This window comes from Columba livia, unplaced genomic scaffold (genome assembly GCF_036013475.1).
Source record: "Columba livia isolate bColLiv1 breed racing homer unplaced genomic scaffold, bColLiv1.pat.W.v2 Scaffold_1747, whole genome shotgun sequence".
Taxonomy (NCBI): domain Eukaryota; kingdom Metazoa; phylum Chordata; class Aves; order Columbiformes; family Columbidae; genus Columba; species Columba livia.
Genome location: NW_027043072.1, coordinates 1 through 70,245, shown reverse-complemented (window position 1 = coordinate 70,245; position 70,245 = coordinate 1). Strand labels below are relative to the sequence as shown.

General features: G+C 63.5%; 3 protein-coding genes across 8 annotated transcripts; 2 read left to right on the top strand and 1 right to left on the bottom strand.

Annotated features, from left to right (window-relative positions):
* Positions 1–11,530: 11,530 nt before the first annotated feature.
* Positions 11,531–24,820, bottom strand: LOC135577899 (fructose-bisphosphate aldolase A-like). Its single transcript, XM_065048013.1, has 6 exons — positions 24,709–24,820; positions 22,370–22,489; positions 18,552–18,763; positions 15,423–15,477; positions 11,642–11,681; positions 11,531–11,537 (listed from the first exon to the last, which is right to left on the bottom strand). Exons 1-6 carry the CDS (start codon positions 24,755–24,757, stop codon positions 11,531–11,533), a joined length of 483 nt encoding a protein of 160 aa, XP_064904085.1. The 5' UTR covers positions 24,758–24,820.
* Positions 24,821–25,933: 1,113 nt separating this feature from the next.
* On the top strand, positions 25,934–45,824 carry TLCD3B (TLC domain containing 3B). 5 transcript variants are annotated; one of them, XM_065048016.1, is made up of 5 exons: positions 28,617–28,923; positions 30,887–30,970; positions 34,852–35,074; positions 37,890–37,985; positions 45,398–45,821. In XM_065048016.1, exons 1-5 carry the CDS (start codon positions 28,637–28,639, stop codon positions 45,716–45,718), a joined length of 1,011 nt encoding a protein of 336 aa, XP_064904088.1. In that variant the 5' UTR covers positions 28,617–28,636; the 3' UTR covers positions 45,719–45,821. The 5 variants fall into 5 exon arrangements, with proteins under 5 accessions (XP_064904090.1, XP_064904087.1, XP_064904086.1 ...); XM_065048018.1 differs by lacking the exons at positions 30,887–30,970; positions 37,890–37,985; positions 45,398–45,821 and adding exons at positions 25,934–26,268; positions 43,878–45,388 and having other exon boundaries at positions 28,803–28,923; XM_065048014.1 differs by lacking the exons at positions 37,890–37,985; positions 45,398–45,821 and adding an exon at positions 43,878–45,372 and having other exon boundaries at positions 28,609–28,923.
* Positions 45,825–52,027: 6,203 nt separating this feature from the next.
* Positions 52,028–68,296, top strand: PPP4C (protein phosphatase 4 catalytic subunit). Of its 2 annotated transcripts, none has more exons than XM_065048011.1 (7): positions 52,028–52,153; positions 52,277–52,402; positions 56,349–56,400; positions 58,680–58,730; positions 60,114–60,215; positions 62,176–62,349; positions 68,129–68,296. In XM_065048011.1, exons 2-7 carry the CDS (start codon positions 52,305–52,307, stop codon positions 68,279–68,281), a joined length of 630 nt encoding a protein of 209 aa, XP_064904083.1. In that variant the 5' UTR covers positions 52,028–52,153; positions 52,277–52,304; the 3' UTR covers positions 68,282–68,296. The 2 variants fall into 2 exon arrangements, with proteins under 2 accessions (XP_064904083.1, XP_064904084.1); XM_065048012.1 differs by having other exon boundaries at positions 52,073–52,153; positions 52,260–52,402.
* The last annotated feature ends 1,949 nt before the right edge of the window (positions 68,297–70,245 follow it).

Genomic DNA, 70,245 nt, shown 5'->3' with positions numbered 1-70,245 from the left:
CCGCGGGGACACACGGGGACACGGGGACACCACGGGGACAGGGGGACACACAGGGACACGGGGACGCACAGGGACACGGGGACACACAGGGACACGGGGACACCGCGGGACACGGGGACACACAGGGACACGGGGACACCGCGGGGACACGGGGACACACAGGGACAGGGGGACACCGTGGGGACACGGGGACGCACAGGGGACACGGGGACGCACAGGGGACACGGGGACGCACAGGGACACGGGGACACCACGGGGACACGGGGACACCGCGGGGACACGGGGACACCGCGGGGACACGGGGACACCGTGGGACACGGGGACACACAGGGACACACAGGGACACGGGGACACCGCGGGGACACCACGGGACACGGGGACACCGCGGGGACACGGGGGACACACAGGGACACGGGGACGCACAGGGACACGGGGACACCGCAGGGACACGGGGACACCGCAGGGACACGGGGACGCACAGGGACACGGGGGACGCACAGGGACACGGGGACACCGCAGGGACACGGGGACGCACAGGGACACGGGGACGCACAGGGACACGGGGACGCACGGGGACACGGGGACACACAGGGACACACAGGGACACGGGGACACCGCGGGGACACGGGGACACACAGGGACACGGGGACACCGCGGGACACGGGGACGCACAGGGACACGGGGACGCACAGGGACACGGGGACACCGCGGGGGACATGGGGACACACAGGGACACGGGGACACCGCGGGACACGGGGACACCGCGGGACACGGGGACGCACAGGGACACGGGGACGCACAGGGACACGGGGACACACAGGGACACGGGGACACACAGGGACACGGGGACACGCGGGGACACGGGGACACGCGGGGACACGGGGACACCGCGGGGACACGGGGACACCGCGGGGACACGGGGACACACAGGGACACGGGGGACACACAGGGACACGGGGACACCGCGGGACACGGGGACACGCAGGGACACGGGGACACCGCGGGACACGGGGACACCGCGGGACACGGGGACGCACAGGGGACACGGGGACGCACAGGGGACACGGGGACGCACAGGGGACACGGGGACGCACAGGGACACGGGGACACCACGGGGACACGGGGGACACCGCGGGGACACGGGGACACCGCGGGGACACGGGGACACCGTGGGACACGGGGGACACACAGGGACACACAGGGACACGGGGACACGGGGACACCGCGGGACACGGGGACACCGCGGGGACACGGGGACACCGTGGGACACGGGGACACACAGGGACACACAGGGACACGGGGACACCGCGGGGACACCACGGGACACGGGGACACCGCGGGGACACGGGGACACACAGGGACACGGGGACACCGCGGGACACGGGGACGCACAGGGACACGGGGACACCGCAGGGACACGGGGACACCGCAGGGACACGGGGACGCACAGGGACACGGGGACGCACAGGGACACGGGGACACCGCGGGACACGGGGACGCACAGGGACACGGGGACGCACAGGGACACGGGGACGCACGGGGACACGGGGACACACAGGGACACACAGGGACACGGGGACACCGCGGGGACACGGGGACACACAGGGACACGGGGACACCGCGGGACACGGGGACGCACAGGGACACGGGGACGCACAGGGACACGGGGACACCGCGGGGACATGGGGACACACAGGGACACGGGGACACCGCGGGACACGGGGACGCACAGGGACACGGGGACGCACAGGGACACGGGGACACCGCGGGACACGGGGACACCGCGGGACACGGGGACACACAGGGACACGGGGACACACAGGGACACGGGGACACCACGGGGACACGGGGACACCACGGGGACACGGGGACACGGGGACACACAGGGACACGGGGACACACGGGGACACGGGGACGCACAGGGACACGGGGACACCGCGGGACACGGGGACACCGCGGGACACGGGGACACACAGGGACACGGGGACACACAGGGACACGGGGACACCGCGGGGACACGGGGACACCGCGGGGACACGGGGACGCACAGGGACACGGGGACGCACAGGGACACGGGGACACCGCGGGGACCGCACAGGGACACGGGGACACACGGGGACACGGGGACACACGGGGACACGGGGACACCGCGGGACACGGGGACACCGCGGGACACGGGGACACCGCGGGACACGGGGACACACAGGGACACGGGGACACACAGGGACACGGGACACACGGGGACACGGGGACACCGCGGGACATGGGGACACACAGGGACACGGGGACACCGCGGGACATGGGGACACACAGGGACACGGGGACACACGGGGACACGGGGACACACGGGGACACGGGGACACACGGGGACACGGGGACACACGGGGACACGGGGGACACACGGGGACACGGGGACACACAGGGACACGGGGACACACAGGGACACGGGGACACCACGGGGACACGGGGACACACAGGGACACGGGGACACACAGGGACACGGGGACACCGCGGGGACAGGGGACACCGCGGGACACGGGGACACACAGGGACACACAGGGACACGGGGACGCGCGGGGACACGGGGACACACGGGGACACGGGGACACACAGGGACACGGGGACACACAGGGACACGGGGACACCGCGGGGACACGGGGACACACAGGGACACGGGGACACCGCGGGGACACGGGGACACCGCGAGACACGGGGACACCGCGAGACACGGGGACACCGCGGGGACACGGGGACACCGTGGGGACACGGGGACACACAGGGACACGGGGACACACAGGGACACGGGGACACACAGGGACACGGGGACACACGGGGACACGGGGACACACAGGGACACGGGGACACGCGGGGACACGGGGACACACGGGGACACGGGGACACACGGGGACACGGGGACACACGGGGACACAGGGACACCGCGGGACACGGGGACACGGGGACACACGGGGACACGGGGACACACGGGGACACGGGGACACACGGGGACACGGGGACACCGCGGGACACGGGGACACACAGGGACACGGGGACACACAGGGACACGGGGACACCGCGGGACACGGGGACACCGCGGGACACGGGGACACCGCGGGACACGGGGACACACAGGGACACGGGGACAACGCGGGGACACGGGGACACCGCGGGGACACGGGGACACCGCGGGGACACGGGGACACACAGGGACACGGGGACACACAGGGACACGGGGACACCGCGGGGACACGGGGACACACGGGGACACGGGGACACCGCGGGGACACGGGGACGCACAGGGACACGGGGACGCACAGGGACACGGGGACACACAGGGACACGGGGACACCGTGGGACACGGGGACACACAGGGACAGGGGGACACCGCGGGGACACACGGGGACACGGGGACACCACGGGGACAGGGGGACACACAGGGACACGGGGACACACAGGGACACGGGGACACACAGGGACACGGGGACACGCGGGGACACGGGGACACGCGGGGACACGGGGACACACAGGGACACGGGGACACCGCGGGACACGGGGACACACGGGGACACGGGGACACACGGGGACACCGCGGGACACGGGGACACACAGGGACACGGGGACACACAGGGACACGGGGACACACAGGGACACGGGGACACCGCGGGGACACGGGGACACACAGGGACAGGGGGACACCGCGGGGACAGGGGGACACCGCGGGGACAGGGGGACACACAGGGACACGGGGACACACAGGGACACACAGGGACACGGGGACACACAGGGACACACGGGGACACGGGGACACACGGGGACACGGGGACACACAGGGACACGGGGACACCGCGGGACACGGGGACACCGCGGGACACGGGGACACCGCGGGGACATGGGGACACCGCGGGGACGTCACCCACCTTCTCGGTGACGTACTGGCAGTGCTTGAGGTCGTGGTCGCCGTCCGGGAGGATCTCGGGCTCCACGATGGGGACGATGCCGTTCTGAGGGGACACGGGGGGACGTCGGCGCCGGGGAGGGGACACGGGGACGGGGACGTGGGCCGAGTGGAGCTTGGTGGCAATGGGACATGTCATGGGGGAGCTGGGGATGGGGGGGGCGGGGACACCAAGGGGATGGGGACAGAGATGGGGACACCATAGGGGGATGGGGACGCCATGGGGACAGGGATGGGGGGATGGGGACAGGGATGGGGACACCAAGGGGATTGGGACACCAAGGGGATTGGGACACCAAGGGGATTGGGACACCAAGGGGACAGAGATGGGGACACCAAGGGGGGATGGGGACACCAAGGGGACACCAAGGGGACACCATGGGGATGGGGACAAAGATGGGGACACCAAGGGGGGACAGAGATGGGGACACCATGGGGGGATGGGGACACCAAGGGGATTGGGACACCATGGGGGGACAGGGCAGAGATGGGGACACCATGGGGATGGGGATGGGGACGCCATGGGGACATGGATGGGGGGATGGGGACAGGGATGGGGACACCAAGGGGATTGGGACACCAAGGGGGGATGGGGACAGAGATGGGGACACCATGGGGATGGGGACGCCGTGGGGGGATGGGGACACCAAGGGGGGATGGGGACACCAAGGGGGGATGGGGACACCAAGGGGACACCAAGGGGATGGGGACGACATGGTGGGGATGGGGACAGATATGAGGACACAATGGGGTTGGGGACACCATGGGGGGATGGGGACGCCATGGGAGGATGGGGACACCAAGGGGACGCCATGGGGGGATGGGGACGCCATGGGGGGATGGGGATGCCAAGGGGGGGATGGGGACAAAGATGGGGACACCAAGGGGATGGGGACACCATGGGGGGATGGGGACACCATGGGGGGATGGGGACACCATGGGGACACCAAGGGGATGGGGACGCCATGGGGGGATGGGGACAGAGATGGGGGGATGGGGACAGAGATGGGGACGCCAAGGGGGGGATGGGAACGCCAAGGGGGGGATGGGGACAGAGATGGGGGGATGGGGACAGAGATGGGGACACCATGGGGGGATGGGGACGCCAAGGGGGGGATGGGGACAGAGATGGGGGAATGGGGACAGAGATGGGGACAGAGATGGGGACGCCAAGGGGGGATGGGGACACCATGGGGGGATGGGGATGGGGACAGAGATGGGGACACCATGGGGATGGGGACGCCAAGGGGGGGATGGGGACACCAAGGGGGGGATGGGGACACCAAGGGGGGGATGGGGACACCAAGGGGGGGATGGGGACAGAGATGGGGACGCCAAGGGGAGGATGGGGACAGAGATGGGGACACCAAGGGGGGATGGGGACGCCAAGGGGGGATGGGGACGGGGACAGAGATGGGGACACCATGGGGATGGGGACACCAAGGGGGGATGGGGACACCATGGGGACACCATGGGGGGATGGGGACACCATGGGGGGATGGGGACGCCAAGGGGGGGATGGGGACGCCAAGGGGGGGATGGGGACGCCAAGGGGGGGATGGGGACGCCAAGGGGGGGATGGGGACGCCAAGGGGACGCCATGGGGACATGGCCTAAATGGCACTTGGTGTCATTGGGGCAGGTCTGGATGGAGCTGGGGGACACCAAGGGACACGGGGTGACACAGCGAGGTGACACGAGGCCATGGAGGTGCCACCATGTCACCTGGAGACCCCAACCCCAATGGTTCCACCATTGACCCAAACCCAACCAACGCGGGTGATGGGACGCGGTTCAACCATGGGGTGGTGTGGATGGTGTGGGGTGACGGGGGGTGACACGGGGTGACAGGGGGTGACACACCGAGGTGACACGAGGCCATGGAGGTGCCACCGTGTCACTTGGAGACCCCAACCCCAATGGTTCCACCATTGACCCAAACCCAACCAACGCGGGTGATGGGACGCGGTTCAACCATGGGGTGGTGTGGATGGTGTGGGGTGACAAGGGGTGACACGGGGTGACAGGGGGTGACAGGGGGTGACAGGGGGTGACAGGGGGTGACAGGGGGAGGTGCCACCGTGTCACCTGGAGACCCCAACCCCAATGGTTCCACCATTGACCCAAACCCAACCAACGTGGGTGATGGGACGCGGTTCAACCACGGGGTGGTGTGGATGGTGTGGGGTGATGGGGGTGACAGGGGGTGACAGGGGGTGACACACCGAGGTGACACGAGGCCATGGAGGTGCCACCGTGTCACCTGGAGACCCCAACCCCAATGGTTCCACCATTGACCCAAACCCAACCAACGCGGGTGATGGGACGCGGTTCAACCATGGGGTGGTGTGGATGGTGTGGGGTGATGGGGGGTGACAAGAGGTGACACACCGAGGTGACACGAGGCCATGGAGGTGCCACCGTGTCACCTGGAGGCCCCAACCCCAATGGTTCCACCACTGACCCAAACCCAACCAACGCGGGTGATGGGACGCGGTTCAACCACGGGGTGGTGTGGATGGTGTGGGGTGACGGGGGTGACAGGGGGTGACAGGGGGTGACAAGAGGTGACACACCGAGGTGACACGAGGCCATGGAGGTGCCATCGTGTCACTTGGAGGCCCCAACCCCAATGGTTCCACCATTGACCCAAACCCAACCAACGCGGGTGATGGGACGCGGTTCAACCATGGGGTGGTGTGGATGGTGTGGGGGTGACGGGGGGTGACAGGGGGTGACAGGGGGTGACAGGGGGTGACAGGGGGAGGTGCCACCGTGTCACCTGGAGACCCCAACCCCAATGGTTCCACCATTGACCCAAACCCAACCAACGCGGGTGATGGGACGCGGTTCAACCACGGGGTGGTGTGGATGGTGTGGGGTGACAGGGGGTGACAAGGGGTGACACAGCGAGGTGACACGAGGCCGTGGAGGTGCCACCGTGTCACTTGGAGACCCCAACCCCAATGGTTCCACCATTGACCCAAACCCAACCAACGCGGGTGATGGGACGCGGTTCAACCATGGGGTGGTGTGGATTGTGTGGGGGTGACACGGGGTGACAGGGGGTGACACGGGGTGACACGGGGTGACAGGGGGTGACAGGGGAGGTGCCACTGTGTCACCTGGAGACCCCAACCCCAATGGTTCCACCATTGACCCAAACCCAACCAACGCGGGTGATGGGACGCGGTTCAACCACGGGGTGGTGTGGATGGTGTGGGGTGACGGGGGGTGACAGGGGGTGACAGGGGGTGACACGGGGTGACAGGGGGAGGTGCCACCGTGTCACTTGGAGACCCCAACCCCAATGGTTCCACCATTGACCCAAACCCAACCAACGGGGGTGATGGGACGCGGTTCAACCACGGGGTGGTGTGGATGGTGTGGGGTGATGGGGGGTGACAGGGGGTGACAGGGGGTGACAAGAGGTGACACACCGAGGTGACACGAGGCCGTGGAGGTGCCACCGTGTCACTTGGAGACCCCAACCCCAATGGTTCCACCATTGACCCAAACCCAACCAACGCGGGTGATGGGACGCGGTTCAACCACGGGGTGGTGTGGATGGTGTGGGGTGACAGGGGGTGACAGGGGGTGACACGGGGTGACAGGGGGTGACAGGGGGGTGACAGGGGGAGGTGCCACCGTGTCACCTGGAGACCCCAACCCCAATGGTTCCACCATTGACCCAAACCCAACCAAGGCGGGTGATGGGACGCGGTTCAACCACGGGGTGGTGTGGATGGTGTGGGGTGATGGGGGGTGACAAGAGGTGACACAGCGAGGTGACACGAGGCCATGGAGGTGCCACCGTGTCACCTGGAGGCCCCAACCCCAATGGTTCCACCATTGACCCAAACCCAACCAACGCGGGTGATGGGACGCGGTTCAACCACGGGGTGGTGTGGATGGTGTGGGGTGACAGGGGGTGACAGGGGGTGACAGGGGGTGACAGGGGGTGACACACCGAGGTGACACGAGGCCATGGAGGTGCCACCGTGTCACCTGGAGACCCCAACCCCAATGGTTCCACCATTGACCCAAACCCAACCAACGCGGGTGATGGGACGCGGTTCAACCACGGTGTGGTGTGGATGGTGTGGGGTGACGGGGGGTGACAGGGGGTGACAGGGGGTGACAGGGGGAGGTGCCACCGTGTCACTTGGAGACCCCAACCCCAATGGTTCCACCATTGACCCAAACCAAACCAACACGGGTGATGGGACGCGGTTCAACCACGGGGTGGTGTGGATGGTGTGGGGTGACGGGGGGTGACAGGGGGTGACACGGGGTGACAGGGGGTGACAGGGGGTGACAGGGGAGGTGCCACCGTGTCACCTGGAGACCCCAACCCCAATGGTTCCACCATTGACCCAAACCCAACCAACGTGGGTGATGGGACGCGGTTCAACCATGGGGTGGTGTGGATGGTGTGGGGTGACGGGGGGTGACAGGGGGTGACAGGGGGTGACAGGGGGTGTCACCTGCTGGCAGATGCTGGCGTAGCGCGCCAGCACATTGGCGTTCTCCAGCACGGCCAGGCGGGACGGCGTGTGCGCCGAGATCTTGAGCACGCAGCGCCACTTGGCGAAGTCCGCGCCGTCCTTCTTGTACTGGGCACAGCGCTCCATGAGGCCGTCGAGCCCTGGGGACAGTGGGGACAATGGGGATAGTGGGGACATTGGGGGCGATGGGGACAATGGGGGTGATGGGGACAATGGGGACATTGGGGGCGATGGGGACAATGACACCTTGTACTGGGCACAGCGCTCCATGAGGCCATTGAGCCCTGGGGACAATGGGGGCGATGGGGACGATGGGGGCGATGGGGACAATGGGGGCAATGGGGGCAATGGGGACAATGGGGACAATGGGGACAATGGGGACAATGGGGACAATGGGGACAATGGGGACAATGACACCTTGTACTGGGGACAGCGCTCCATGAGGCCGTCGAGCCCTGGGGACAATGGGGACATTGGGGACAATGGGGGCGATGGGGACAATGGGGACAACAGGGTCTATGGGGACAACAGGGTCTATGGGGACAACAGGGTCTATGGGGACAATGGGGACAATGACACCTTGTACTGGGCATAGCGCTCCATGAGGCCATTGAGCCCTGGGGACAATGGGGACAATGGGGACAATGGGGGCGATGGGGGCGATGGGGGCGATGGGGGCGATGACACCTTGTACTGGGGACAGCGCTCCATGAGGCCGTCGAGCCCTGGGGACAATGGGGACGTTGGGGACGATGGGGGCAATGGGGACATTGGGGGCAATGGGGACATTGGGGACATTGGGGGCAATGGGGACAATGGGGACAATGGGGGCGATGACACCTTGTACTGCGCACAGCACTCCATGAGGCCATTGAGCCCTGGGGACAATGGGGACAATGGGGACAGTGGGGGTGATGGGGACAATGGGGGCGATGGGGACAATGGGGGCGATGGGGACAATGGGGACAATGACACCTTGTACTGGGCACAGCGCTCCATGAGGCCATTGAGCCCTGGGGACAATGGGGACATTGGGGACGATGGGGGCGATAGGGACAATGGGGGCAATGGGGGCAATGGGGGCAATGGGGGCAATGGGGGCAATGACACTTGTACTGGGCACAGCGCTCCATGAGGCCATTGAGCCCCGGGGGACATGGGGGCATTGGGGGCGATGGGGACAATGGGGACATTGGGGACAATGACACCTTGTACTGGGGACAGCGCTCCATGAGGCCATTGAGCCCTGGGGACAATGGGGACGATGGGGACAGTGGGGACATGGGGACATTGGGGACAATGACACCTTGTACTGTGCACAGTGGTCCATGAGGCCATTGAGCCCTGGGGACAGTGGGGACAATGGGGGCGATGGGGGCGATGGGGACATTGGGGACAATGGGGACAATGGGGACAATGGGGGCGATGACACCTTGTACTGCGCACAGCACTCCATGAGGCCATTGAGCCCTGGGGACATGGGGACATTGGGGGCGATGGGGGCGATGGGGACAATGGGGACATTGGGGACGATGGGGACAATGGGGACAATGACACCTTGTACTGGGTACAGCGCTCCATGAGGCCATTGAGCCCTGGGGACAATGGGGACAATGGGGACAGTGGGGACATGGGGACATTGGGGACAATGACACCTTGTACTGTGCACAGTGGTCCATGAGGCCATTGAGCCCTGGGGACAGTGGGGACAATGGGGACAATGGGGGCGATGGGGACAATGGGGGCGATGGGGACAATGGGGGCGATGACACCTTGTACTGCACACAGCGCTCCATGAGGCCGTCAAGCCCTGGGGACAATGGGGACAATGGGGGCGATGGTGGAGATGGGGACAATGGGGGCGATGGGGGCGATGGTGGAGATGGGGACAATGGGGACATTAGGGGCAATGGGGACATTGGGGGCAATGACACTTGTACTGGGCACTGCGCTCCATGAGACAATCGAGCCCTGGGGACAATGGGGACAATGGGGGTGATGGGGACAATGGGGACATTGGGGACATTGGGGACAATGACACCTTGTACTGGGCACAGGGCTCCATGAGGCCGTCCAGCCCTGGGGACAATGGGGACATTGGGGATAGTGGGGACAATGGGGGCGATGGGGACATTGGGGGCAATGGGGGCAATGGGGGCAATGGGGGCAATGACACTTGTACTGGGCACAGCGCTCCATGAGGCCATTGAGCCCTGGGGACAATGGGGACATTGGGGGCGATGGGGACAATGGTGGAGATGGGGACAATGGGGACAGTAGGGGCGATGGGGGCAATGGGGGCGATGGGGACATTGGGGGCGATGGGGACATTGGGGGCGATGGGGACAATGACACCTTGTACTGGGGACAGCACTCCATGAGGCCATTGAGCCCTGGGGACAATGGGGACGATGGGGACGATGGGGGCAATGGGGACAATAGGGACATTGGGGGCAATGGGGACATTGGGGACAGTGACACCTTGTACTGGGCACAGCGCTCCATGAGGCCGTGGAGCCCTGGGGACAATGGGGACATTGGGGGTGATGGGGACAATCGGGGCGATGGGGACAATGGGGGCGATGACACTTGTACTGCGCACAGCGCTCCATGAGGCCATCCGGGACAATGGGGACATTGGGGACATTGGGGACGATGGGGACATTGGGGACAATGACACCTTGTACTGCGCACAGCGCTCCATGAGGCCGTCGAGCCCTGGGGACAATGGGGACATTGGGGACGATGGGGGCGATGGGGACAATGGGGACATTGGGGGCGATGGGGACATTGGGGACATTGGGGACAATGACACCTTGTACTGGGCACAGCGCTCCATGAGGCCATAGAGCCCTGGGGACAATGGGGACAATGGGGACATTGGGGGCGATGGGGACATGGGGACATTGGGGACAATGACACCTTGTACTGCGCACAGTGGTCCATGAGGCCATTGAGCCCTGGGGACAGTGGGGACAATGGGGGCAATGGGGACATTGGGGGCAATGGGGACATTGGGGGCAATGGGGACAATGACACCTTGTACTGGGCACAGCGCTCCATGAGGCCGTCAAGGCCTGGGGACAATGGGGACAATGGGGATAGTGGGGACATTGGGGGCGATAGGGACAATGGGGACATTGGGGGCGATGGGGACAATGGGGACATTGGGGACAATGACACTTTGTACTGGGCACAGCGCTCCATGAGGCCATTGAGCCCTGGGGACAATGGGGACAATGGGGACATTGGGGGCGATGGGGGCATTGGGGACGATGGGGGCATTGGGGACGATGGGGGCATTGGGGACAGTGACACCTTGTACTGGGCACAGCGCACCAAGAGGCCGTGGAGCCCTGGGGACAATGGGGACATTGGAGACATTGGGGACAATGGGGAGAACAGGGACAACGGGGTCTATGGGGACAATGGGGACAAGAGGGACAACAGGGTCCATGGAGACAACGGGGACAACAGGGTCTATGGGGACAATGGGGATAACAAGGTCTATGGGGACAATGGGAACAAGAGAGACAATGGGGACAAGAGGGACAACGGGGTCGATGGGGACAACGGGGTCTATGGGGACAACGGGGACACCAGGGACAATGGGGACAATGGGGACAACGGGGTCTATGGGGACAATGGGGACAAGAGGGACAATGGAGACACCAGAGTCTATGGGGACAACAGGGTCAATGGGGACAATGGGGACAACAGGATCTATGGGGACAATGGGGACAAGAGGGACAATGGAGACACCAGAGTCTATGGGGACAACAGGGTCAATGGGGACAATGGGGACAACAGGGTCTATGGGGACAATGGGGACAACAGGGTCTATGGGGACAATGGGGACAACAGGGTCTATGGGGACAAGAGGGTCAATGGGGACAAGAGGGACACCAGGGTCTATGGGAGCAATGGGGACAAGAGGGACAATGGAGACACCAGAGTCTATGGGGACACAAGGGTCTATGGGGACACAAGGGGACAACGGGGACAAGAGGGACAACGGGGTCTATGAGGACAATGGGGACAATGGGGACAACAGGGTCTATGGGAGCAATGGGGACAAGAGGGACAATGGAGACACCAGAGTCTATGGGGACACCAGGGTCAATGGGGACAATGGGGACAACAGGATCTATGGGGACAATGGGGACAACAGGGTCTATGGGGACAAGAGGGTCAATGGGGACAATGGGGTCAATGGGGACAATGGGGACAAGAGGGACAATGGGGACAAGAGGGACAATGGGGACAATGGGGACACCAGGGTCTATGGGAGCAATGGGGACAAGAGGGACAATGGAGACACCAGAGTCTATGGGGACACCAGGGTCAATGGGGACAATGGGGACAATGGGGACAACAGGGTCTATGGGGACAATGGGGACAAGAGGGACAATGGGGACAAGAGGGACAATGGGGACAAGAGGGACAACGGGGACACCAGGGTCTATGGGGACAATGGGGACAACAGGGAGAAGAGGAACAATGGGGACAACAGGGTCTATGGGGACAATGGGGACAAGAGGGTCTATGGGGACAATGGGGTCTATGGGGACAATGGGGACAACGGGGACAACGGGGTCTATGGGAGCAATGGGGACAAGAGGGACAATGGGGACACCAGAGTCTATGGGGACAACGGGGTCAACGGGGTCAATGGGGACAACGGGGACACTGGGGTCTATGGGAGCAATGGGGACAAGAGGGACAATGGAGACACCAGAGTCTATGGGGACAACAGGGTCAATGGGGACAATGGGGACAACAGGATCTATGGGGACAATGGGGACAACAGGGTCTATGGGGACAAGAGGGTCAATGGGGACAATGGGGACAAGAGGGTCTATGGGGACAACGGGGACAACGGGGACAAGAGGGACAAGAGGATCTATGGGGACAACGGGGACAAGAAGCACAATGGGGACAAGAGGGACAACGGGGTCTATGGGGACAACGGGGTCTATGGGGACAATGGGGACAAGAGGGACAATGGGGTCTATGGGGACAATGGGGACAACGGGGACATCAGGGTCTATGGGGACAAGAGGGACAATGGGGACACCGGGGATAACAGGGTCTATGGGGACAATGGGGACAAGAGGGACAATGGGGACAAGAAGGACAATGGGGACACCGGGGACAACAGGGTCTATGGGGACAACGGGGACAAGAAGCACAATGGGGACACCAGAGTCTATGGGGACAAGAGGGTCAATGGGGACAATGGGGACAATGGGGACAACAGGGTCTATGGGGACAATGGGGACAAGAGGGACAATGGGGACAAGAGGGACAATGGGGATAACGGGGTCTATGGGGACAATGGGGACAAGAAGGACAACGGGGACAAGAAGGACAACGGGGACAAGAAGGACAACGGGGACAACGGGGACACCAGGGTCTATGGGGACAATGGGGACAAGAGGGACAATGGGGACAATGGGGACACCAGGGTCTATGGGGACAATGGGGACAAGAGGGACAATGGGGACAAGAGGGACAATGGGGACAACGGGGACACCAGGGTCTATGGGGACAATGGGGACAAGAGGGCCAATGGGGACAAGAAGGACAACGGGGACACCAGGGTCTATGGGGACAATGGGGACAAGAGGGACAACGGGGACAAGAGGGACAACGGGGTCAATGGGGACTACGGGGTCTATGGGGACAATGGGGACAAGAGGGACAATGGGGACAAGAGGGACAATGGGGACACCAGAGTCTATGGGGACACAAGGGTCTATGGGGACACAAGGGGACAAGAGGGTCTATGGGGACAATGGGGACAATGGGGACAACAGGGTCTATGGGGACAACGGGGACAAGAAGCACAATGGGGACAAGAGGGACAACGGGGACAAGAGGGACAACGGGGACACCAGAGTCTATGGGGACACAAGGGTCTATGGGGACACAAGGGGACAACGGGGACAAGAGGGACAACGGGGACAAGAGGGACAATGGGGACAATGGGGACAACAGGGTCTATGGGAGCAATGGGGACAAGAGGGACAATGGAGACACCAGAGTCTATGGGGACACAAGGGTCTATGGGGACAATGGGGACACCAGGGTCTATGGGGACAAGAGGGTCAATGGGGACAACGGGGTCTATGGAGACAATGGGGACAATGGGGACAAAAAGGACACCAGGGTCTATGGGGACAGTGGGGACAATGGGGACAATGGGGACACCGGGGACACCGGGGTCTATGGGGACAATGGGGACAATGGGGACACCGGGGACACCGGGGTCTATGGGGACAATGGGGACAATGGGGACACCGGGGACACCAGGGTCTATGGGGACAATGGGGACAAGACGGACAATGGGGACACCGGGGACAACGGAGTCAATGGGGACAACTGGGACACCAGGGACAACGGGGACACCAGGGTCAATGGGGACAATGGGGACAAGAAGGACAATGGGGACAAGAGGGACAACGGGGTCAATGGGGACAACGGGGTCAATGGGGACAACGGGGTCAATGGGGACAACGGGGTCAATGGGGTCTATGGGGACAACAGGGTCTATGGGGACAATGGGGACAACGGGGACAACAGGGACAACGGGGACAATGGGGACACCAGGGACACCAGGGTCTATGGGGACAACGGGGACAACAGGGACAACGGGGACAATGGGGACACCAGGGACAACAGGGTCTATGGGAACAACAGGGACAAGAGGGACAATGGGGTCTATGGGGACAATGGGGACTATGGGGACACCAGGGTCTATGGGGACAACGGGGACAAGAGGGTCAATGGAGACACCAGGGACAACAGGGTCTATGGGGACACCAGGGACACCAGGGTCTATGGGGACAATGGGGACACCAGGGTCTATGGGGACAACGGGGACAAGAAGCACAATGGGGACAAGAGGGACAATGGGGACAAGAGGGACAATGGGGACAACGGGACCCCGCGCCGCTCACCCTGGGTGGTGGTCTCGCCGTTGGTGCCGGCCAGGGGCACCACCCCCTTGTCCACCTGGGGAGGGGACGCGGCAGCACGGTCACCAGTGGCACCAGCAGCACGGCCCCCCCCGCCCTGGGACCCCTCCACGCCCCCCAACGGCACCAGCAAGGCCACAACGCCCTTGGGTGCTCACGGCCACACCGTGTCCCCAAGGTGTCCCCAAGGGGTCCCCAAGGTGTCCCCACCAAGGCCACCTCAAGAACCCCCTTAGATGCGGCTCCTCCATTGACACCATTGACCCAAACCCAACCAACACCCCAACGTCCCCAACCCCCAATGTCCCCATGATGTCCCCATCATGTCCCCACATCCCCATGATGTCCCCAATGTGTCCCTATGGTGTCTCTATGTGTCCCCATATTAACCCAACCAAGGTCACCTCAAGAACCCCCTTAGATGCGGCTCCTCCATTGACACCATTGACCCAAACCCAACCAACGCCCCAACATCCCCGAACCCCCGATGTCCCCATGATGTCCCCATCATGTCCCCACATCGCCATGATGTCCCTATAGTGTCTCTATGGTGTCTCTATGGTGTCTCTATGGTGTCCCCACCTCAACCCAACCAAGGCCACCTCAAGAACCCCCTTAGATGCGGCTCCTCCATTGACACCATTGACCCAAACCCAACCAACACCCCAACGGCCCCAACCCCCAATGTCCCCATGATGTCCCCATGATGTCCCCACATCCCCATGATGTCCCCAATGTGTCCCTATGGTGTCCCTATGGTGTCTCTATGGTGTCCCCACATCAACTTGACCAAGACCACCTCAAGAACCCCCTTAGATGCGGCTCCTCCATTGACACCATTGACCCAAACCCAACCAACAACCCAACGTCCCCGAACCCCCAATGCCCCCAATGTCCCCATGATGTCCCCAACGTGTCCCTATGGTGTCCCCACCTCAACCCAACCAAGACCACCTCAAGAACCCCCTTAGATGCGGCTCCTCCATTGACACCATTGACCCAAACCCAACCAACAACCCAACGGCCCCAACCCTCGATGTCCCCATGATGTCCCCATGATGTCCCCATGATGTCCCCACATCCCCATGACGTCCCTATGGTGTCTCTATGGTGTCTCTATGGTGTCCCCACATCAACTTGACCAAGACCACCTCAAGAACCCCCTTAGATGTGGCTCCTCCATTGACACCATTGACCCAAACCCAACCAACGCCCCAACGGCCCCAACCCCCAATGTCCCCATGATGTCCCCATCATGTCCCCACATCCCCATGATGTCCCCAATGTGTCCCTATGGTGTCTCTATGGCCTCCCCACCTCAACCCAACCAAGACCACCTCAAGAACCCCCTTAGATGCGGCTCCTCCATTGACACCATTGACCCAAACCCAACCAACACCCCAACGGCCCCAACCCCCAATGTCCCCATGATGTCCCCATGATGTCCCCACATCCCCAACGTGTCCCTATGGTGTCTCTATGGTGTCTCTATGATGTCTCTATGGTGTCTCTATGTGTCCCCACATCAACCCAATCAAGGTCACCTCAAGAACCCCCTTAGAAGCGGCTCCTCCATTGACACCATCGCCCCAAACCCAACCAACAACCCAACGTCCCCAACCCCCAATGTCCCCATGATGTCCCCATGATGTCCCCACATCCCCAATGTGTCCCTATGGTGTCTCTATGGTGTCTCTATGGTGTCCCCAAGGTGTCCCCACCTCAACCCAACCAAGGCCACCTCAAGAACCCCCTTAGATGTGGCTCCTCCATTGACACCATTGACCCAAACCCAACCAACACCCCAACGGCCCCAACCCCCAATGTCCCCATGATGTCCCCATGATGTCCCCACATCCCAATGATGTCCCCACATCCCTAATGTGTCCCCAACGTGTCCCTATGGTGTCTCTATGTGTCCCCACCTCAACTTGACCAAGACCACCTCAAGAACCCCCTTAGATGCGGCTCCTCCATTGACACCATTGACCCAAACCCAACCAACGCCCCAACGGCCCGAACCCCCAATGTCCCCATGATGTCCCCATGATGTCCCCACATCCCCATGATGTCCCCAACGTGTCCCTATGGTGTCTCTATGTGTCCCCATATTAACCCAACCAAGGTCACCTCAAGAACCCCCTTAGATGCGGCTCCTCCATTGACACCATTGACCCAAACCCAACCAACGCCCCAACGTCCCCAAACCCCCAATGTCCCCATGATGTCCCCATGATGTCTCCAATGTGTCCCTATGGTGTCTCTATGGTGTCCCCACCTCAACCCAACCAAGGCCACCCCAAGAACCCCCTTAGATGCGGCTCCTCCATTGACACCATTGACCCAAACCCAACCAACGCCCCAATGTCCCCAAACCCCCAATGTCCCCATGATGTCCCCAAGATGTCCCCATGATGTCCCCACTGTGTCCCTATGGCGTCTCTATGGCCTCCCCACCTCAACTTGACCAAGGCCACCTCAAGAACCCCCTTAGATGCGGCTCCTCCATTGACACCATTGACCCAAACCCAACCAACACCCCAACGGCCCCAACCCCCAATGTCCCCATGATGTCCCCAATGTGTCCCCAATGTGTCCCTATGGTGTCTCTATGGCCTCCCCACCTCAACCCAACCAAGACCACCTCAAGAACCCCCTTAGATGCGGCTCCTCCATTGACACCATTGACCCAAACCCAACCAACACCCCAACGTCCCTGAACCCCCAATGTCCCCATGATGTCCCCATGATGTCCCCACATCCCCATGATGTCCCCATGGTGTCTCTATGGCGTCCCCACATGAACTTGACCAAGACCACCTCAAGAACCCCCTTAGATGCGGCTCCTCCATTGACACCATCGCCCCAAACCCAACCAACAACCCAACGGCCCCGAACCCCCAATGTCCCCATGATGTCCCCAATGTGTCCCTATGGTGTCTCTATGGTGTCTCCACAGTGTCCCCACCTCAACCCAACCAAGGCCATCTCAAGAACCCCCTTAGATGCGGCTCCTCCATTGACACCATCACCCCAAACCCAACCAACACCCCAACGTCCCCAACCCCCGATGTCCCTGTGATGTCCCCAACGTGTCCCTAGCTGTCCCACCTTGATGCCCACCAGTCCGCCCTTGGCGCGGATGACCTGGGGGAAGGGGCGCCCGTCGTCCGCCTTCTGGTAGAGCGTCTCGTGGAAGAGGATGACGCCGCCGATGCACGGGTCCACGCGCGCGTCCGCCGTGAACAGCAGCTGCCGGTACCAGCGCCGGTTCTCCTCCGTGTTCTCCGCGCCCACCGAGCTCAGGCGCTTCGCGATGCTGCCTGCGTGAGCGGTGTGGACCAGTTGGAACCGGTGTGGACCAGTTGGAACCGGTACGGACCACTCGGAACGGGTACGGACCACTCGGAACCAGTACGGACCACTCGGAACCAGTACGGACCACTCGGAACCAGTACGGGACCGGTTGGAACCAGAATGGACCAGTTGGAACCGGTACGGAACCAGTTGGAACCAGAGTGGACCAGTTGGAACCGGTACGGACCAGTTGGAACCAGTATGGACCACTTAGAACCGGTACGGACCACTCGGAACCGGTACGGACCAGTTGGAACCGGCGTGGACCAGTTGGAACCGGCGTGGACCACTCGGAACAAGAATGGACCACTTGGAACCATTACGGACCAGTTGGAACCGGTGTGGACCAGTTGGAACCAGAATGGACCAGTTGGAACCAGAATGGACCACTCGGAACCGGTACGGACCAGTTGGAACCGGTACGGGACCGGTTGGAACCAGAATGGACCAGTTGGAACCGGTACGGACCACTTGGAACCAAAATGGACCACTTGGAACTGGTACGGACCAGTTGGAACAAGAATGGACCACTTGGAACCGGTACGGACCACTCGGAACCGGTACGGACCACTCGGAACCGGTACGGACCACTCGGAACCAGAATGGACCACTTGGAACCATTACGGACCAGTTGGAACCGGTGTGGACCACTTGGAACCAGAATGGACCAGTTGGAACCGGTGCGGACCAGTTGGAACCAGTACGGGACCGGTTGGAACCAGAGTGGACCAGTTGGAACCGGTACGGACCACTTGGAACCAAAATAGACCACTTAGAACTGGTACGGACCAGTTGGAACCAGAATGGACCACTTGGAACCGGTACAAACCAGTTGGAACCGGTACGGAACCAGTTGGAACCGGTACGGACCACTCGGAAGCAGTGTGGACTACTTGGAACTGGTACGGACCACTCGGAACCGGTACGGACCACTCGGAACAAGAATGGACCACTTGGAACCAGAATGGACCAGTTGGAACCATTACGGACCAGTTGGAACCGGTGTGGACCAGTTGGAACCGGTATGGACCACTCGGAACCGGTACGGACCACTCGGAACCAGAATGGACCAGTTAGAACCGGTGTGGACCACTTGGAACAAGAATGGACCAGTTGGAACCGGTGTGGACCAGTTGGAACCGGTGTGGACCACTCGGAACCGGTACAGACCACTCGGAACCAGAGTGGACCAGTTGGAACCGGTACGGACCAGTTGGAACCGGTACAGACCACTCGGAACAAGAATGGACCACTTGGAACCGGTACGGACCACTTGGAACCGGTACAGACCACTTGGAACCAAAATGGACCACTTAGAACTGGTACGGACCAGTTGGAACCAGAATGGACCACTTGGAACCGGTACGAACCAGTTGGAACCGGTGTGGACCAGTTGGAACCAGAATGGACCAGTTGGAACCGGTACGGAACCAGTTGGAACCAGAGTGGACCAGCTGGAACCGGTACGGACCAGTTGGAACCAGAATGGACCAGTTGGAACCAGAATGGACCACTCGGAACCGGTACGGACCACTTGGAACCGGTGTGGACCACTTGGAACCGGTGTGGACCACTTGGAACCGGTACGGACCAGTTGGAACAAGAATGGACCAGTTGGAACCGGTACGGACCACTTGGAACAAGAATGGACCAGTTGGAACCAGAATGGACCAGTTGGAACCGGTGCGGACCAGTTGGAACCAGTACGGGACCGGTTGGAACCAGAGTGGACCAGTTGGAACCGGTACGGACCACTTGGAACCAAAATAGACCACTTAGAACTGGTACGGACCAGTTGGAACCAGAATGGACCACTTGGAACTGGTACAAACCAGTTGGAACCGGTACGGAACCAGTTGGAACCGGTACGGACCACTCGGAAGCAGTGTGGACTACTTGGAACTGGTACGGACCACTCGGAACCGGTACGGACCACTCGGAACAAGAATGGACCACTTGGAACCAGAATGGACCACTTGGAACCATTACGGACCAGTTGGAACCATTACGGACCAGTTGGAACCGGTGTGGACCAGTTGGAACCGGTGTGGACCACTCGGAACCGGTACAGACCACTCGGAACCGGTACAGACCACTCGGAACCGGTACAGACCACTCGGAACCAGAATGGACCACTTGGAACCGGTACGGACCAGTTGGAACCAGAGTGGACCAGTTGGAACCGGTGTGGACCACTCGGAACCGGTACGGACCACTTGGAACCAGAATGGACCAGTTGGAACCGGTACGGACCAGTTGGAACCGGTACGGACCAGTTGGAACCCCGTGGCTCTATGGGGATGCTCCCCAGAGGTCCCAGTAGCTCCCAAGAGGTCTCAGGGTCCCCCCAATGACCCCAGACCCTTTAAAGTGTTCCCTGGGGTCATCCCAATAAAAACCAGTATAAACCAGTATAAACCAGTAACCGCCCCGTGGCTCTATGGGGATGCTCCCCAGAGGTCCCAGTAGCTCCCAGGGGTCTCAGGGTCCCCCCGATGACCCCAGATCCCTCCCAATGCTTCCTGCACCCATCCCAGTATAAACCAGTATAAACCAGTATAAACCAGTATAAACCAGTAACCACCCCGTGGCTCCTGGGGATGCTCCCCAGAGGTCCCAGTAGCTCCCAGTGTCTCCCAGTATGTCCCAATACGCTCCCAGTGCTTCTTAATCCCCTCCTAGTAGCTCCCAGTCTGTCCCAGTGCCATCCCAGTCCCTCCCAGTCCATCCCAGTCCATCCCAGTCCATTCCAGTGCCATCCCAGTCCCCTCCCAGTATATCCCAGTGCCATCCCAGTCTATCCCAGTGCCATCCCAGTCCCTCCCAGTATATCCCAGTGCCTCCCAGTATATCCCAGTGCCATCCCAGTCTATCCCAGTGCCATCCCAGTCTATCCCAGTGCCATCCCAGTCTATCCCAGCGCCATTCCAGTCCCTCCCAGTATATCCCAGTGCCTCCCAGTATATCCCAGTGCCATTCCAGTATATCCCAGTGCCATCCCAGTATATCCCAGTGCCATCCCAGTGCCATTCCAGTATATCCCAGTGCCATTCCAGTCTATCCCAGTGCCATCCCAGTCCCTCCCAGTATATCCCAGTGCCATCCCAGTCCCCTCCCAGCCCATCCCAGTCCCTCCCAGTATATCCCAGTGCCATCCCAGCCCATCCCAGTGCCATTCCAGTCCATGCCAGTCCATCCCAGTGCCATCCCAGTCTATCCCAGTCCCTCCCAGTGCCATTCCAGTATATCCCAGTGCCATCCCAGTCCCTCCCAGTCCATCCCAGTGCCATCCCAGTGCCATCCCAGTGCCATCCCAGTATATCCCAGTGCCATCCCAGTCCCTCCCAGTATATCCCAGTGCCATCCCAGTATATCCCAGTCCATCCCAGTCCCCTCCCAGTATATCCCAGTGCCATTCCAGTCCCTCCCAGTGCCACCCTAGTCCATCCCAGTCTATCCCAGTGCCATCCCAGTCCCCTCCCAGCCCATCCCAGTGTATCCCAGTCCCTCCCAGTGCCATCCCAGTATATCCCAGTCCCTCCCAGTCTATCCCAGTATACCCCAGTGCTCACCGGTGGACTCATCGGCGGCCAGGATGCCCTTGCCGGGGGCCACGATGCGCTGGGCGATGGTGGCCAGCTCCTGCTTCTGCTCGGGGGTCAGCGCGGGCACCGGCGGCGTCATGGCGGCTCCTGCGGGACCGGCAGCTCAGCCACGGACCCCGGCGTCCGGGAGGGACCCAGGCGTCCGGGAGGGACCCAGGAGTTCTGGGGGTGGGGGGACCCAGGAGTTCGGGAGGGACCCAGGAGTTCGGGGGACCTGGGAGACTGGGCGGGACCTAGGAGTCCGGGGGACCCGGGAGTGCGGGAGGGACCCAGGCGTCCGGGAGGGACCCAGGAGTTCGGGAGGGACCCAGGAGTTCTGGGGGCGGGGGGGCGGGGGGACCCAGGAGTTCGGGAGGGACCCAGGAGTTCGGGAGGGACCCAGGCGTCCGGGAGGGACCCAGGCGTTCTGGGGGTGGGGGGGCGGGGGGACCCAGGAGTTCGGGAGGGACCCAGGAGTTCGGGAGGGACCCAGGCGTCCGGGAGGGACCCAGGAGTTCTGGGGGTGGGGGGACCCAGGAGTTCGGGAGGGACCCAGGAGTTCGGGGGACCTGGGAGACTGGGCGGGACCCAGGAGTCCGGGGGACCCGGGAGTGCGGGAGGGACCCAGGCGTCCGGGAGGGACCCAGGAGTTCTGGGGGCGGGGGGACCCAGGAGTTCGGGAGGGACCCAGGAGTTCGGGAGGGACCCAGGAGTTCGGGAGGGACCCAGGAGTTCTGGGGGCGGGGGGGCGGGGGGACCCAGGAGTTCGGGAGGGACCCAGGAGTTCGGGAGGGACCCAGGAGTTCTGGGGGCGGGGGGACCCAGGAGTTCGGGAGGGACCCAGGAGTTCTGGGGGCGGGGGGACCCAGGAGTTCGGGAGGGACCCGGGAGTTCGGGAGGGACCCGGGAGTTCGGGAGGGACCCGGGAGTTCTGGGGGCGGGGGGACCCAGGAGTGCGGGAGGGACCCAGGCGTCCGGGGGACCCGGGAGCGCGGGAGGGACCCAGGAGACTGGGGGGGACCCAGGCGTCCAGGGGACCCAGGAGTTCGGGAGGGACCCAGGCGTCCGGGGGACCCGGGAGTGCGGGTGGGACCCAGGCGTCCGGGAGGGACCCAGGCGTCCGGGGACCCAGGAGTGCGGGAGGGACCCAGGAGTGCGGGAGGGACCCAGGAGTTCGGGAGGGACCCAGGCGTCCGGGGGACCCGGGAGTGCGGGTGGGACCCAGGAGTTCGGGAGGGACCCAGGCGTCCGGGGACCCAGGAGTGCGGGAGGGACCCAGGAGTGCGGGGGGGACCCAGGAGCGCGGGGGGGACCCAGGCGTCCGGGGGACCCGGGAGACTGAGAGGGACCCAGGAGTGCGGGAGGGACCCAGGCGTCCGGGGACCCGGGAGACTGAGAGGGACCCAGGAGTGCGGGAGGGACCCAGGCGTCCGGGGGACCCAGGAGTGCGGGAGGGACCCAGGAGTTCTGGAGGACCCAGGCGTCCGGGAAGGGACCCAGGCGTTCTGGGGGGGAACCCACATGTCTAGGGGACCCAGGCGTCCGGGGAGGGACCCTGGAGTTCGGGAGGGGACCCAGGAGTTCGGGAGGGGACCCAGGAGTTCTGGGGCTCCTAGGAGTGCGGGAGGGGACCCAGGAGTCCGGGGAGGGACCCTGGAGTTCGGGAGGGGACCCAGGCGTTCGGGAGGGGACCCAGGAGTTCGGGAGGAACCGAAATGTTCAGGGAACCCAGGAGTGCTGGGGACCCAGGAGTTCGGGAGGGGACCCAGGCGTCCGGGGAGGGACCCAGGAGTTCTGGGGGGGGGAGGGGGCGGGGGGACCCAGGAGTTCGGGAGGGACCCAGGCGTCCGGCTGTTCCCTCCCCCGCCCCCCCCAAGGGCGTTTGAAGGGTAGGAGCAGGAACCCAGGCGTCCGGGCGGCGCCCCTCCCCCACCACACGTGTCCCCCCAAATCTGCGCCTTTTACCCCCAAATCTCCGCTTTTCACCCCAAAATCTGCCCCTTTTCCCCCAAATCTGCACTTTTCACCCCAAATCTACCCCTTTTCGCGCTTAAATTTGCCTCTTTTTACCCAAAACCTGCACTTTTCGCCCCAAAATCCGCCCCCAACCCCCCCAAATCTGCGCTTTTTCACCCCAAATCTGCCCCGTTCACCCCAAATTCGCCGCTTTTTACCCCAAATTTGCCCCTTTTCACCCCAAATCCGCCACCAAACCCCTAATTCTGCCCCTTTTTACCTCAAATCTGCCGCTTTTTACCCCAAATCTGCCCCTTTTTTACCCCAAATCCGCTGATTTCACCCCAAAATCCGCTCCCCCCCCCCCCCACCTGCTCGTGGCGTACGGGCCGGGGCGGGGCGACGGCGTTGTGACGTCATTACGCCCCCCCCCCCACGAGATGCGCGGTTCTTAAAGGGGCAACGGCCGCAACGTCCCGGCTCTTAAAGGGGCAACGGCCGCTGAGTCACTGTGGGGCCCACGCGGGGTTCGGGGCGCCCCATGGGGGGGAATTTGGGGTGTCAGGGGGGGTTGAGGAGCCACGGGGGGTCCCAAGGGGGTAGGGGGGGACCCAGGAGTTCGGGGAGGTGACCCCGCAACGCGAAAAGGACTCAGGAGTGCGGGAGGGACCCAGGCGTCCGGGGGAGGAACCCAGGAGTTCGGGAGGGGACCCAGGCGTGCGGGAAAGGGAGCCTGCAATGCGGGAGGGACCCAGGCGTCCGGGAAAGGCACCTAGGAGTGGGGGGGGGGGGGGGGAAACCCTGCAATGCGGAAGGGACCCAGGAGTTCGGGAAAGGGACCCAGGAGTTCTGGGGACCCAGGAGTGCGGGGAGGGGACCTTCCTGGAACCCCATATGGGACCCCAGAGTCCATGAACCGTCTCCTGGTCTCACATCTCAAGGGGGACCCAGGAGTTCGGGGGGGACCCAGGAGTTCGGGGGGGACCCAGGAGTCCGGGGGGTGGTATTGGGGTGCGGGGGGGGGGGGTCCCCCCAACTCACCTTGTAGTGACCAGGCGGCGCTGGGGGTGCCGGGGGTTCCCGTTATATAGGGGTTCGGGGGGGGGCCCCCCCTTTCCTGACCTTCTCCGGTGACCTCCGCCCTTTCCCGCCGCCCAAAATAACCCCCCCCCCCGCCCCTCCCCCCACCCCCAGTTGGGGTGGGGGGAGGGGGCGCTAAAGGTCATGTCCCCTCCCCCCCCCATTTTGGGGGTGCCCCAATATTTGGGGATCCCCCCCATTGAACCCCCCATATTTGGGGGATCCTGCAATTCTGGGGGCTCCCCCCCCCTTCCTCTTGCCCCCCCCCCCCCATTTGGGCCCCTCCCCCTTCTTCCCCCCCATCCCCCCCCCTTTTTTGGGCCCCCAATGGGTTTGTGGGCGGGGCTTAGTGATGGACAGGGCGGGGTTACACCCTCATCCCTATTCAATAACCTCATTAATATTTAAATGTCATTAATACTTAATTAAACGTGTAATTAAAGGAGCGGTTTGTTGTATATTCAGCCGCCTTATGATAATGAGCTCCGCCCACCTCATTAACATTCACCCCGCCCATCCGCTGCGGCTACGCCGCCGGCCACGCCCCGCGGTCGCCACGGCAACGCAGGAGCGGCTTCCTATTGGGCGGCAGCGGGGAGACCACGCCCCTCGCCACGCCGTCCCGCTCTGCCCGGCAACGCTACCGCTTCGGCCCTTTCTATTGGCCGCGCGGCGGCCAATGAGAAAGCGCGGCGGCGCGCATGCGCGGTGCTCGCCCGTTGCCGTGGCGACGCGCGGCCTGAGGGCGGGCGGGAGGCGGCGCGTATGTAAATGTATGTAAATCTATGCAAATGAGCGCGGGGGCGGGGCCTGCTGGACAGACATGAGCTCCGGAGTGAGGGGAGAGGCCGGTGAGCTGCAAATTTATGCAAATGAAGGGGCGGGGGCTGGGAGGAGGGGGCGGGGCCTGAGGGGAGGGGTGAGGCCTGAGGAGGGCGGGGTAGCGCCGGTCACCGCCCTTTGTGAAGCCCCGCCCCCCCGGCTGGCCCCGCCCTATATCAAGCCACACCCCCTTTAGGCCCCGCCTCTCAGGCAGTGCTGACCCCAGTTCAAGCCCCACCCCCTTTGGGCTCCGCCCCCCTTGTGCCCCGCCCCTCGTGGCCCCGCCCCCCAACCATTGAACCCCTCGGTCTGGTGCTGTTCAACCTCAAGCCCCGCCCCCTTTGGGTCCCGCCCACCTTAGGCCACGCCCACTATAGCCTTCACCCCTGTAGACCCCGCCCTCCAGAGCAGCCCTGCCCTGACACAGACCCCGCCCTTAGCCCCGCCCCCTTTCTAACCCGCCCCTTTAGGCCCCGCCCCCCAGACGGCGCTGTCCCCACTTCAAGCCCCGCCCTTAGCCCCGCCCCCTTTAGGCCCTTCCCCCGCCCATGCCCGTCTCTCAGGCCCCGCCCCCTTTAGGCCCCGCCCCTTTATGTCCCGTCCCCACATCAACCCCCGCCCTTATCCCCGCCCCCTTTAGTCCCCGCCCCCGTCCACACCCCCTGGCGGCACTGCCTATGTCATCCCTCGCCCTTAGCCCCGCCCCCTTTAGTCCCCGCCCCTTTCTCTCCCTCCCCCCCCGGGGCGGTGCTTTCCCCACCTCACCCTCCGCCCCTTTGAAGCCACGCCCCTTTTAGTCCCCGCCCCCTTCCCCACCCCCTGGCGGCACTGCCCTATCAAAACCCCGCCCTTAACCCCGCCCCCTTTAGTCCCCGCCCCCTTCCCCACCCCCTGGCAGCACTGCCCAATCTCAACCCCCGCCCTTAACCCCGCCCCCTTTCCCTCCTTCCCCCCCACCCCCCGGGGGCGGTGCCTTCCCCACCTCACCCCCGCCCCCTTTGTAGCCACGCCCCTTTTAGTCTCCGCCCCCTTCCCACCCCCTGGCGGCACTGCCCCGTCTCAAACCCCGCCTTTAGCCCCGCCCCCTTTAGTCCCCGCCCCCTTCCCCACCCCCTGCCGGCACTGCCCCATCTCAAACCCCGCCCTTAACCCCGCCCCCTTTAGTCCCCGCCTCTTTCTCTCCCTCCCCCCCCCGGGGCATTGCTTTCCCCACCTCACCCCCAGCCCATAACCCCGCCCCCTTTAGTCCCCGCCCCCTTCCCCACCCCCTGGCGGCACTGCCCCATCTCAATCCCCGCCCTTAACCCCGCCCCCTTTAGTCCCCGCCCCTTTCCCTCCCTCCCCCCCGCCCCCCGGGGCGGTGCTTTCCCCACCTCACCCCCCGCCCCCTTTGAAGCCACGCCCCCTTTAATCCACGCCCCCTTCCCCACCCCCTGCCGGCACTGCCCAATCTTATCCCCGCCCTTAACCCCGCCCCCTTTCCCTCACTCCTCCCCCGGGGCGCTGCTTTCCCCACCTCAACCCCCTGCCCATAGCCCCGCCCCCTTTAGTCCCCGCCCCCTTCCCCACCCCCTGCAGGCACTGCCCATCTCAATCCCCGCCCCCTTTCCCTCCCTCCCCCCCACCCCCCGGGGGCGGTGTTTTCCCCACCTCACCCCCCGCCCCCTTTGTAACCACGCCCCTTTTAGTCTCCGCCCCCTTCCCCACCCCCTGGCGCTGCTTCCCCACTTCAACCCCCGCCCTTAACCCCGCCCCCTTTCCCTCCCTCCCCCCGCCCCCCGGGGGCGGTGTTTTCCCCACCTCACCCCCCGCCCCCTTTGTAGCCACGCCCCTTTTAGTCTCCGCCCCCTTCCCCACCCCCTGGCGGCGCTACCCCATCTCAACCCCTCCCTTAACCCCGCCCCCTTTAGTCCCCGCCCCTTTCCCTCCCTCCCCCCCGCCCCCCGGGGGCGGTGCTTTCCCCACCTCACCCCCCGCCCCCTTTGAAGCCACGCCCCCTTTAGTCCCCGCCCCCTTCCCCACCCCCTGCAGGCACTGCCCCATCTCAATCCCCGCCCCCTTTCCCTCCCTCCCCCCCACCCCCCGGGGGCGGTGCTTTCCCCACCTCACCCCCCGCCCCCTTTGAAGCCACGCCCCTTTTAGTCTCCGCCCCCTTCCCCACCCCCTGGCGCTACTTCCCCACCTCAACCCCCTGCCCATAGCCCCGCCCCCATTAGTCCCCGCCCTCTTCCCCACCCCCTGCCGGCACTGCCCCATCTCAATCCCCGCCCTTAACCCCGCCCCCTTTCCCTCCTTCCCCCCCACCCCCCGGGGGGCGGTGCTTTCCCCACCTCACCCCCCGCCCCCTTTGTAGCCACGCCCCTTTTAGTCTCCGCCCCTCCAGGCCCCGCCCCGGCCATGGCCCCCCCCGGGGCGGCGCTGCTGCTGTGCGCCGGGCTCTGGCTCCCGCTCTGCTCGGGGCTCCCGGGGGTCCCGGGGGTCCCGCTGCCGGGATCCGCGGGGTCCGTGGGGTCCGTGGGGTCCGTGGGGTCCGCGGGGTCCGCAGGGTCCGTGGGGTCCGCAGGGTCCCCGGTGCTGCCGTTCTCCGCCGGGCTGCTGTTCTTCCCGGGGCTCTTCGTGCTCGGTCGCTGCGTCCTGCGCCGCCTGCGCTGCCCGGAGCCGCACGCCGAGATCCTGGCGGCGAGGTGGGGACACGGCGGGGACGACGGGGACTCGGACGCCTGGGTCCCTTGGTGGGGGGGGTGACCCGAACGCCTGGGTCCCTGTGTCCCCCGGGACACCTGGGTCCCTTACAGGGGATGACTCGGACGCCTGGGTCCCTTGGAAGGGGCGGCGAGGTGGGGACACGGCGGGGACAACGCAGACTCGGACGCCTGGGTCCCTTGGTGGGGGGGGGTGACCCGAACGCCTGGGTCCCTGTGTCCCCCCGGACACCTGGGTCCCTTGCAGGGGATGACTCGGACGCCTGGGTCCCTGTCTCCTCCCGGACACCTGGGTCCTTTGCAGGGGATGACTCGGACGCCTGGGTCCCTTGGTGGGGGGGGTGACCGGGACACCTGGGTCCCTGTGTCCCCCCGGACGCCTGGGTCCCTTGCAGGGGATGACTCGGACGCCTGGGTCCCTGTGTCCCCCCAGACGCCTGGGTCCTTTGCAAGGGATGACTCGGACGCCTGGGTCCCTTGGTGGGGGGGTGACCCGAACGCCTGGGTCCCTGTGTCCCCCCGGACGCCTGGGTCCCTTGCAGGGGATGACTCGGACGCCTGGGTCCCTGTCTCCTCCCGGACACCTGGGTCCCTTGCAGGGGATGACTCGGACGCCTGGGTCCCTTGATGAGGGGGGTGACCCGGACGCCTGGGTCCCTGTGTCCTCCCGGACACCTGGGTCCCCTGCAGGGGATGACTCGGACGCCTGGGTCCCTTGGTGGGGGGGATGACTCGGACGCCTGGGTCCCTTGGTGGGGGGGTGACCCGAACGCCTGGGTCCCTGTGTCCCCCCGGACGCCTGGGTCCCTTGGAAAGGGCGACCCGGACGCCTGGGTCCCTTCATGGGGGGGGTGACCGGGACGCCTGGGTCCCTGTGTCCCCCCGGACACCTGGGTCCCTTGCAGGGGATGACTCGGACGCCTGGGTCCCTTGATAGGGGGGGTGACCCGAACGCCTGGGTCCCTGTGTCCCCCCGGACGCCTGGGTCCCTTGCAGGGGATGACTCGGACGCCTGGGTCCCTTGGTGGGGGGGGTGACCCGGACACCTGGGTCCCTGTGTCCCCCCGGACACCTGGGTCCCTTGCAGGGGATGACTCGGACGCCTGGGTCCCTTGGTGGGGGGGGGTGACCCGAACGCCTGGGTCCCTGTCCCCCCCGGACACCTGGGTCCCTTGCAGGGGATGACTCGGACGCCTGGGTCCCTGTCTCCTCCCGGACGCCTGGGTCCCTTGGTGGGGGGGACGACCCGGACGGGGTCACGGGGACAGCGGGGGGATGGGATGGGGACACAGGGCGTGGGGACAATGACACCGCAGGGCCAGGGAGGGGACGTGGGGACAATGATGGGGCTGGGGACAGGGACACTGTGGGGACTCCGGGGGTGACCCTGGGGACAAGGACCCCCCAGGGACAGGGACACAGGGACAGCTCAGGGACAGTGTCCCCATGTCCCCCTGTCCCCATGTCCCCCTGTCCCCATGTCCCATATCCCCATATCCCCCTGTCCCCATATCCCATGTCCCCATATCCCATGTCCCCATGTCCCCCAATGTCCCCATGTCCCCCAATGTCCCCGTGTCCCCATATCCCCCTGTCCCCCTGTCCCATGTCCCCCTGTCCCCCTGTCCCCATGTCCCCATATCCCCATTGTCCCCATTGTCCCCATATCCCCATTGTCCCCCTGTCCCCATGTCCCCATTGCCCCCATTGTCCCCATTGTCCCCATGTCCCCATATCCCATGTCCCCATGTCCCCATGTCCCCATTGTCCCCATGTCCCCCTGTCCCATGTCCCCATCTCCCCATGTCCCCAATGTCCCCATGTCCCCATGTCCCATTGTCCCATTGTCCCCATATCCCATATCCCCCTGTCCCCATGTCCCCATATCCCCATGTCCCCATGTCCCCATATCCCCCAATGTCCCCGTGTCCCCCCGTGTCCCCAGGCTGGTGTCCTCGGTTCAGGCCGTCATGGCGTCCACGGCCGGGTACATCATCTCGTCCTCGTGTCACCACGTCATCGACGACCAGTGAGTGACCCGCGCCCACGGGTGACACTGGGGGACACGGGGGGACACCCCTGGGGGACCGCGGTTCAGCACTGGACAGCGCCCGGACGCCTGGGTCCCTTGCTGGGGGAGCAACCCGGACGCCTGGGTCCCTTGCAGGGGATGACTCGGACGCCTGGGTCCCTGTCTCCTCCCGGACACCTGGGTCCCTTTCTCCTCCCGGACGCCTGGGTCCCTTGCAGGGGATGACTCGGACGCCTGGGTCCCTTGGTGGGAGGGGGCGACCCGAACGCCTGGGTCCCTGTGTCCCCCCAGACACCTGGGTCCCTGTCCCCCCCGACACCTGGGTCCCTTGCAGGGGATGACTCGGACGCCTGGGTCCCTTGGTGGGGGGGGCAACCTGGACACCTGGGTCCCTGTATCCCCCCGGACGCCTGGGTCCCTGTCCCCCCCCGGACACCTGGGTCCCTTGCAGGGGATGACTCGGACGCCTGGGTCCCTGTCTCCTCCCGGACACCTGGGTCCCTTTCTCCTCCCGGACACCTGGGTCCCTTGCAGGGGGTGACTCGGACGCCTGGGTCCCTTGGTGGGGGGGGGCGACCTGGACACCTGGGTCCCTGTCCCCCCCGGACACCTGGGTCCCTTGCAGGGGATGACTCGGACGCCTGGGTCCCTTGGTGGGAGGGGGGTGACCCGGACACCTGGGTCCCTTGCAGGGCATGACTCGGACGCCTGGGTCCCTTGGTGGGGGGGGTGACCCGAACGCCTGGGTCCCTGTGTCCCCCCGGACACCTGGGTCCCTTGCAGGGGATGACTCGGACGCCTGGGTCCCTTGGTGGGAGGGGGTGACCCGGACGCCTGGGTCCCTTGGTGGGAGGGGGGTGACCCGGACACCTGGGTCCCCTGCAGGGGGTGACTCGGACGCCTGGGTCCCTTGGTGGGGGGGGTGACCCGGACACCTGGGTCCCTGTATCTCCCCGGACGCCTGGGTCCCTTGCAGGGGATGACTCGGACGCCTGGGTCCCTTGGTGGGGGGGGTGACCCGGACACCTGGGTCCCTTGGTGGGGGGGGTGACCCGGACGCCTGGGTCCCTTGGAAGGGGTGACTCGGACGCCTGGGTCCCTTGGTGGGGGGGGCGACCCGGACACCTGGGTCCCTTGGTTTGGGGACGAACCGGATGCCTGGGTCCCTTGATGGGGGGGGCGACCCGGATGCCTGGGTCCCTTGATGGGGGGGCGACCCGGATGCCTGGGTCCCTTTGGAGGGGAAGGTGACCCGGACGCCTGGGTCCCTTGCAGGGGGGGGGAGGGGATTAAGCAGCAGCAGCTGCGCGGGGGCTCAGCCCAGATTAACCCGGACGCCTGGGTCCCCTGGTGGGGGAGGGGCGGCTCGGACGCCTTGGTCACTTAATCCGGACGCCTGGGTCCCCTGGTGGGGGAGGGGGACACTGGATGCCTGGGTCCCCCCCAAATTGGGTCCACAAGATCCCCCGAACGCCTGGGTCCCCTAAATGGGGTCCCCATGGATGCCGGGGTCCCTGTCACCCGCCCCGGACGCCTGGGTCCCTGTCACCCGGACGCCTGGGTCCCTGTCGCCTCCCGGACACCTGGGTCCCTGTCACCACCTGGGTCCCTTTCCCCCCCTGGACTTCTGGGTCCCTCCCGAACGCCTGGGTCCCTCCCGGACGCCTGGGTCCCTTTCCCCCCTGAACTCCTGTGTCCCTCCCAGACTCCAGTGTCCCTCCCGGACTCCTGGGTCCCTCCCGGACGCCTGGGTCCCTTTCCCCCCTGAACTCCTGTGTCCCTCCCAGACTCCAGTGTCCCTCCGGACTCCTGGGTCCCTCCCGGATGCCTGGGTCCCTTTCCCCACTGGACTCCTGTGTCCCTCCCAAACTCCTGTGTCCCTCCCGAACGCCTGGGTCCCTCTGGACGCCTGGGTCCCTTTCCCCCCCGGACTCCTGGGTTCCTCCAGAACACCTGGGTCCCTTTCCCCCCTGAACTCCTGTGTCCCCCCCGAACGTCTGGGTCCCTCCCGGACTCCTGGGTCCCTCCCGGATGCCTGGGTCCCTTTCCCCCCCGGACTCCTGTGTCCCTCCCGAACTCCTGGGTCCCTCCCGAACGCCTGGGTCCCTTTCCCCCCTGGACTCCTGTGTCCCCCCTGGACACCTGAGTCCCTCCCGGATGCCTGGGTCCCCCCCGGACTCCTGGGTCCCCCCCGGACTCCTGGGTCCCTCCCGGACGCCTGGGTCCTCCGGAACACCTGGGTCCCTTTCCCCCCCGGACTCCTGTGTCCCCCCTGAACTCCTGGGTCCCTCCCGAACGCCTGGGTCCCTTTCCCCCCTGAACTCCTGTGTCCCCCCCGAACGCCTGGGTCCCTCCCGAACACCTGGGTCCCTCCCGAACACCTGGGTCCCTTTCCCCCCCGGACTCCTGTGTCCCCCCTGAACTCCTGGGTCCCTCCCGGACGCCTGGGTCCCTCCCTGATGCCTGGGTCCCTTTCCCCCCCGGACTCCTGTGTCCCCCCTAAACTCCTGGGTCCCTCCCGAACGCCTGGGTCCCTCCCGAACGCCTGGGTCCCTTTCCCCCCTGGACTCCTGTGTCCCTCCCGGACGCCTGGGTCCCCCCCGGACGCCTGGGTCCCTTTCCCCCCTGGACTCCAGTGTCCCTCCCAGACTCCAGTGTCCCTCCCGGACACCTGGGTCCCTCCCGGATGCCTGGGTCCCTCCCGGATGCCTGGGTCCCTTTCCCCCCTGGACTCCTGTGTCCTCCCTGGACACCTGGGTCCCTCCCGAACGCCTGGGTCCCTTTCCCCCCTGGACTCCAGTGTCCCTCCCGAACGCCTGGGTCCCTTTCCCCCCTGAACTCCTGTGTCCCTCCCGGACTCCTGGGTCCCTCCCGAATGCCTGGGTCCCTTTCCCCCCTGGACTCCTGTGTCCCTCCCGAACACCTGGGTCCCTTTCTCCCCTGGACGCCTGGGTCCCTCCCGGATGCCTGGGTCCCCCCCGGACTCCTGGGTCCCTTTACCCCCTGGACTCCTGTGTCCCTCCCGGACGCCTGGGTCCCTTTTCCTTCTGGACTCCTGTGTCCCCCCTGGACGCCTGGGTCCGTCCCGGACGCCTGGGTCCCTCCCGAACGCCTGGGTCCCTTTCCCCCCTGAACGCCTGGGTCCCTCCCGAACTCCTGGGTCCCTCCCGAACACCTGGGTCCCTTTCCCCCCTGAACTTCTGTGTCCCTCCCGAACTTCTGTGTCCCTCCCGGACGCCTGGGTCCCTTTCCCCCCTGAACTCCTGTGTCCCCCCTGAACGCCTGGGTCCCTCCCGAACTCCTGTGTCCCTCCCGGACGCCTGGGTCCCTTTCCCCCCCGGACTCCTGTGTCCCCCCTGAACTCCTGGGTCCCTTTCCCCCCTGAACTCCTGTGTCCCCCCCGAACGCCTGGGTCCCCCCCGGACGCCTGGGTCCCTCCCGAATGCCTGGGTCCCTCCCGAATGCCTGGGTCCCTTTCCCCCCCGGACTCCTGTGTCCCCCCCCGAACGCCTGTGTCCCTCCCGAACTCCTGGGTCCCTCCGGAACACCTGGGTCCCTTTCCCCCCCGGACTCCTGTGTCCCCCCTGAACTCCTGGGTCCCTCCCGAACGCCTGGGTCCCTCCCAGACTCCAGTGTCCCCCCCGAACGCCTGGGTCCCTTTCCCCCCCGGACTCCTGTGTCCCTCCTGAACTCCTGTGTCCCTCCCGAACGCCTGGGTCCCTCCCTGATGCCTGGGTCCCTTTCCCCCCTGAACTCCTGTGTCCCTCCCGGACGCCTGGGTCCCTTTCCCCCCCGGACTCCTGTGTCCCCCCCGAACTCCTGTGTCCCCCCCGAACGCCTGGGTCCGTCCCGGACGCCTGGGTCCCTCCCTCCCGCAGGCACTGGCTGGCCTCCTGGTACCCTCCGTTCGCCGTGCCGTACTTCATCTACGACGTGTACGCCATGTTCCTGTGCCACCGGCACCGCGCGCGCGTCAAGGGCCACGAGGAGGCGGCCGCGCCGGCCCCGCTGCGCCGCGCCGCCCTGGCCTTCCTGCGCCGGGACCCGCTCATGGTGCTGCACCACGCCGCCATGGTGCTCGTCTGCTTCCCCGTGGCCACCGTGAGTCCCTTGGGGACGTTGGGGACACCTTGGGGACACCTTGGGGACATGGGGTGGACGTCCTCATGGAGCCACCATGAGCCACCATGAGGCCCATAAGTGCCGTGGGGCTCGTCATGGGTCCCATGGGGCTCATCTGTGTCCCCATGGGGACAAGGACACCTTGGGGACACCTTGGGGACACATTGGGGACACCTTGGGGACAAGGACATGGGGCTGGGGACACCATGGGGACATGGGCTGGACGTCCTCATGGAGCCACCATGAGCCACCATGAGACCCATAAGTGCCATGGGGCTCATCATGGGTGCCCATGGGGACAAGGACACCTTGGGGACACTTGGGGACACCTTGGGGACAAGGACAAGGGGCTGGGGACACCATGGGGACATGGGGTGGACATCCTCATGGAGCCACCATGAGCCACCATGAGGCCCATGAGTGCCGTGCGGCTCGTCATGGGTGCCCATGGGGCTCATCTGTGTCCCCATGGGGACAAGGACACCTTGGGGACACCTTGGGGACACCTTGGGGACATGGGGTGGACGTCCTTATGGAGCCACCATGAGCCACCATGAGGCCCATGAGTGCCGTGGGGCTCGTCATGGGTGCCCATGGGGACAAGGACACCTTGGGGACACTTGGGGACACCTTGGGGACAAGGACATGGGGCTGGGGACACCTTGGGGACACCTTGGGGACATGGGATGGACGTTCTCATGGAGCCACCATGAGGCCCATGAGTGCCATGGGGCTCGTCATGGGTCCCATGGGGCTCGTCTGCCACCGTGAGTCCGTTGGGGACGTTGGGGACGTTGGGGACACCGTGGGGACATTGGGGACACCTTGGGGACACCTTGGGGACATGGGCTGGACGTCCTCATGGAGCCACCATGAGCCACCATGAGACCAATAAGCACCATGGGGCTCGTCTGCTTCCCCGTGGCCACCATGAGTCTGTTGGGGACATTGGGGACATTGGGGACACCTTGGGGACACCTTGGGGACATGGGATGGACGTCCTCATGGAGCCACCATGAGCCACCATGAGCCACCATGAGGCCCATGAGTGCCATGGGGCTCATCATGTCTGCCCATGGGGACAAGGACACCTTGGGGACACCTTGGGGACACTTGGGGACACCATGTGGACACCATGGGGACACTTGGGGACAAGGACAGGGGGCTGGGGACACCTTGGGGACATGGGGTGGACATCCTTATGGAGCCACCATGAGCCACCATGAGGCCCATAAGTGCCATGGGGACAAGGACACCTTGGGGACACCTTGGGGACACTTGGGGACACTTGGGGACAAGGACAGGGGGCTGGGGACACCATGGGGACATTGGGGACACCTTGGGGACATGGGGTGGACGTCCTTATGGAGCCACCATGAGCCACCATGAGGCCCATAAGTGCCATGGGGCTCGTCATGGGTGCCCATGGGGACAAGGACACCTTGGGGACACTTGGGGACACTTGGGGACAAGGACGTGGGGCTGGGGACACCGGGGGGTTGTGTGGAAGCGCTGTGCCCCTCATGTCACCTCATGTGCCCTCATGTCCCCCCATACCCGCCTCTCCCCATGTCCCCTGTCCCCATGTCCCCATGTCCCCTTGTCCCCATGTCCCCATTGTCCCCATATCACATGTCCCCATGTCCCCATTGCCCCCATTGTCCCCATTATCCCCATTGCCCCCATTGTCCCCATGTCCCCATTGCCCCCATTGTCCCCATATCCCCATGTCCCCCTGTCCCCATGTCCCATATCCCCATTGTCCCTATGTCCCCATGTCCCCCTGTCCCCATGTCCCCATTGTCCCCCTGTGTCCCCTCGTGTCCCCATGTCCCCCTGTCCCCATGTCCCCCTATCCCATGTCTCATTGTCCCCATTGTCCCCATATCCCCATGTCCCCATTGTCCAAATTGTCCCCCTGTCCCCATTGCCCCCATATCCCCATGTCCCCATGTCCCCATTGCCCCCATTGTCCCATATCCCCATGTCTTCATGTCCCCATGTCTCCCTCTCCCCATATCCCCCTGTTCCCATGTCCCCATTGTCCCCATGTCCCCATTGTCCCCATGTCCCCAATGTCCCCATTGTCCCCATTGTCCCCATTGTCCCCGTGTCCCCATTGTCCCCATGTCCCCATGTCCCCATTGTCCCCATTGTCCCCGTGTCCCCATTGTCCCCATTGTCCCCATGTCCCCATGTCCCCAATGTCCCCATTGTCCCCATGTCCCCAATGTCCCCATTGTCCCCATTGTCCCCATTGTCCCCATGTCCCCATGTCCCATATCCCCATGTCCCCATGTCCCCATGTCCCCATGTCCCCATTGTCCCCATGTCCCCATGTCCCATGTTCCCATATCCCATGTCCCCCTGTCCCCATTGTCCCCATGTCCCCATGTCCCCATGTCCCCATTGTCCCCATTGCCCCCATTGTCTCCATTGTCCCCATTGCCCCCATTGTCCCCAATGTCCCCATGTCCCCATGTCCCCCTGTCCCCATGTCCCCCTGTCCCCATATCCCCATATCCCCATGTCCCCATGTCCCCATTGTCCCCATATCCCCATGTCCCCATGTCCCCATATCCCCAAATCCCCATGTCCCCCATATCCCCATGTCCCCATTGTCCCCAATGTCCCCATGTCCCCGTTATCCCCATTGCCCCCATTGTCCCCACTGTCCCCATGTCCCCATTGCCCCCATTGCCCCCATTGCCCCCATTGTCCCCATTGCCCCCATTGCCCCCATTGTCCCCATCACCCCCATTGTCCCCATTGTCCCCATGTCCCCTGTCCCCAGCTGTGGCGCCAGGGCAAGGGTGATTTCTTCCTGGGGTGCCTCCTGCTGGCCGAGCTCAGCACCCCCTTCGTCTGCCTGGGCAAGGTGCTCATCCTGGTAAGAGCCTGACCCCGATGTCCCCAAATGTCCCCAATGTCCCCAAATGTCCCCAATGGCCCCAATGGCCCCAATGGCCCCAATGACCCCGATGTCCCCAATGGCCCCAAATGTCCCCAAATGTCCGCAATGGCCCCAAATGTCCCCAAATGTCCGCAATGGCCCCAATGGCCCCAATGACCCCAATGTCCCCAATGGCCCCATGGCCCCAATGGCCACAATGGCCCCAATGGCCCCAAATGTCCCCGATGGCCCCAATGGCCCCAATGACCCCAAATGTCCCCAATGACCCCAATGGCCCCAATGTCCCCAATGGCCCCAATGTCCCCAATGGCCCCAATGACCCCAATGACCCCAATGGCCCCAATGGCCCCAATGTCCCCAATGTCCCCAATGGCCCCAATGACCCCAATGACCCCAATGGCCCCAATGGCCCCAAATGTCCCCAATGGCCCCAATGGCCCCAATGTCCCCAATGGCCCCAAATGTCCCCAATGGCCCCAAATGGCCCCAAATGTCCCCAATGGCCCCAATGGCCCCAATGGCCCCAATGGCCCCAATGTCCCCAATGGCCCCAATGGCCCCAATGGCCCCAATGGCCCCAAATCTCCCCAATGGCCCCAATGGCCCCAAATGGCCCCAATGGCCCCAATGACCCCAATGTCCCCAATGTCCCCAATGACCCCAATGGCCCCGATGTCCCCAATGGCCCCAATGGCCCCAATGTCCCCAATGGCCCAAAATGTCCCCAATGGCCCCAATGGCCCCAATGGCCCCAAATGTCCCCAATGGCCCCAATGGCCCCAATGTCCCCAAATGTCCCCAATGGCCCCAATGGCCCCAATGGCCCCAATGACCCCAATGACCCCAATGGCCCCAATGACCCCAATGTCCCCAATGACCCCAATGTCCCCAATGTCCCCAATGACCCCAATGTCCCCAATGGCCCCAATGGGCCCAATGGCCCCAATGGCCCCAATGACCCCAATGGCCGCAATGGCCCCAATGGCCCCAATGGCCCCAAATGTCCCCAATGGCCCCAATGGCCCCAATGTCCCCAATGTCCCCAAATGTCCCCAATGGCCGCAATGGCCCCAATGGCCCCAATGGCCCCAAATGGCCCCAATGACCCCAATGGCCCCAATGGCCCCAAATGTCCCCAATGGCCCCAATGTCCCCAATGACCCCAATGGCCCCAATGGCCCCAATGGCCCCAATGGCCCCAATGGCCCCAAATGTCCCCAATGTCCCCAATGGCCCCAAATGGCCCCAATGACCCCAATGGCCCCAATGTCCCCAAATGGCCCCAATGGCCCCAATGGCCCCAAATGGCCCCAATGACCCCAATGGCCCCAATGGCCCCAATGGCCCCAATGGCCCCAATGACCCCAATGGCCCCAATGTCCCCATTGTCCCCAATGGCCCCAATGGCCCCAATGGCCCGAAATGGCCCCAATGGCCCCAATGGCCCCAATGGCCCCAAATCTCCCCAATGGCCCCAATGTCCCCAATGTCCCCAATGACCCCAATGTCCCCAATGGCCCCAATGACCCCAATGGCCCCAAATGTCCCCAATGGCCCCAATGTCCCCAATGGCCCAAATGGCCCCAATGTCCCCAAATGTCCCCAAATGGCCCCAATGGCCCCAATGGCCCCAATGTCCCCAATGGCCCCGATGTCCCCAAATGTCCCCAAATGTCCCCAATGACCCCAATGTCCCCAAATGTCCCCAAATGGCCCCAATGGCCCCAATGGCCCCAATGACCCCAATGTCCCCAATGTCCCCAATGTCCCCAATGACCCCAATGTCCCCAATGACCCCAATGTCCCCAATGGCCCCAATGGGCCCAATGGCCCCAATGGCCCCAATGACCCCAATGTCCCCAATGGCCCCAATGGGCCCAATGGCCCCAAATGGCCCCAATGACCCCAATGGCCCCAATGGCCCCAATGGCCCCAATGGCCCCAATGGCCCCAAATGGCCCCAATGACCCCAATGGCCCCAATGGCCCCAATGGCCCCAATGACCCCAATGTCCCCAATGGCCCCAATGACCCCAATGACCCCAATGGCCCCAATGACCGCAATGTCCCCAATGGCCCCAATGGCCCCAAATGTCCCCAATGGCCCCAATGGCCCCAATGGCCCCAATGACCCCAATGGCCCCAATGTCCCCAATGTCCCCAATGGCCCCAAATGGCCCCAATGTCCCCAATGGCCCCAATGACCCCAATGGCCCCAATGGCCCCAATGGCCCAAATGGCCCCAATGGCCCCAAATGTCCCCAATGTCCCCAAATGTCCCCAAATGGCCCCAATGTCCCCAATGACCCCAATGGCCCCAATGGCCCCAATGGCCCCAATGGCCCAAATGGCCCCAATGGCCCCAAATGTCCCCAATGGCCCCAATGGCCCCAATGTCCCCAAATGTCCCCAAATGTCCCCAATGGCCCCAATGGCCCCAATGTCCCCAATGTCCCCAAATGGCCCCAATGGCCCCAATGGCCCCAATGGCCCCAAATGTCCCCAATGGCCCCAAATGGCCCCAATGTCCCCAATGTCCCCAATGTCCCAAATGTCCCCAAATGGCCCCAATGACCCCAATGGCCCCAATGGCCCCAATGGCCCCAATGGCCCCAATGTCCCCAATGGCCCCAATGACCCCGATGTCCCCAATGTCCCCAAATGTCCCCAATGGCCCCAATGGCCCCAATGGCTCCAATGGCCCCAATGTCTCCAAATGTCCCCAATGGCCCCAATGGCCCCAATGACCCCAATGTCCCCAATGGCCCCAAATGTCCCCAATGTCCCCAATGGCCCCAATGACCCCAATGTCCCCAATGGCCCCAAATGTCCCCAAATGTCCCCAATGGCCCCAATGGCCCCAATGGCCCCAATGGCCCCAATGGCCCCAATAGCCACAATGGCCCCAAATGTCCCCAATGTCCCCAATGACCCCAATGACCCCAATGTCCCCAATGACCCCAATGACCCCAATGGCCCCAAATGGCCCCAATAGCCCCAATGGCCCCAATGTCCCCAATGGCCCCAATGTCCCCAATGTCCCCAATGGCCCCAAATGGCCCCAAATGGCCCCAATGTCCCCAATGTCCCCAAATGTCCCCAATGGCCCCAATGACCCCAATGGCCCCAAATGTCCCCAAATGGCCCCAATGTCCCCAATGTCCCCAAATGTCCCCAATGGCCCCAATGGCCCCAATGACCCCAATGTCCCCAAATGTCCCCAATGTCCCCAATGTCCCCAATGGCCCCAATGGCCTCAAATGTCCCCAAATGTCCCCAAATGTCCCCAATGGCCCCAATGGCCCCAATGTCCCCAAATGTCCCCAATGTCCCCAATGGCCCCAATGTCCCCAATGGCCCCAAATGTCCCCAATGGCCCCAATGGCCCCAAATGTCCCCAATGGCCCCAATGACCCCAATGGCCCCAATGGCCCCAATGACCCCAATGGCCCCAATGGCCCCAATGGCCCCAAATGGCCCCAGTGACCCCAATGGCCCCAATGGCCCCAATGGCCCCAAATGGCCCCAGTGACCCCAATGGCCCCAATGGCCCCAATGGCCCCAACCCCCGTGTCCCCATGCCCCCCTCCCCCCCACCATGGGGTGCCCCATGCCTGGTTTTGGGGCGCAGCTGGAGCTGCAGCACCTGGAGCTGCACGAGAACATCTGGGGTGACCCTGGGTCCCTCCCGCACTCTTGGGTCCCTTCCCCGGACTCCTGGGTCCCTCCCGCACTCCTGGGTCCCTCCCGAACTCCTGGGTCCCTTCCCCGGACTCCTGGGTCCCTCCCGAACTCCTGGGTCCCTCCCCTGGACTCCTGGGTCCCTCCCGAACTCCTGGGTCCCTCCTGAACTCTTGGGTCCCTCCCGCACTCCTGGGTCCCTCCCCCGGACTCCTGGGTCCCTCCCACACTCCTGTGTCCCTCCTGCACTCCTGGGTCCCTCCCCTGGACTCCTGGGTCCCTCCCCTGGACTCCTGGGTCCATCCCAAACTCCTGGGTCCCTCCCCGAACTCCTGGGTCCCTCCCGCACTCCTGGGTCCCTCCCAAACTCCTGGGTCCCCTATTTAGGTCCCTCCCGAACTCCTGGGTCCCTCCCAAACTCCTGGGTCCCTCCCGCACTCCTGGGTCCCTTCCCCGGACTCCTGGGTCCCTCCCGCACTCCTGGGTCCCTCCCGAACTCCTGGGTCCCCTATTTAGGTCCCTCCCGAACTCCTGGGTCCCTCCCAAACTCCTGTGTCCTCTCCCGAACTCCTGGGTCCCTCCCGAATACTGGGTCCCTCCCGCACTCCTGGGTCCCTTGGGGCACTCCTGGGTCCTTCCTGAACACCTGGGTGCCCTAGTTGGATCCCTCCCGAACACCTCGCTCCCCCATTTAGGTCCCTCCCGAACTCCTGGGTCCCTTCCCCGCACTCCTGGGTCCCTCCCCTGGACTCCTGTGTCCCTTGGGGCACTCCTGGGTCCCTCCCCCATATTTCGGGGTACCCCATGTGTTTGGGGGCGCAGCTGCAGCCCATCTGGGGTGTCCCTGTGTCCCTGTGTCCCCATATCCCTGTGTCCCCCAACCCCCCTGTACCTGAACTCCTATGTCCCCTGGGGCACTCCTGGGTCCCTTGGGGCACTCCTGGGTCCCCCATGATTTGGGGGTGCCCCAAGGCGGTTTGGGGGCGCAGCTGCAGCACATCTGGGGTGTCCCTGTGTCCCCCATCCCCCATGTCCCCATATCCCTGAGTCCCCCAACCCCCCTGTACCTGTTTCCCTTGGGGCACTCCTGGGTCCCTTGGGGCACTCCTGGGTCCCCCATGGTTTTGGGGTGCCCCAATGCGGTTTGGAGGCGCAGCTGCAGCCCATCTGGGGTGTCCCTGTGTCCCCCATCCCCCATGTCCCCATATCCCTGAGTCCCCCAACCCCCCTGTACCTGAACTCCTGTGTCCCCTGGGGCACTCCTGGGTCCCTTGGGGCACTCCTGGGTCCCTCCCCCATATTTCGGGGTACCCCATGTGTTTGGGGGCGCAGCTGCAGCCCATCTGGGGTGTCCCTGTGTCCATGTGTCCCCATGTCCCTGTGTCCCTTACCCGCACTCCTGTGTCCCCTGGGGCACTCCTGGGTCCCTTGGGGCACTCCTGGGTCCCTCCCCCATATTTCGGGGTACCCCATGTGTTTGGGGGCGCAGCTGCAGCTGCAGCCGCAGCCCATCTGGGGTGTCCCTGTGTCCCCATGTCCCTGTGTCCCCATATCCCTGAGTCCCCCAACCCCCCTGTACCTGAACTCCTGTGTCCCCTGGGGCACTCCTGGGTCCCTTGGGGCACTCCTGGGTCCCCCACGGTTTGGGGGTGCCCCAATGCGGTTTGGGGGCGCAGCTGCAGCCCATCTGGGGTGTCCCTGTGTCCCCCATCCCCCATGTCCCCATATCCCTGGGTCCCCCAACCCCCCTGTACCTATTTCCCTTGGGGCACTCCTGGGTCCCTTGGGGCACTCCTGGGTCCCCCATGATTTGGGGGTGCCACAAGGCGGTTTGGGGGTGCAGCCGCAGCCCATCTTGGGTGTCCCTGTGTCCCCCATCCCCCATGTCCCCATATCCCTGAGTCCCCCAACCCCCCTGTACCTGAACTCCTATGTCCCCTGGGGCACTCCTGGGTCCCTTGGGGCACTCCTGGGTCCCTCCCCCATATTTCGGGGTACCCTAAGGTGGTTTGGGGGCACAGCTGCAGCCCATCTGGGGTGTCCCTGTGTCCATGTGTCCCCATGTCCCCATATCCCTGTGTCCCCCAACCCCCCTGTACCTGTTTCCCTTGGGGCACTCCTGGGTCCCTTGGGGCACTCCTGGGTCCCCCACGGTTTCGGGGTGCCCCAATGCGGTTTGGGGGCGCAGCTGCAGCTCCAGCACAAGAACATCTGGGGTGTCCCTGTGTCCCCCATCCCCCATGTCCCCATATCCCTGAGTCCCCCAACCCCCCTGTACCTATTTCCCTTGGGGCACTCCTGGGTCCCTTGGGGCACTCCTGGGTCCCTCACGGTTTCGGGGTGCCCCAATGCGGTTTGGGGGCACAGCTGCAGCCCATCTGGGGTGTCCCTGGGTCCCTTAATGCCCATGTCCTCATATCCCTGTCTCCCTTACCCGCACTCCTGTGTCCCCTGGGGCACTCCTGGGTCCCTTGGGGCACTCCTGGGTCCCCCACGATTTGGGGGTGCCCCAATGCGGTTTGGGGGCGCAGCTGCAGCTCCAGCACAAGAACATCTGGGGTGTCCCTGTGTCCCTATGTCCCCGTATCCCTGTGTCCCTTACCCGCACTCCTGTGTCCCCTGGGGCACTCCTGGGTCCCTTGGGGCACTCCTGGGTCCCTCCCCCATATTTCGGGGTACCCCATGCGTTTGGGGGCGCAGCCGCAGCCCATCTGGGGTGTCCCTGGATCCCTTAATGCCCATGTCCCCATATCCCTGGGTCCCCCAACCCCCCTGTACCTGAACTCCTGTGTCCCCTGGGGCACTCCTGGGTCCCTTGGGGCACTCCTGGGTCCTCCATGATTTGGGGGTGCCCCAATGCGGTTTGGGGGCGCAGCCGCAGCCCATCTGGGGTGTCCCTGTGTCCATGTGTCCCCATGTCCCCATATCCCTGTGTCCCCCAACCCCCCTGTACCTGCACTCCTGTGTCCCCTGGGGCACTCCTGGGTCCCTTGGGGCACTCCTGGGTCCCTCCCCCATATTTTGGGGTACCCTAAGGCGGTTTGGGGGCCCAGTTGCAGCCCATCTGGGGTGTCCCTGGGTCCCTTAATGCCCATGTCCTCATATCCCTGTCTCCCTTACCCGCACTCCTGGGTCCCTTGGGGCACTCCTGGGTCCCCCGTGATTTGGGGGTGCCCCAATGCGGTTTGGGGGCGCAGCTGCAGCTGCAGCACAAGAACATCTGGGGTGTCCCTGTGCCTCCAACCCCCCTATACCCACACTCCTGTGTCCCTTCCCCGCACTCCTGTGTCCCCTGGGGCACTCCTGGGTCCCTTGGGGCACTCCTGGGTCCCCCATCATTTCGGGGTGCCCCAATGCGGTTTGGGGGTGCAGCTGCAGCCCATCTGGAGTGTCCCTGTGTCCCCCATCCCCCATGTCCCCATATCCCTGAGTCCCCCAACCCCCCTGTACCTGTTTCCCTTGGGGCACTCCTGGGTCCCTTGGGGCACTCCTGGGTCCCTCCCCCATATTTCGGGGTACCCCATGTGTTTGGGGGCGCAGCTGCAGCCCATCTGGGGTGTCCCTGTGTCCCCCATCCCCCATATCCCCATATCCCTGAGTCCCCCAACCCCCCTGTACCTGTTTCCCTTGGGGCACTCCTGGGTCCCTTGGGGCACTCCTGGGTCCCCCACGGTTTTGGGGGTGCCCCAATGCGGTTTGGGGGCGCAGCTGCAGCTCCAGCACACTCTGCTGCACCGTGTGAACGCTCTGCTGCTGCTGGGGACGTTCCTGCTGTGCCGGGTGCTGCTGTTCCCGTTCCTGTACTGGGCGTACGGGCGGGCGCGGGGGGTCCCGTTTTTGGGGGTCCCCCTGGCCCTGCCCCCCCAGGTCAACGCGGCGGCCGCGGCGCTGCTGGCCCCGCAGCTCTACTGGTTCCTGCTCATCTGCAGGGGGGCCTGGAGGCTGCTGCGCCCCCGCCCGGGGACCCCCACGGGGACCCCCACGGGGACCCCCCGAGACGCGCGGGGACCCACGGACCCCCCGACTTGACGCGGGAGCACCTGGGAGCCCCCCGGGACCCCAAAAACAACATGGGACCCCCAGACCCCAAAACCAACATGGGACCCCCTGAGACCCCCCAGGACCCCAAAACCAACATGGGACCCCCAGACCCCAAAACCCAACATGGGACCCCAAAGCCAACATGGGACCCCCAGACCCCCCCAGACCCCAAAACCAACATGGGACCCCCAGACCACCCAACATTAGGACCCTGTGAGACCCCCCCCAGACCCCAAAACCAACATGGGACCCCAAAACCCAACGTGGGACCCCAAAACCAACATGGGACCCTCTGAGACCCCCCCAGACCCCAAAACCAACATGGGACCCCCAGACCCCCCAACATTAGGACCCCCCGGGACCCCAAAACCAACATGGGACCCCCTGAGACCCCCCCAGACCCCAAACCCAACATGGGACCCCCTGAGACCCCCCAACATTAGGACCCCCCGGGACCCCCAAAAACAACATGGGACCCCCAGACCCCCCCAGACCCCAAAACCAACATGGGACCCCCAGACCCCCCAACATTAGGACCCCCCGGGACCCCAAAACCAACATGGGACCCCCAGAGACCCCCCCAGACCCCAAAACCAACATGGGACCCCCTGACCACCCAACATTAGGACCCCCCAGGACCCCAAAACCAACATGGGACCCCCTGATCCCCCCAGACCCCAAAACCAACATGGGACCCCCTGACCACCCAACATTAGGACCCCCACGGGGACCCCCACGGGGACCCCCCGAGACGCGCAGGGACCCACGGACCCCCCGACTTGACGCGGGAGCCCCTGGGAGCCCCCCGGGACCCCAAAACAACACGGGACCCCCTGACCCCCCCAGACCCCAAATCCAACATGGGACCCCCAGACCCCCCAGGACCCCAAAAACAACATGGGACCCCCTGACCCCCCAACATGACACGGGACCCCCTGAGACCCCCCAGACCCCAAAGCCAACATGGGACCCCAAACCCAACATGGGACCCCCTGACCCCCCCAGACCCCAAAACCAACATGGGACCCCCAGACCCCCCAGGACCCCAAAACCAACATGGGACCCCCTGAGACCCCCATACCCCAAAACCACATGGGACCCCCTGACCACCCAACATTAGGACTCCCCGGGACCCCAAAACCAACATGGGACCCCAAAACCAACATGGGACCCCAAAAACAACATGGGACCCCCAGACCCCCCAACATTAGGACCCCCTGGGACCCCAAAACCAACATGGGACCCCCAGACCCCCCCAGACCCCAAAAACAACATGGGACCCCCAGACCCCCCAACATGACACGGGACCCCCTGAGACCCCCCCAGACCCCAAATCCCAACATGGGACCCCCAGACCCCTCAACATTAGGACCCCCTGGGACCCCAAAACCCAACATGGGACCCCAAAGCCGACATGGGACCCCCTGAGACCCCCCCAGACCCCAAAACCAACATGGGACCCCCAGACCCCAAAACCCAACATGGGACCCCCTGACCACCCAACATTAGGACCCTGTGAGACCCCCCCCAGACCCCAAAGCCAACATGGGACCCCCTGAGACCCCCCAACATTAGTACCCCCTGGGACCCCAAAACCCAACGTGGGACCCCCTGACCACCCGACATTAGGACCCCCAGCACCCCAAAGCCAACATGGGACCCCCAGACTCCCCCAGACCCCAAAACCAACATGGGACCCCCGGACCCCCCGACTTGACGCGGGAGCCCCTGGGAGCCCCCGGGACCCCCAAAAACAACGTGGGACCCCCAGACCCCCCCAGACCCCAAAACCAACATGGGACCCCCAGACCCCCCAACATGACACGGGACCCCCTGAGACCCCCCCAGACCCCAAATCCCAACATGGGACCCCCAGACCCCCCAACATTAGGACCCCCTGGGACCCCAAAACCCAACATGGGACCCCAAAGCCGACATGGGACCCTCTGAGACCCCCCCAGACCCCAAAACCAACATGGGACCCCCAGACCCCAAAACCCAACATGGGACCCCAAAGCCAACGTGGGACCCCCTGAGACCCCCAGACCCCAAAACCCAACATGGGACCCCAACACCAACATGGGACCCCCTGAGACCCCCAGACCCCAAAACCAACATGGGACCCCCTGACCCCCCAACATTAGGACCCCCTGGGACCCCAAAACCAACATGGGACCCCAAACCCAACATGGGACCCCCAGGCCCCCCAACATTAAGACCCCCTGTGACCCCCAAAACCAACATGGGACCCCCAGAACCCCCAACATTAGGACCCCCCGGGACCCCAAAACCCAACATGGGACCCCAAACCCAACATGGGACCCCCAGACCCCCCAACATTAGGACCCCCCGGGACCCCAAAACCCAACATGGGACCCCAAAACCAACATGGGACCCCCAGAACCCCCAACATTAGGACCCCCCGGGACCCCAAAACCCAACATGGGACCCCAAACCCAACATGGGACCCCCAGACCCCCCGACTTGACGCGGGAGCCCCTGGGAGCCCCCCGGGACCCCAAAAACAACATGGGACCCCCAGACCACCCAACATTAGGACCCCCCGGGACCCCAAAACCAACATGGGACCCCAAACCCAACATGGGACCCCCTGAGACCCCCCCAGACCCCAAATCTAACATGAGACCCCAAAACCAACATGGGACCCCCAGACCCCCCCAACATTAGGACCCCTGGGACCCCAAAACCCAACATGGGACCCCAAACCCAACATGGGACCCCCAGACCCCCCAATATTAGGACCCCCTGGAACCCCAAAACCAACATGGGACCCCAAAACCAACATGGGACCCCAAAACCAACATGGGATCCCCAGACCCCCCGACTTGACGCGGGAGCCCCTGGGAGCCCCCGGGACCCCAAAACAAACATGGGACCCCCTGACCACCCAACATTAGGACCCTGTGAGACCCCCCCAGACCCCAAAACCAACATGGGACCCCAAAACCCAACGTGGGACCCCAAAACCAACATGGGACCCCCTGAGACCCCCCCAGACCCCAAAACCAACATGGGACCCCAAAGCCAACATGGGACCCCAAAGCCAACGTGGGACCCCCAGACCCCCCAACATTAGGACCCCCCGGGACCCCAAAACCAACATGGGACCCCAAAGCCAACATGGGACCCCCAGACCCCCCAACATTAGGACCCCCCGGGACCCCAAAACCAACATGGGACCCCAAAACCAACATGGGACCCCCAGACCCCCCCAGACCCCAAACCCAACATGGGACCCCCGGACCCCCCGACTTGACGCGGGAGCCCCTGGGAGCCCCCCGGGACCCCCAAAACAACATGGGACCCCCAGACCACCCAACATTAGGACCCTGTGAGACCCCCCCCCAGACCCCAAAACCAACATGGGACCCCCTGAGACCCCAAAACCAACGTGGGACCCCCTGAGACCCCAAAGCCAACATGGGACCCCCAGACCCCCCAACATTAGGACCCCCAGGGACCGCAAAACCCAACATGGGACCCCCAGACCCCCCAGACCCCAAACCCAACACGGGACCCCCTGAGCGCCCCAAAACCCCCCAGACACCCCGTGAGTCGGGGGTCCCAGTTGGGGGTCACTGTCCCAGTTTGGGGGTCACTGGACTCACATTAAAGGATTTTGGGACATTGTGGCTGCTTCTTTGGGGGAGGGACCCAGGAGTGCGGGAGGGACCCAGGAGTTCGGGAGGGACCCAGGAGTGCGGGAGGGACCCAGGCGTTCGGGGGAGGGACCCAGGAGTTCGGGAGGGACTCAGGAGTGCGGGAGGGACCCAGGAGTGCGGGAGGGGACCCAGGAGTTCGGGAGGGACCCAGGAGTGCGGGAGGGACCCAGGAGTTCGGGAGGGACCCAGGAGTGCGGGAGGGACCCAGGAGTTCAGAGGAGGGACCCAGGCGTTCGGGGGAGGGACCCAGGCGTTCGGGCAGAGGGACCCAGGCGTTCGGGGAAGGGACCCAGGAGTTCGGGGGAGGGACCCAGGAGTGCGGGAGGGACCCAGGAGTGCGGGAGGGACCCAGGCGTTCGGGGGAGGGACCCAGGAGTTCGGGAGGGACTCAGGAGTGCGGGAGGGACCCAGGAGTGCGGGAGGGGACCCAGGAGTTCGGGAGGGACCCAGGAGTGCGGGAGGGACCCAGGAGTTCGGGAGGGACCCAGGAGTGCGGGAGGGACCCAGGAGTTCAGAGGAGGGACCCAGGCGTTCGGGGGAGGGACCCAGGCGTTCGGGCAGAGGGACCCAGGCGTTCGGGGAAGGGACCCAGGAGTTCGGGGGAGGGACCCAGGAGTGCGGGTCCATCCAGGGATGATCATCTCATGACTCACTTATGGGGCCCTATGGGACACTTATGGGACACTTATGGGTCACTATGGGGCACTATGGGGCACTTGTAGGTCACTATGAGGCACTTATGGGTCACTTGTGGGTCACTATGGGTCCCTATGGGGCACTTGTGGGTTACTATGGGTCACTATGAGGCCCTATGGGGCCCTATGGGGCACTTATGGGTCACTATGGGGCACTTATGGGACACTTGTGGGTCACTATGGGTCCCTATGGGGCACTTGTGGGTTACTATGGGTCACTATGAGGCCCTATGGGGCACTTATGGGTCACTATGGGACACTTGTGGGTCACTATGGGGCACTATGGGTCACTATGGGGCCCTATGGGGCACTTATGGGTCACTATGAGGCCCTATGGGGCGCTTATGGGTCACTATGGGGCACTTATGGGTCACTATGAGGTACTTATGGGTCACTATGGGGCCCTATGGGGCACTTGTGGGTCACTATGGGGCCCTATGGGGCACTTATGGGTCACTATGAGGCCCTATGGGGCGCTTATGGGTCACTATGGGGCACTTATGGGTCACTATGAGGTACTTATGGGTCACTATGGGGCCCTATGGGGCACTTATGGGTCACTATGGGGCCCTATGGGGCACTTGTGGGTCACTATGGGGCACTTGTGGGGCACTTGTGGGTCACTATGGGGCACTTGTGGGTCACTATGGGGCACTATGGGGCCCTATGGGTCACTATGGGGCCCTATGGGGCACTTATGGGTCACTATGGGGCACTTATGGGACACTTGTGGGTCACTATGGGTCCCTATGGGGCACTATGGGGCACTTGTGGGTCGCTATGGGGCACTTATGGGGCACTTATGGGTCACTATGGGTCACTTATGGGTCACTATGTGGCACTTGTGGGTCACTATGGGGCCCTATGGGACACTTATGGGTCACTATGGGGCACTTATGGGTCGCTATGGGTCACTATGGGGCACTTATGGGTCACTATGGGGCCCTATGGGACTCTTGTAGGTCACTATGGGGCACTTATGGGGCACTATGGGGCACTTATGGGTCACTTATGGGTCACTAGGACTCACTTATGGGTCACTATGGGGCCCTATGGGTCACTTATGGGTCACTATGGGGCACTTGTGGGTCACTATGGGGCACTTATGGGTCACTATGGGGCCCTATGGGACACTTATGGGTCACTATGGGGCACTTAAGGGTCACTATGGGGCCCTATGGGGCACTTATGGGTCACTATGGGGCCCTATGGGGCACTATGGGGCCCTATGGGGCACTTATGGGTCACTATGAGGCCCTATGGGGCGCTTATGGGTCACTATGGGGAACTTGTGGGGCACTTATGGGTCACTATGAGGCACTTATGGGTCACTATGGGGCCCTATGGGGCACTTGTGGGTCACTATGGGGCACTTGTGGGGCACTTGTGGGTCACTATGGGGCCCTATGGGGCACTTATGGGTCACTATGGGGCACTTATGGGTCACTATGGGTCACTATGGGGCACTTGTGGGTCACTATGGGGCACTTATGGGTCACTGTGGGGCACTTGTGGGTCACTATGGGGCACTTGTGGGTCACTATGGGTCACTTATGGGTCACTTATGGGTCACTATGGGTCACTTATGGGTCACTATGTGGCACTTGTGGGTCACTATGGGGCACTTATGGGTCACTATGGGGCCCTATGGGACACTTATGGGTCACTATGGGGCACTTATGGGTCACTATGAGGCCCTATGGGACACTTGTGGGTCAGTATGGGGCACTTATGGGTCACTATGGGTCACTATGGGGCACTTTGGGTCACTTATGGGTCACTATGAGTCACTTATGGGTCACTTATGGGTCGCTATGGGGCACTAATAGTCACTAGGGGGCACTTACGGGTCAGGGAGGGACCCAGGAGTTCGGGGGAGGGACCCAGGAGTTCGGGAACACCCCCACACCCCCTCCACTCCCACACCCCCTCCACCCCCACCCCCTGCCATTGCGTCACTTCCCCCCGCCGCCGTCCGGCGCGCTTCCGCTTCCGGCGTGGCCCGGCCGGGCAGTGACGCTCAGCGCTGGCGGAAGCTCCGGCCGGTGGGTGCACTGCTGGGGGGGGGGGGGGGGGTGGTGTTAATTAGCCCCCCGGGTGTTAATTAAGCCCCCCCGGGTGTTAATTAAGCCCCCCCGGGTGTTAATTAAGCCCGCGGTGTTAATTAGCGCGGCGGTGGATGGGGGAGCCGCAGGCATGGGGGAGCTGAGCGACCTGGACCGGCAGATCGAGCAGCTGCGGCGCTGCGAGCTCATCAAGGAGAGCGAGGTGAAGGCGCTGTGCGCCAAGGCCAGGTGCGCCGGGGGACCCAGGAGTGCCCCAAGGGACCCAGGAGTGCCCCGGGGACCCAGGAGTGCCCCGGGGGAGCCGGGAGTGTGAGGGGGGGGGGACCCAGGAGTGCCCCAAAGGACCCGGGAGTGTGAGGGGGGGGGGACCCAGGAGTGCCCCGGGGGAGCCGGGAGTGTGAGGGGGGGGGACCCAGGAGTGCGGGAAAGGGACCCAGGAGTGCCCCGGGGGAGCCGGGAGTGTGAGGGGGGGGACCCGGGAGTGTGAGGGGGGGGACCCAGGAGTGCCCCAAGGGACCCAGGAGTGCCCCGGGGGACCCGGGAGTGTGAGGGGGGGGGACCCGGGAGTGCGGGAAACGGACCCAGGAGTGCCCCAGGGGAGCCGGGAGTGTGATGGGGGGGGGGGGGAACCCAGGAGTGCGGGAAAGGGACCCAGGAGTGCCCCAAAGGACCCAGGAGTTCAGGAGAGGGGACCCAGGAGTGCCCCGAAGGACCCGGGAGTGTGAGGGGGGGGACCCAGGAGATCGGGAGGGACCCAGGAGTGCCCCAAAGGACCCAGGAGTTCAGGAGAGGGGACCCAGGAGTGCCCCGAAGGACCCGGGAGTGTGGGGGGGGGGGACCCAGGAGTGCGGGAAAGGGACCCAGGAGTGCCCTAGAGGACCCAGGAGTTCGGGAAAGGGACCCGGGAGTTCGGGAAAGGGACCCAGGAGTGCCCCAGGGGACCCGGGGGTGTGAGGGGGGGACCCAGGAGTGCGGGAAAGGGACCCGGGAGTGCCCCAGGGGACCCGGGAGTGTGAGGGGGGACCCGGGAGTGCCCCAGGGACCCAGGAGTGCGGGAAAGGGACCCAGGAGTGCCCCGGGGGAGCCGGGAGTGCGGGAGGGGGGACCCGGGAGTGCGGGGGGGGGACCCAGGAGTGCGGGAAAGGGACCCAGGAGTGCCCCAGGGGAGCCGGGAGTGTGAGGGGGGGGGGGACCCAGGAGTGCGGGAAAGGGACCCAGGAGTGCCCCAGGGGAGCCGGGAGTGTGAGGGGGGGGGGGGACCCAGGAGTGCGGGAAAGGGACCCAGGAGTGCCCCAGGGGACCCGGGAGTGTGAGGGGGGGGGGGACCCAGGAGTGCGGGAAAGGGACCCAGGAGTGCCCCAAAGGACCCAGGAGTTCAGGAGAGGGGACCCAGGAGTGCCCCGAAGGACCCGGGAGTGTGAGGGGGGGGACCCAGGAGATCGGGAGGGACCCAGGAGTGCCCCGAAGGACCCGGGAGTGTGGGGGGGGGGGACCCAGGAGTGCGGGAAAGGGACCCAGGAGTGCCCTAGAGGACCCAGGAGTTCGGGAAAGGGACCCGGGAGTTCGGGAAAGGGACCCAGGAGTGCCCCAGGGGACCCGGGGGTGTGAGGGGGGGACCCAGGAGTGCGGGAAAGGGACCCGGGAGTGCCCCAGGGGACCCGGGAGTGTGAGGGGGGACCCGGGAGTGCCCCAGGGACCCAGGAGTGCGGGAAAGGGACCCAGGAGTGCCCCGGGGGAGCCGGGAGTGCGGGAGGGGGGACCCGGGAGTGTGGGAAAGGGACCCGGGAGTGCCCCAAAGGACCTGGGAGTGTGAGGGGGGGGACCCAGGAGTGCCCCAGGGGACCCAGGAGTGCGGGAAAGGGACCCAGGAGTGCCCCGGGGGACCCGGGAGTGTGAGGGGGGGGACCCGGGAGTGCCCCGGGGGACCCAGGAGTGCGGGAAAGGGACCCAGGAGTGCCCCAAAGGACCCAGGAGTGCCCCGGGGGAGCCGGGAGTGCGGGAGGGGGGACCCGGGAGTGCGGGGGGGGGACCCAGGAGTGCGGGAAAGGGACCCAGGAGTGCCCCAGGGGAGCCGGGAGTGTGAGGGGGGGGGGGACCCAGGAGTGCGGGAAAGGGACCCAGGAGTGCCCCAGGGGACCCGGGAGTGTGAGGGGGGGGGACCCGGGAGTGCGGGAAAGGGACCCAGGAGTGCCCCGGGGGAGCCGGGACTGCGGGAGGGGGGACCCAGGAGTGCGGGAGGGGGGAGCCGGGAGTGCGGGAGGGGGGAGCCGGGAGTGCGGGAAAGGGACCCAGGAGTGCCCCGGGGGAGCCAGGAGTGTGAGGGGGGGGACCCAGGAGTGCCCCGGGGGAGCCGGGAGTGCGGGAGGGGGGGACCCGGGAGTGCGGGAAAGGGACCCGGGAGTGCGGGAGAGGGACCCAGGAGTGCCCCAGGGACCCGGGAGTGCGGGAGAGGGACCCAGGAGTGCCCCGGGGGACCCGGGAGTGCCCCAAGGGAGCCGGGAGTGCCCCAGGGGACCCGGGAGTGTGACGGGGGGGGAGCCGGGAGTGCGGGAAAGGGACCCAGGAGTGCCCCAGGGGACCCAGGAGTGCGGGGAGGGGGGACCCGGGAGTGCCCCAGGGACCCAGGAGTTCAGGAGGAGGGGACCCAGGAGTGCGGGAAAGGGACCCAGGAGTGCCCCGGGGGAGCCGGGAGTGCGGGAGGGGGGGAACCGGGAGTGTGGGAAAGGGACCCGGCAGTGCCCCAAAGGACCTGGGAGTGTGAGGGGGGGGGACCCAGGAGTGACCCAGGGGACCCAGGAGTGCCCCAAAGGACCTGGGAGTGTGAGGGGGGGGGACCCAGGAGTGCCCCAGGGGACCCGGGAGTGCGGGAAAGGGACCCAGGAGTGTGAGGGGGGGGACCCAGGAGTGCCCCAAGGGACCCAGGAGTGCCCCAGGGGAGCCGGGAGTGTGAGGGGGGGACCCGGGAGTGCCCCGGGGGACCCAGGAGTGCGGGAAAGGGACCCAGGAGTGCCCCGGGGACCCAGGAGTGCCCCAGGGGAGCCGGGAGTGTGAGGGGGGGGGACCCGGGAGTGCCCCGGGGACCCAGGAGTTCAGGAGGAGGGGACCCAGGAGTTCGGGAAAGGGACCCAGGAGTTCGGGAAAGGGACCCAGGAGTGCGGGGGGGGGGGGGCGGAACGGGACCCGGGAGTGCCCCAGGGGACCCAGGAGTGCCCCAGGGGACCCAGGAGTGCGGGAGAGGGGACCCGGGAGTGCCCCAAAGGACCCGGGAGTGTGGGGGGCGGACCGAGGAATTTGGGCGGGAACACAGGAGTTCGGGGGACCCAGGAGTGCCCCAAAGGACCCAGGAGTTCGGGAAAGGGACCCAGGAGTGCCCCAAAGGACCCGGGAGTGTGAGGGGGGGGACCCAGGAGATCGGGAGGGACCCAGGAGTGCCCCAAAGGACCCAGGAGTGCAGAAAGGGACCCAGGAGTTCAGGGGACCCAGGAATGCCCCAGAGGACCCAGGCGGTCGGGGGGCCCCAGGCACTGGGCTTTGGGGCGTTTTGGGGTCAATTATGGGCATTTTGGGGCATTTTGGGGCGTTTTGGGGTCAATTATGGGCATTTTGGGGTTGGTTTGGGGTCAATTATGGGCATTTTGGGATCAGTTTGGGGCATTTTGGGGTCAATTATGGGTATTTTGGGGTGTTTTGGGGTCAATTATGGGCGTTTTGGGGCGTTTTGGGGTCAGTTTGGGGCGTTTTGGGGTCGGTTAGGGGTGTTTTGGGGTCAATTATGGGTATTTTGGGGCGTTTTGGGGTCGGTTTGGGGCGTTTTGGGGTCAATTATGGGTATTTTGGGGTGTTTTGGGGTCAATTATGGGTGTTTTGGGGTCAATTATGGGTGTTTTGGGGTCAATTATGGGTATTTTGGGGTCGGTTTCGGGCATTTTGGGGTCAATTATGGGTGTTTTGGGGCGTTTTGGGGTCGGTTTGGGGCATTTTGGGGTCAATTATGGGTATTTTGGGGCATTTTGGGGTCAATTATGGGCGTTTTGGGGCATTTTGGGGTCGGTTTGGGTCGTTTTGGGGCATCTTGGGGTCAATTATGGGTATTTTGGGTCGTTTTGGGGTGAATTTGGGTCGTTTTGGGGTGAATTTGGGTTGTTTTGGTCACTAACCGTGTGCGGTGCCGCAGGGAGATCCTGGTGGAGGAGAGCAACGTGCAGAGGGTGGACTCGCCCGTCACGGTCTGGGGGATGGGGGATGGGCTGGGGGGGATGTGGGTCGGGGTGTGGGGAGATGTGGGTCGGGATGTGGGGAGATGTGGGGAGATGTGGGGCTGGGATGTGGGTCAGGGTGTGGGGAGATGTGGGTCGGGATGTGGGTCAGGGATGTGGGTCAGGGTGTGGGGAGATGTGGGTCAGGGATGTGGGTCAGGGATGTGGAGAGATGGGGGGAGATGTGGGGCTGAAATGGGGGTCGGGATGTGGGAGGTGTGGGGGGATGTGGGGCTGGGATGGGGGGAGATGTGGGGCTGGGAATGAGGTCACAGAGATGTGGGGCTGGGATGTGGGGCTGGGGTGGGGGTCACAGAGAAGTGGGGCTGAGATGTGGGGCTGGAATGGGGGTCGGGATGTGGGAGGTGTGGGGGGATGTGGGGCTGGGAATGAGGTCACAGAGATGTGGGGCTGGGATGTGGGTCAGGATGTGGGGAGATGTGGGTCAGGATGTGGGCTGATGTGGGTCAGGGGTGTGGGGCGATGTGGGGAGATGTGGGGCTGGGGTGGGGGTCAATGGTGTGGGAGATGTGGGGCTGGGGTGGGGGTCACAGGGATGTGGGTCAGGGGTGTGGGTCAGGCTGTGGGGAGATGTGGGTCGGGATGTGGGTCGGGATGTGGGTCAGGGATGTGGGGAGATGTGGGTCAGGGTTGTGGGCTGATGTGGGTCAGGGGTGTGGGGCGATGTGGGGAGATGTGGGTCAGGGTGTGGGGAGATGTGGGTCAGGGATGTGGGTCAGGGCTGTGGGGAGATGTGGGTCAGGGCTGTGGGGGGATGTGGGTCGGGGATGTGGGTCGGGATGTGGGTCAGGGGTGTGGGTCAGGGTGTGGGGAGATGTGGGGCTGGGGTGGGGGTCACAGAGAAGTGGGGCTGAGATGTGGGGCTGGAATGGGGGTCGGGATGTGGGAGGTGTGGGGGGATGTGGGGCTGGGATGGGGGGAGATGTGGGGCTGGGAATGAGGTCACAGAGATGTGGGGCTGGGATGTGGGTCAGGGTGTGGGCTGATGTGGGTCAGGGGTGTGGGGAGATGTGGGTCAGGATGTGGGTCAGGATGTGGGGAGATGTGGGTCAGGGGTGTGGGTTGGGATGTGGGTCGGGATGTGTGGAGCTGTGGGTCAGGGTGTGGGGAGATGTGGGTCAAGGATGTGGGTCAGGGTGTGGGGAGATGTGGGTCACGGTGTGGGGGGATGTGGGTCAGGGATGTGGGGAGATGTGGGTCAGGGATGTGGGTCAGGGTGTGGGGAGATGTGGGTCAAGGATGTGGGTCAGGGTGTGGGGAGATGTGGGTCTGGGATGTGGGTCTGGGATGTGGGTCTGGGATGTGGGTCTGGGATGTGGGTCAGAGATGTGGGTCTGGGATGTGGGGAGATGTGGGTCAGAGATGTGGGTCGGGCTGTGGGGAGATGTGGGTCAGGGATGTGGGTCGGGCTGTGGGTCAGGGATGTGGGTCAGGGCTGTGGGGAGATGTGGGTCAGGGGTGTGGGGAGATGTGGGTCAGGGATGTGGGTCAGGATGTGGGGAGATGTGGGTCGGGATGTGGGTCAGGGTGTGGGGAGATGTGGGTCAGGGGTGTGGGTTGGGATGTGGGTTGGGATGTGTGGAGCTGTGGGTCAGGGTGTGGGGAGATGTGGGTCACGGTGTGGGGGGATGTGGGTCGGGGATGTGGGTCAGGGATGTGGGGAGATGTGGGTCAGGGATGTGGGTCAGGGTGTGGGGAGATGTGGGTCAAGGATGTGGGTCAGGGTGTGGGGAGATGTGGGTCAGGGATGTGGGTCAGGGTGTGGGGAGATGTGGGTCAGAGATGTGGGTCTGGGATGTGGGGAGATGTGGGTCGGGGATGTGGGTCGGGGTGTGGGGAGATGTGGGTCAGGGATGTGGGTCAGGGGTGTGGGGAGATGTGGGTCAGGGCTGTGGGGAGATGTGGGTCAGGATGTGGGTCGGTCCGTGGGGAGATGTGGGTCAGGCTGTGGGTCAGGGATGTGGGGAGCTGTGGGTCAGGGCTGTGGGGAGATGTGGGTCAGGATGTGGGTCGGTCCGTGGGGAGATGTGGGTCAGGATGTGGGTCAGGGGTGTGGGGAGATGTGGGTCAGGGCTGTGGGGAGATGTGGGTCAGGATGTGGGTCGGTCCGTGGGGAGATGTGGGTCAGGCTGTGGGTCAGGGATGTGGGGAGCTGTGGGTCAGGCTGTGGGTCGGTCCGTGGGGCTCCCGGGGTCACCTGTGGGGCTCTGCCCCCCGTCTCCCCCCAGGTGTGTGGGGACATTCACGGCCAGTTCTATGACCTCAAGGAGCTGTTCAGGGTGCGCTGCCCCCCAAGTGACCCCCCAAGTGACCCCCCCCTGCCCCCCCAAGTGACCCCCCCCAAGTGACCCCCCCTGCCCCCCAAGTGACCCCCCCATGTGATCCTCCTGCCCCCCAAGTGACCCAACCACCCCCCAGCTGCCCCCCACGTGACCCCCAGCTGCCCCCCAAGTTCCCCCTGACCCCATGTGACTCTCCTGCCCCCCAGCTGCCCCCCCCAGCTGCCCCCCCCAGCTGCCCCCCCCAGCTGCCCCCCCCAGCTGCCCCCCCCAGCTGCCCCCCCCAGCTGCTCCCCTGACCCCACGTGACCCCCAGGTGCCCCCCAAGTGTCCCCCTGACCCCATGTGACCCCCCCATAGCTGCCCCCCAAGTGCCCCCCTGACCCCACGTGACCCTCCTGCCCCCCCGGTGTCCCCCAGCTGCCCCCCAAGTGCCCCTCTGACCCCATGTGACCCCCGCTGCCCCCCCCCCCCGCTGCCCCCCTGCTGCCATGTGACCCCCCCCAGCTGCCCCCCAGGTGCCCCCCTGACCCCATGTGCCCCTCCTGCCCCCCAGGTGCCCCCCATGTGACCCCCTGACCCCATGTGATCCCCCTGTCCCCAGGTGACCCCCAAGTGCCCCTCTGACTCCATGTGACCCCCGCTGCCCCCCTGCTGCCATGTGACCCCCCAGGTGCCCCCCAAGTGCCCCCCTGACCCCATGTGACCCCCCGTCGCTGCCCCCCCCCCCCAGCTGCCCCCCAGGTGCCCCCCTGACCCCATGTGCCCCTCCTGCCCCCCAGGTGCCCCCCATGTGACCCCCTGACCCCATGTGATCCCCCTGTCCCCAGGTGACCCCCAAGTGCCCCCCTGACCCCATGTGACCTTCGTGCCCCCCCAGCTGCCCCCCCAGCTGCCCCCCCAGCTGCCCCCCCAGCTGCCCCCCCAGCTGCCCCCCCAGCTGCCCCCCCAGCTGCCCCCCCTGCTGCCCCCCTGCTGCCATGTGACCCCCCAGGTGCCCCCCAAGTGCTCCCCTGACCCCATGTGACCCCCCCAGGTGCTCCCCCCCCCCCCCCGCCCCCCAGGTGCTCCCCCCCCCCCCGGTGCTCCCCCACCCCCAGGTGCTCCCCCCCACCCCCTGGTGCTCCCCCCCCCCCCACCCCCAGGTGCTCCCCCCACCCCCAGGTGCCCTCCCCTTCCCCCCCCCCCCCACCCCCAGGTGCCCTCCCCTTCCCCACCCCCCCCCCCACCCCCAGGTGCTCCCCCCACCCCCAGGTGCCCTCCCCTTCCCCCCCCCCCCCCCACCCCCAGGTGCCCCCCCCCCAGGTGCCGTCCCGCCCCCCTGCCCCCCCCGCCCCCCTGCCCCCCCCGCCCCCCCGCTGCGGGCTGACGGCTGTGCGGCAGGTGGGGGGCGACGTGCCCGAGACCAACTACCTGTTCATGGGCGACTTCGTGGACCGCGGCTTCTACAGCGTGGAGACCTTCCTGCTGCTGCTGGCGCTCAAGGTGGGACCGGGAGTGCCCCGGGGGGGGGGACCCAGGAGTGCCCCGGGGGGGGGGGGGGGGACCCGGGAGTGCCCCGGGGGGGGGGACCCGGGAGTGCCCCGGGGGGGGGACCCGGGAGTGCCCCGGGGACCCGGGAGTGCCCCGGGGGGGGGACCCGGGAGTGCCCCAGGGGACCCAGGAGTGCCCCGGGGACCAAATAGGGGACCCAGGAGTGCCCCGGGGGGGGGGACCCGGGAGTGCCCCAGGGGGGGACCCAGGAGTGCCCCGGGGACCAAATAGGGGACCCAGGAGTGCCCCGGGGGGGGGACAGGAGTGCCCCAGGGGGGGGGGACCCGGGAGTGCCCCAGGGGGGGGGACCCGGGAGTGCCCCACGGGGGGGACCCAGGAGTGCCCCGGGGACCAAATAGGGGTCCCAGGAGTGCCCCGGGGGGGACCCGGGAGTGCCCCAGGGACCCAAATAGGGGACCCAGGAGTGCCCCAGGGACCAAGTAGGGGACCCAGGAGTGTCCCGGGGACCCAGGAGTGCCCCAGGGATCAAGTAGGGGACCCAGGAGTGCCCCGGGGACCCAGGAGGGCCCCAGGGACCAAATAGGGGACCCAGGAGTGCCCCGGGGGACCAAATAGGGGACCCAGGAGTGCCCCGGGGGGGACCCGGGAGTGCCCCAGGGACCAAATAGGGGACCCGGGAGTGCCCCGGGGACCAAATAGGGGACCCAGGAGTGCCCCAGGGGGGGACCCGGGAGTGCCCCAGGGACCCAAATAGGGGACCCAGGAGTGCCCCAGGGACCAAATAGGGGACCCGGGGACCAAATAGGGGACCCAGGAGTGCCCCACGGGGGGACCCGGGAGTGCCCCAGGGACCCAAATAGGGGACCCAGGAGTGCCCCGGGGACCAAATAGGGGACCCAGGAGTGCCCCGGGGACCAAATAGGGGACCCAGGAGTGCCCCGGGGACCAAATAGGGGACCCAGGAGTGTCCCGGGGGGGAGCCGGGAGTGCCCCGGGGACCCAAATAGGGGACCCAGGAGTGCCCCGGGGACCCAGGAGTGCCCCGGGGAGCCAGGAGTGCCCCAGGGACCCAAATAGGGGAGCCAGGAGTGCCCCAGGGACCCAAATAGGGGAGCCAGGAGTGCCCCAGGGACCAAATAGGGGACCCGGGAGTGCCCCAGGGGACCAAATAGGGGACCCAGGAGTGCCCCGGGGACCAAATAGGGGACCCAGGAGTGCCCCGGGGACCAAATAGGGGACCCAGGAGTGCCCCGGGGACCAAATAGGGGACCCAGGAGTGTCCCGGGGGGGAGCCGGGAGTGCCCCGGGGACCCAAATAGGGGACCCAGGAGTGCCCCGGGGACACAGGAGTGCCCCGGGAGCCAGGAGTGCCCCGGGGACCAAATAGGGGACCCAGGAGTGCCCCAGTGGGGGAGCCGGGAGTAGGGGGGAGACCCAGGAGTGCCCCAGGGGACCAAATAGGGGACCCAGGAGTGCCCCAGGGGACCAAATAGGGGACCCAGGAGTGCCCCAGGGGACCAAATAGGGGACCCAGGAGTGCCCCAGGGGACCAAATAGGGGACCCAGGAGTGCCCCAGGGGACCAAATAGGGGACCCAGGAGTGCCCCAGGGGGACCCAGGTGTTCGGGGAGGGACCCAAGTAAGGGACCCAGGCGTTCGGGGAGGAACCCAAGTAAGGGACCCAGGAGTTCGGGGAGGGACCCAGGAGTTCAGGGAGGGACCCAAGTAAGGGACCCAGGCGTTCGGGGAGGAACCCAGGAGTTCGGGGGAACCCAAGTAAGGGACCCAGGCGTTCGGGAGGGACCCAGGAGTTCGGGGAGGGACTCAAGTAAGGGACGCAGGTGTCCATGGAGGGAACCCAGGTGTTCGGGGAGGGTCCCAGGAGTTCAGGAAGAGGGACCCAGGCATCCGGCCGAAGGGACCCAGGCGTCCGGCGCCATTTGTCCGGCAGGTGCGCTACCCCGACCGCATCACGCTGATCCGCGGGAACCACGAGAGCCGGCAGATCACGCAGGTGTACGGCTTCTACGACGAGTGCCTGCGCAAGTACGGCTCCGTCACCGTGTGGCGCTACTGCACCGAGATCTTCGACTACCTCAGCCTGTCCGCCATCATCGACGGCAAGGTGCGCCCGCGGGGTGTTAATGGGGATGGGGGGGTGCGGGGGGGGTTGGGGGGGCGGGGAGGGGATGGGGAGGTGGGGGGAGAGATGGCGGGGTGGGGGGAGAGATGGCGGGGGAAGCGCCTCGGGGGGGAAATGGCGGGAAAATTGACTGAGGGGGAAAAGAGCGGGAAAGTCACCTCAGGGAACAAAATGGTCGTGGAATCGCCTCAGGGGGAAAAGGGCGGGAAAGTCGCCTCAGGGAACAAAATGGCAGGAAAGTCGCCTCAGGGGGAAAAGGGCGGGAAAGTCGTCTCAGGGATCAAAATGGCGACGGAATCACCTCAGGGGGGAAACGGCGGGAAAGTCGCCTCAGTGGGAAATGGCGGGAAAAGTGACTCAGGGAACAAAGTGGTGGTGGAATCACCTCAGGGGGAAATGGCGGGAAAATGGCCTCAGGGAACAAAATGGTGGTGGAATCACCTCAGGGAACAAAATGATGGTGGAATCATCTCAGGGGGAAATGGCGGGAAAGTCGCCTCAGGGAACAAAATGGTCGTGGAGTCGCCTCAGGGGGGAAAGGGTGGGAAAGTCACCTCAGGGAACAAAATGGCAGGAAAGTCGCCTCAGGGGGGAAATGGCGGGAAAGTCGCCTCATGGGGGGAAATGGCGGGAAAGTCGCCTGAGGGGGGAAATGGCGGCGGAATCACCTCACGAGCAAATGGTGGGAAAATGGCCTCAGGGAACAAAATGGTGGTGGAATCACCTCAGGGGGGAAATGGCGGGAAAGTCGCCTCAGGGGGGAAATGGGGATGGAATCACCTCAGGGGGAAATGGTGGGAAAATGGCCTCAGGGAACAAAATGGTGGTGGAATGACCTCAGGGGGAAAGGGCGGGAAAGTCGCCTCAGGGAACAAAATGGTGGTGGAATCACCTCAGGGGGGAAATGGAGGGAAAGTCGCCTCAGGGGGGAAATGGGGATGGAATCACCTCAGGGGGGAAATGGCGGGAAAGTCGCCTCAGGGGGGAAATGGCGGCGGAATCGCCTCGGGGGGAAATGGCGGGAAAGTCGCCTCAGGGAACAAAATGGTCGTGGAATCGCCTCAGGGGGGAAATGGCAGCGGAATCACCTCAGGGGGAAATGGCGGGAAAATGGCCTCAGGGAACAAAATGGTCGTGGAATCGCCTCAGGGGGGAAATGGCGGGAAAGTTGCCTCAGGGGGGAAATGGCGGGAAAGTTGCCTCAGGGGGGAAATGGCGGCGGAATCACCTCAAGGGGAAATGGCGGGAAAATGGCCTCAGGGAACAAAATGGTGGTGGAATCGCCACGGGGGGAAATGGAGGGAAAGTCGCCTCAGGGGGGAAATGGCGGCGGAATCACCTCAAGGGGAAATGGCGGGAAAATGGCCTCAGGGAACAAAATGGTGGTGGAATCACCTCAGGGGGGAAATGGAGGGAAAGTCGCCTCAGGGAACAAAATGGTGGTGGAATCACCTCAGGGGGAAAAGGGCGGGAAAGTCGCCTCAGGGGGAAAAGGGCGGGAAAGTCGCCTCAGGGGGAAAAGGGCGGGAAAGTCGCCTCAAGGAACAAAATGGTCGTGGAATCGCCTCAGGGGGAAAAGGGCGGGAAAGTCGCCTCAGGGAACAAAATGGTGGCGGAATCGCCTCAGGGGGGAAATGGAGGGAAAGTCACCTCGGGGGGAAATGGCGGGAAAATTGACTCAGGGAACAAAATGGGAGCAGAGTCGCTTCAGGGGGAAATGGTGGGAAAGTCACCTCAGGGAACAAAATGGTGGTGGAATCACCTCAGGGAACAAAATGGCGGGAAAGTCGCCTCAGGGGGAAATGGGGATGGAATCGCCTCGGGGGGGAAATGGCGGGAAAGTTGCCCCAGGGAACAAAATGGTGGTGGAATCACCTCAGGGGGGAAATGGAGGGAAAGTCGCCTCAGGGGGGAAATGGGGGTGGAATCACCTCAGGGGGGAAATGGCGGGAAAATGGCTTCAGGGAACAAAATGGTGGTGGAATCACCTCAGGGAACAAAATGGCGGGAAAGTCACCTCAGGGGGAAATGGGGATGGAATCGCCTCAGGGGGGAAATGGCCGGAAAATTTACTGAGGGGGAAATGGCGGGAAAGTCACCTCAGGGAACAAAATGGTGGTGGAATCGCCTCAGGGGGGAAATGGCGGGAAAGTCGCCTCAGGGGGGAAATGGCGGCGGAATCACCTCAAGGGGAAATGGCGGGAAAATGGCCTCAGGGAACAAAATGGTGGTGGAATCACCTCAGGGGGGAAATGGCGGGAAAATGGCCTCAGGGAACAAAATGGTGGTGGAATCGCCTCAGGGGGGAAATGGAGGGAAAGTCGCCTCAGGGGGGAAATGGGGATGGAATCACCTCAGGGAACAAAATGGCGGGAAAGTCGCCTCAGGGGGAAATGGGGATGGAATCGCCTCGGGGGGGAATGTCGGGAAAATTGACTGAGGGGGAAATGGCGGGAAAGTCACCTCAGAGAACAAAATGGTGGTGGAATCACCTCAGGGAACAAAATGGCGGGAAAGTTGCCCCAGGGAACAAAATGGTGGTGGAATCACCTCAGGGGGTAAATGGCGGGAAAGTTGCCTCAGGGAACAAAATGGTGGTGGAATCACCTCAGGGAACAAAATGGTGGTGGAATCACCTCAGGGGGGAAATGGCGGGAAAGTCGCCTCAGGGGGGAAATGGCGGTGGAATCATCTCAGGGGGAAATGGCGGGAAAATGGCCTCAGGGAACAAAATGGTGGTGGAATCACCTCAGGGGGAAATGGCACCGGAATTGCCTCAGGGAACAAAATGGCAGGAAAGTCGCCTCAGGGGGAAAAGGGCGGGAAAGTCACCTCAGGGATCAAAATGGCGACGGAATCATCTCAGGGATCAAAATGGCGGGAAAGTTGCCTCAGGGAACAAAATGGTGGTGGAATCACCTCAGGGGGGAAATGGAGGGAAAGTCGCCTCGGGGGGGAAATGGGGATGGAATCGCCTCGGGGGGGAATGGCGGGAAAATTGACTGAGGGGGAAATGGCGGGAAAGTCGCCTCAGTGAACAAAATGGTGGTGGAATCACCTCAGGGAACAAAATGTCGGGAAAGTCGCCTCAGGGGGAAATGGGGATTGAATCGCCCGGGGGGGAAATGGCGGGAAAGTCGCCTCGGGGGGGAAATGGCGGCGGAATCACTTCAGGGAGAAATGGCGGGAAAGTCGCCTCAGGGAACAAAATGGTGGCGGAATCGCCTCAGGGGGGAAATGGAGGGAAAGTCACCTCGGGGGGAAATGGCGGGGAAATTGACTCAGGGAACAAAATGGGAGCAGAGTCGCTTCAGGGGGAAATGGTGGGAAAGTCACCTCAGGGAACAAAATGGTGGTGGAATCACCTCAGGGAACAAAATGGCGGTAAAGTCGCCTCAGGGGGAAATGGGGATGGAATCGCCTCGGGGGGGAAATGGCGGGAAAGTCGCCTCAGGGGGGAAATGGCGGGAAAGTTGCCCCAGGGAACAAAATGGTGGTGGAATCACCTCAGGGGGGAAATGGAGGGAAAGTCGCCTCAGGGGGAAATGGGGGTGGAATCACCTCGGGGGAAATGGCTGGAAAATGGCTTCAGGGAACAAAATGGTGGTGGAATCACCTCAGGGAACAAAATGGCGCGAAAGTCGCCTCAGGGGGAAATGGGGATGGAATCACCTCGGGGGGGAAATGGCCGGAAAATTGACTGGGGGGGAAAGGGCGGGAAAGTCACCTCAGGGAACAAAATGGTGGTGGAATCGCCTCAGGGGGGAAATGGCGGGAAAGTCGGCTGAGGGGGAAATGGCGGAAAGTTGCCTCAGGGAACAAAATGGCGGGGAAAATGGCGGGAAAATTGACTGAGAGGGAGATGTCGGGAAAGTCGCCTCAGGGCACAAAATAACCCCCAATAACCCCTCAGGGGGGAAATGGCGACGGAATCACCTCAGGGGGAAATGGCGGGAAAATTGACTCAGGGAACAAAATGGCGGCGGAGTCGCTTCAGGGGGAAATGGCGGGAAAATGGCCTCAGGGAACAAAATGGCGGCAGAATCACCTCAGGGGGAAATGGCGCCAAAATCAACTCAGGTTCAAAATGGCGGCGGAATCGCATTGGGGGGGAAATGGCGCCAGCATCGCCTCAGGGAACAAAATGGCGCCAAAATTAGTCTTGATTTTATGATGTAATGGAAGAAAATGGAGAAAAAGTGATTAATGGTGGAATTATTGATATAAAGAGTGATGACTAAGCTGCCTCAAAATGGCGGCGGAATCACCTCAGGGAACAAGACGGCGGGAAAGTCGCCTCAGGGGGAAATGGCGGCAGAATCGCCCTCGATTTCATGATATAATAGAAAATAATGTATAAAAAGTGATGAATGTGGGAATTATTGATAATAGAGTGAGCATTGAGCTGCCTCAAAATGGCGGGAAAGTCGCCTCGGGGGGAAATGGTGGGAAAATCGCCTCAGGGAACAAAATGGCGGCAGAATCACCTCAGGGAACAAAATGGCGCCAAAATCATTATTAATAATCCCCCGTTAATCCCTTTTTGTACATTTTCTTCTGTTGTATCATGAAATTGAGGCTGAAATTCCTAAAATTGTTTCACTGGAGCCGCCATGTTGTCCCTGAGGTGGATCTGGCGCCATTTTCCCCCTGAGGTGATTCTGCCGCCATTTTGAGGCAGTTTGGGGGTCACTCTTTATATCAATATTTCTCACATTAATCATGTTTTGTCCGTTTTCTTCTATTATATCATAAAATCAAGACTAATTCTGGCGCCATTTTGTTCCCTGAGGTGTTTTTGGTGCCATTTTGTTCCCTGAGGCGATTCTGGCGCCATTTTGTTCCCTAATGTAATCTTCCCGCCATTTTGAGCCCTGAGGCGATTCTGGCGCCATTTTGTTCCCTGAGGTGATTTTCCCGCCATTTTGTTCCCTGAGACGCTTTTGGCGCCATTTTGTTCCCTGAGGCGTTTTTCCCGCCGTTTTGTCCCCTGAGGCGATTTTCCCGCCGTTTTGTCCCCTGAGGCGATTTTCCCGCCGTTTTGTCCCCTGAGGCGATTTTCCCGCCGTTTTGTCCCCTGAGGCGATTTTCCCGCCGTTTTGTCCCCTGAGGCGATTTTCCCGCCGTTTTGTCCCCTGAGGCGATTTTCCCGCCGTTTTGTCCCCTGAGGCGATTTTCCCGCCGTTTTGTCCCCTGAGGCGATTTTCCCGCCGTTTTGTCCCTGAGGCGATTTTCCCGCCGTTTTGTCCCCTGAGGCGATTTTCCCGCCGTTTTGTCCCCTGAGGCGATTTTCCCGCCGTTTTGTCCCCTGAGGCGATTTTCCCGCCGTTTTGTCCCCTGAGGCGATTTTCCCGCCGTTTTGTCCCTGAGGCGATTTTCCGCCGTTTTGTTCCCTGAGGCGATTTTCCCGCCGTTTTGTTCCCTGAGGCGATTTTCCCGCCATTTTGAGCCCTGAGGCGATTCTGGCGCCATTTTGTTCCCTAATGTAATTTTTCCCGCCTTTTTGTGCCCTGAGGCGATTTTCCCGCCTTTTTGTGCCCTGAGGCGTTTTTCCCGCCGTTTTGGTCCCTGAGGCGTTTTTCCCGCCGTTTTGGTCCCTGAGGCGATTTTCCCGCCATTTTGGTCCCTGAGGCGATTCTGGCGCCATTTTGTTCCTCACTTTCCCCCCCTAACACCCCAACCCTCCCTTTCCTTGCCCCCGGCGGCCATTTTGCGCCGCTCCTCATTGGTTCCCCGCAATGGCGCCCGCGTGTCCCCCCAGATCTTCTGCGTGCACGGGGGGCTGTCGCCGTCCATCCAGACGCTGGACCAGATCCGCACCATCGACCGCAAGCAGGAGGTGCCGCACGACGGGCCCATGTGCGACCTGCTCTGGTCCGACCCCGAAGGTGAGCCGTTAATTACCTTCAATTAATCATTAATTACATAAAACTTCGATTATCCGACAATGGTTTGTCTCCATCATCCCAATTAGGCCCCGAGGCCTTCACACCAACGCTCTTAATTGTCTTAATTAATCGCTAATTGTACAAATTGTTGGTTGTCCGACCAGTGGTTCATCTCCATCATCCCAATTAGGCCCTGAGGCCTTCATAGTGACAACATTAATTGCCTTTATCTTCATTAATTGCTCAAAGTATTGGTTGTTCAGCCAATGGTTCGTCTCCATCATCCCAATTAGGCCTTGAGACCTTCACACCAACGCTCTTAATTGTCTTAATTAATCGCTAATTGTACAAATTGTTGATTGTTCGACCAATGGTTCGTCTCCATCATCCCAATTAGGCCCCGAGGCCTTCACACCAACGCTCTTAATTGTCTTAATTAATCGCTAATTGTACAAATTGTTGGTTGTCCGACCAGTGGTTCATCTCCATCATCCCAATTAGGCCCTGAGGCCTTCATAGTGACAACATTAATTGCCTTTATCTTTATTAATTGCTCAAATTATTGGTTGTTCAGCCAATGGTTCGTCTCCATCATCCCAATTAGGCCTTGAGACCTTCACACCAACACTCTTAATTGTCTTAATTAATCGCTAATTGTACAAATTGTTGGTTGTCCGACCAGTGGTTCATCTCCATCATCCCAATCAGGCCCTGAGGCCTTCACACCAACGCTCTTAATTGCCTTAATTAATCGCTAATTGTACAAATTGTTGGTTGTTCGACCAGTGGTTCGTCTCCATCATCCCAATTAGGCCTTGAGACCTTCTTAGAGACAATGTTAATTATCTTAATTTATCGTTAATTGTACAAATTGTTGGTTGATCAACCAATGGTTCGTCTCCATCATCCCAATTAGACCTTGAGACCTTCGCACCAAACGCTCTTAATTGTCTTAATTCATCATTAATTGTACAAATTGTTGATTGATCAATAGATGGTTCGTCTCCATCATCCCAATTAGGTCCCAAGACCTTCACACCAACGCTCTTAATTGTCTTAATTAATTGCTAATTGTACAAATTGTTGGTTGTTCGACCAATGGTTCGTCTCCATCATCCCAATTAGCCTTAAAGCCTTCACGGCGACGCTCTTAATTGCCTTAATTCATCGTTAATTGCTCAGATTTTTGGTTTCTCAACCAATGGTTCGTCTCCATCATCCTAATGAGGCCTTGAGGCCTTCATAAAGAGAACATTAATTATCTTAATTCATTGTTAATTGTGTGACTTGTTGGTTGTTCAATAGATGGTTCGTCTCCATCATCCCAATTAGGCCTTGAGACCTTCACACCAACGCTCTTAATTGTCTTAATTAATCACTAATTGTACAAATTGTTGGTTGTTCGACCAGTGGTTCGTCTCCATCATCCCAATTAGGCCTTGAGACCTTCTTAGAGACAATGTTAATTATCTTAATTTATCGTTAATTGTACGACTTGTTGGTTGATCAACCAATGGTTCATCTCCATCATTCCAATTAGGCCCTGAGGCCTTCACACCAACGCTCTTAATCATCTTAATTCATCATTAATTGTGCAAAGCGTTGGTTGTCATTTTGTTCCCTAAGGTGATTCTGCCGCCATTTTGAGGCAGATCAGAGCTCACTCTATTTATCAATAATTCCCACATTAATCACTTTTTGTATGTTTTCTTCCATTATATCATTTAATCCAGACTAATTTTGATCCCTTGGGTGATTTTGGGGCCGTTTTCCCCCTGAGGCCATTTTCCCGCCATTTTCCCCCTGAGGTGATTCCTCTGCCATTTTGAAGCAGCTCAGTGCTCACTCTTTTTATCAATAATTCCCACATTCATCACTTTTTATACGTTATTTTCCATTATATAATGAAATTGAGGGTCATTTGGGCGCCATTTTGTTCCCTGAGGCGACTTTCCCGCCATTTTGTTCCCTGAGGTGATTTTCCACCATT

What these genes read in the sequence shown, in the direction of transcription:
- LOC135577899 (XM_065048013.1), bottom strand. Translation starts at nt 24,757, where the DNA reads ATGACGTCACAACGCCGTCGCCCCGCCCCGGCCCGTACGCCACGAGCA. An exon ending in GCGGACTGGTGGGCATCAAG is followed by an intron (nt 15,478 to 18,551) that starts GTGGGACAGCTA and finishes TCCCCTCCCCAG; the next exon opens with GTGGACAAGGGGGTGGTGCC. An exon ending in CGGCGAGACCACCACCCAGG is followed by an intron (nt 11,682 to 15,422) that starts GTGAGCGGCGCG and finishes CATTGTCCCCAG; the next exon opens with GGCTCAATGGCCTCATGGAG.
- TLCD3B (XM_065048014.1), top strand. Translation starts at nt 28,637, where the DNA reads ATGGCCCCCCCCGGGGCGGCGCTGCTGCTGTGCGCCGGGCTCTGGCTC. An exon ending in CACCACGTCATCGACGACCA is followed by an intron (nt 30,971 to 34,851) that starts GTGAGTGACCCG and finishes TCCCTCCCGCAG; the next exon opens with GCACTGGCTGGCCTCCTGGT. An exon ending in TCTGCTTCCCCGTGGCCACC is followed by an intron (nt 35,075 to 43,877) that starts GTGAGTCCCTTG and finishes TTGGGGGCGCAG; the next exon opens with CTGCAGCTCCAGCACAAGAA.
- PPP4C (XM_065048011.1), top strand. Translation starts at nt 52,305, where the DNA reads ATGGGGGAGCTGAGCGACCTGGACCGGCAGATCGAGCAGCTGCGGCGC. An exon ending in GCGCTGTGCGCCAAGGCCAG is followed by an intron (nt 52,403 to 56,348) that starts GTGCGCCGGGGG and finishes GCGGTGCCGCAG; the next exon opens with GGAGATCCTGGTGGAGGAGA. An exon ending in TGCTGCTGCTGGCGCTCAAG is followed by an intron (nt 60,216 to 62,175) that starts GTGGGACCGGGA and finishes TTTGTCCGGCAG; the next exon opens with GTGCGCTACCCCGACCGCAT.